This window comes from Centruroides vittatus, unplaced genomic scaffold (assembly GCF_030686945.1).
Source record: "Centruroides vittatus isolate TY-2023 unplaced genomic scaffold, ASM3068694v2 contig_1385, whole genome shotgun sequence".
Classification (NCBI taxonomy): Eukaryota; Metazoa; Arthropoda; class Arachnida; order Scorpiones; family Buthidae; genus Centruroides; species Centruroides vittatus.
In genome coordinates, this window is record NW_027120869.1 from 93,638 (window position 1) to 165,726 (window position 72,089).

General features: G+C 31.6%; 4 protein-coding genes across 4 annotated transcripts; 2 read left to right on the plus strand and 2 right to left on the minus strand.

Moving 5' to 3' along the window:
• Positions 1 to 27,055: 27,055 nt before the first annotated feature.
• On the minus strand, positions 27,056 to 27,538 carry LOC136968068 (protein GVQW3-like). Its single transcript, XM_067262029.1, has one exon. It carries the CDS (start codon positions 27,536 to 27,538, stop codon positions 27,056 to 27,058), a length of 483 nt encoding a protein of 160 aa, XP_067118130.1.
• A 24,780-nt stretch (positions 27,539 to 52,318) lies between these two features.
• LOC136968069 (uncharacterized) lies at positions 52,319 to 54,337 on the minus strand. The gene has a single exon (XM_067262031.1). It carries the CDS (start codon positions 54,335 to 54,337, stop codon positions 52,319 to 52,321), a length of 2,019 nt encoding a protein of 672 aa, XP_067118132.1.
• Positions 54,338 to 54,866: 529 nt separating this feature from the next.
• Positions 54,867 to 55,733, plus strand: LOC136968070 (uncharacterized). The gene has a single exon (XM_067262032.1). The coding sequence runs from the start codon at positions 54,867 to 54,869 to the stop codon at positions 55,731 to 55,733; it is 867 nt and encodes a 288-aa protein (XP_067118133.1).
• A 14,000-nt stretch (positions 55,734 to 69,733) lies between these two features.
• LOC136968071 (putative nuclease HARBI1) lies at positions 69,734 to 71,256 on the plus strand. Its single transcript, XM_067262033.1, has 2 exons — positions 69,734 to 69,964; positions 70,324 to 71,256. The coding sequence occupies exons 1-2, from the start codon at positions 69,734 to 69,736 to the stop codon at positions 71,254 to 71,256; spliced, it is 1,164 nt and encodes a 387-aa protein (XP_067118134.1).
• Positions 71,257 to 72,089: the final 833 nt, after the last annotated feature.

The following is a 72,089-nucleotide window of genomic DNA, read 5'->3' on the forward strand; positions in this document are numbered from 1 at the left end:
TCCGAAATAAAATTCATTGACAAATGTAATGCTTAGCACGCGCTGCGATTATCATTCCATAGCCCGTTTTTTATTGTTGCCTAAACAATAACTTTCAAGAATACTTTATCAACAATTGTTGAGGCGAATTTTTCGATTAAATAAGGTTATCGAGTGCGAATATTGTTCAAAAAATGGATTTTATGAGTAAGTTAAACTATATTTTTATTGTATGATTATATTAACTTTTTAATAACGTGTTGGCAATAACTATAAAGTCATCCAATTAATAATAATTTTCTACGGGATGTTTAAAAATCCCGATAAAAATGTTATACGGTGGAACGATATTTAACTCTGTATTCATTTTCTGCTGGAGACAATTACAGCATTAAACGTATTTTCTTCAAATGAATAACAAGTTATTATTTTATTTCTGCATCATTTCTAATATTTAAATATTCGGTTCCATTAAAATGAATAAAAAGAAGCAAACAGAAATTACAACAACATTTTTATAATAAGATAAAATATTTAAAAATATGATTGAAACCTATTATTAATTTAAAATAATTTTATAGAAAATTGTCACAACTGTAATGTAAAGTCTAATGTATTAGCGTTTAATGTATACTTTCGACTTAATTCTGAGTGTATTTGGGATTTTGGTCATTGATCAATGCTATATTTTTTACATACAAAATGTTTTGGTCTTTTACATAATTCCTTCATATTTATGGATACAGATACGGCAAATAAATCGATATTCGCCTCAAAATAAATGCAAACAATGCTCATTTATAAGAAAGAATAACAAATGTGAATATTATTTTTAATTGGTGAAAATTATCCATTGATTTTCCTTTATTTTTTATCGTTGTTTCTCGAGTATAATAATATAAATGAACATTTGATTATTTACATTTTTCAAGTTAATCTACAAACTAATTAATTAAAATCAAAAGAAAATTAATAATGTCAAATTTCAAACTTAAGACTTTCTCTTTGCCACTGAAGAGCAGGGAAAACTTTCGTTCGGTTGATCAAAGCTCACGGGGTTTCCAATTAAGGTGTTTTAGTTTTATTTCTTAATTTCGTGCTTACAATGATAAAATTGCACGGAAAGAAATGAAATGTATTGAAAATATTATTCGGAGTAACGAAACCACAAAAACTATGCCAGTTAAAACTGTTTACAGGAGCTAGACGTTATTTCGAAATTGAAGAAACGAAAAAAACGCTTATTATTTGAGGATTACTTATAGCATTTGACATATAAGCAAAGATGACTGATGTAACGACGTAAAAAAATATAATTTATGTAGATTATTAAGCAAACGGAAAGCGGCTAGTTATACTGAATGCTACTTTTGTCAATCAATAATTGATAATTATAAATATAAATAAACTGGAAATAAACACCACTTGTTCGATGAAAACCTCACAGCCTGCCAGATAGCTTTTAGAAAATGTAAAGCATAATTTTTCGAAATGTAGTTCAATTTATTTTTAAAGCGGCACAAAAAGTTGCGAGTCTCCTAAATATACTAGAATAAACTCCTTCCTACAAATAAACTCCTTTCAGCAAAATGTTCAATGTAACTAATGGACTCGATTAGTTTTGCAGGTGTATCTTTTATAGATAAAGCGAGAAGACCTCTGACTTTGTTCTGGAACGTTGACTGCAAATGTATACTAGACAGTGGATACAAGTAACTGTCTAAATATTACATTTAAACTCGATAATTAAATAACTTTAAATACAGCAAATAATAAAATTCCAGTCGGGAAAATTAAAACTAATAGGAATCGGTATCGGGAGATCATAAAAAACGTCGACTTAAAGAAAATTTACGTTCAGGAATACTAGTTTATTTACATGATGTTAAATTCCTTTGCTAATGCATTAAATCCTGTAGTGTGCTTCACTTTTCCTGTTACACACATTTGAGTTAAAAAAGATTTACTGTAATAAAACTACTTGCACACAACCAGTAATGTCTGAACACAAATATTTACGTTGATGATAACAACAGAACAGGTAGAGTTGAAATATGAGTTAATACAAACATCAACGATTATCGGGAAAAATATATATATTACCTTCAAAGTATTGAATGCCGATATTCTATGAAATACCTGCCTGGTTTAAATAAAAAGATAAAATGAAATAGAAATCACATAGTTTAACTAGTTATTCTATAGAAATAACTAGGTATTCTATAAATTAACTAACCAGTGTTAGTTATAATACGAAATAAAACAAATGCATCTGAAAGTTGTCAAATTATTATATTTAATATAATAAATAAATACTGTAAAATTATAAATGATTTCTATTTATTAGAACAAAATTGCCGGAGTGGCATTTAGAACTGCAGAAAACATTATTTTTTAGACAAAAACATTGCTTTTTACGTGCGCATTTTTTGAGGCCCCGATTTGTACCAACACTTGGGTCGTAGCGACAGACCGGGTAGAGTCTCATTGCCCGGTATTGCGTCAATTCGTATTAATTTTTGTTTTCAGACACTAAATCGATTTCTCCAATATAACTGTTTGAGGCGCTCATTTCTTGTGCCCAATCGACAGAATCTTCGTCTAATTTTTTCCATAGTAACATGAAAAATGGATCTGTTTGTCCTCTTTCAACATCAAACACCGGGATTCGAACCGTCATTCCTACAGATGCCTCAGAATGCGGTTTTTGATAGTATTTTCATTTCATTTCTTGTATTGCAGTTTTTGGCCTCTTTTTTGTTTTGTGGACGTTCAGTAAAAACATAACCTTCAGATTATCGGATCAATATCTTCTGAAATGTAGCTTGCTAGGCAATCCTCATACTTTCTTGACCAAACATTACCTAAGGTAAATGTGGTTTCATTTCCCAATGATACGTTATTTCATGTTACAGGCAGACAATCTTAAAAATTATCTCTATTCAATGACTCAAACGTTTCTGTTCGAGTTGGCGTTGTCGACAATCTTACTTTTGCTGCACACTCGAACATAGCTTCGTAAGGCGATATCTTTATACCAGTGTAGATAGCTCTATTTTTAATGCACTGAATAAATTTTAGACCGTTACTCCATGAAACACATATCTTTTCGTTCATCCGGGTTGACTGCATATATTCTATGGCTTGATTGGCCTTCTCTGCCCTTTTTTTGACTCTCACTGTGCGATGGTCCCCCGTGTGTCATGTTAATGGACTGGATATATATGTTTGTCGCGAATCGGAATTTGTCAGTGTTTCTTGCGAGGAAAAGTGCTGACACGATACAATCACCATGAAAAAACATGTGATCTGATTGTGGATAAATGTAATTTTTGACTGTAATTCATTACGTTTTTCACTGTAATTCATTACGTAACTTATTATTTAATGAAACAGTTTATTTTGTTATGGCAAGAAATCCCGCGTAGTGAAAGAAAAAAACACAATTGTCAAGATCGAGTTTTCCTGTGACAAAGGATTGGTTGAAAATAGAGTATGTCATATGGCTCAAATGTTTGGAAAATTTCCTTCATTTTCAAATTTGCATGAAAAATAATAATTATATCAGTCACAACCAAAAACTGGCTTAAATTAATACACCATTGTTAATCGGAGTGTAGAATAAAAGTCACGGAACGCGACGTTGAATAATGACCTTGATTTGTGGTAATGTACTCTAGACAAGACAAACAAAATTGAAAATGTTAGTAAGGTACAGGGTTCGTTCAACATCGAACAAAAGACGGAACCGAATTCTATTAATAAACAACGTCTTTCTCAGAAACCAATCTGGTTTAATTTGACTTGGAAACAGAAGAAGACCGGTCAGAGATCAAGAAAGGGAATTAATAACCAATATAGTAACAATTTTCGAGTCCGCAAAATATTTAAACCCAGGCGACAAGGACACTGCGTACTTTGCTATGGCGTCCCGCTAAGCTATGCTCTTCGCTTAGGTGTTTCCCGCAAGTTTACGTCTTCCTGACTTTGCTGATATATCCTACAAAACTTATAGACCTTCGTTTAGAAAAACTTTGGTAATTCCGATCTGCATTAACAGGACATCTTTGTCGATTAGACAAGTGAAAATAGGATGCAGTTTCCCGTGAACCATAGGAAACCATCTTCATCTCTGGACTCTCCTCTGCTACTTTTGAATAGGGTTTCTCTAACGGGGACCAACTTCGGCCCCACACTTTGAAGAGACTAGTCCCTGAACACTAAAAGTTTGGTCCTGGGTTCGCGCTGCGCCCAAACAGGCTCGAGTTTGCCGAATTTTCTCCACATCTGTAACGCCTAAATAAAAGCTAGTTTCCCAGTTGCCATAACTTAACAAACGGAACGTAGCGAAACGTTAACAAAAACTCATCGATTTATAGATATGCAATCAATATTTCGGAGTGGAATGTACAAAATCATTTACGTTAGAAGTATGTGAAAGTAAGTTTCGAGTTTCTCAGCATTTGGTCGAACGGCCAAAAAGTGTATAGCAAACAAACAAGAAAACATACACATTTATAATCTCTCATGTCTTTTTTTTATAGATACCCATAAAAAAAACTCCAAAATAAAATCCATTAACACACGTAATGCTAAGCACGCGCTGCGATTACCATTCCATAAGCGCGCTTTTTATTGTTGCATAAACAATACGTTTTAAGAATACTTTTTAAACAATTGTTGAAGAGAATTATTTGATCGACATAAGTTATCGATTGCGAATTGTATTCTAAAAAATAGAATTTAAGAGTAAGTTAAACTATATTTTTACTGTATGATTACATAAACTTTTTAATAACGTGTTGGCAATGACTATAAAGACATGCAATTAACAGTAATTTTCAACGGGATGTTTAAAAATTCCCATAAAAATGTTATACGGTAGAACAATATTCAACTTTGTATTTATTTTCTGCTGGAGACAATTACACCATTAATCGCATTTTCTGCAAATGAATAACAATTTATTATTTTATTTCTGCATCATTTCTAATATTTAAATATTCGGTTCCATTAAAATGAATAAACAGAAATAAATAAATAAATAAGAAGCAAACAGAAATTACAACAACATTTTTAAATCAAAATAAGATATTTAAAAATATGATTGAAATATATTATTAATTTAAAATAATTTTATAGAAAGTTGTCACAAATGTAATGTAAATGCTAATGTATTAGCGTTTAATGTATACTTTCGACTTAATTCTGAGTGCATTTGAGATTTTGGTCATTGATCAATGCTATATTTTCTACATACAAAATGTTTTGGTCTATTACATAATTCCTCCATATTGCTGGATACAGATACGGCAAATAAATCGATATTTGCCTCAAAATAAATGCAAACAATGCTCATTTATAAGAAAAAATAACAAATGTGAATATTATTTTTAATTGGTTAAAATTATCCATTGATTTTTCTTTATTTTTTGTCGTGGTTTCTCGAGTATAAAAATATAAATGGACATTTGATTATTTACATTTTCAGTTGACTTTATGACTGAAACAATTTACACGTTTCAGACAATTAATAATGTCAAATCACAATGCAATATTTATGCTTTTATATCACGTTTAAATTAAAAAATTTCTAAGCAGAGACTAATTGATTTTTTTTTTTAATTTTAATTTTTATTTTTGTGTATTTGCTTCAAAATAATGTTTCAAAATATCTTTTTAGAATAACAATTTTATGTGTTTATTTGGTGTAAAGTGTTTGCTATTTGCTTTGTTTCTCTTTTTCAAATTCCTATATAATTTTTGAATTCAGGCGAAGGAAGTTTTACGAATTTCTGTGTTTATTGTGTTTACTTTTATTCTTTAGATTGTGATAATGAAATGGAGGTTCGTGATAGAAACGAAAATGCTTCGTCAGATCGAAAAGATGTCAGGTTACAAGATTCGGTCGATAAAATTGTACATTGTATTTTGTATCTGGCAGAATGTAAGAGAAGAGAAGAAGCAAAATCGTCTTCTTCTGTAAGTTACAATTCAATGGAAACAATTGAAACTAGTTTAATAATTCTTATATTTGAACTTTACAACTGAAAAACCCATGACAACAATGCACAAACTTATAAAATGTGTTATTTAAATGGCTGCAAATTGTTTATTTATTACTACAAAATATTTTTGCAAATTAATAAAAAAAAACACTACGCGTACTATAAGATTATATCAGGAATCCGACTATTCCACTTTTTTTTTTGGTAACTTTTTTTGCCCTGTGGGCACTAATAGGGCCTCTTATAGCAAGCCCATTATGGGTTCGGCCAGACCCACAATGGGGCGGCCGGGTGGTGAGGGACGAGGACCGACATATCTGGACGGACCACCCCCGAAAAATTCCTGGGGATTTTTTCGGCCCGTCCGGATTCGATCCCGGGTCCCCCAGGGCGGCAGGCTGCTATTCTTGACCGCTCGGCCATCCGGCCGCCCCACTATTACACTTATCCACTATTATATCAGGAATCAGAATTTTTCACTTTTTACAGGATTTTGCTGAGAAATCAACAATGGGTCAGGACTCGTTAGAAATAAACGAAGGAGAAAAAATGGATAAAGGTGAGGTCACAGAAAGATTATAAAAAATTCTCGGATTCATGAAATAATTTGTTTACAAAATGCTAAAAAATAATTTGATGTTTGACTCATTCTGTTAAAATCTCTTTAAATTAAGTAACTTAATTATTCATCGGCAGTCTTTCAGGCGTGTTGGATGTGGCAGTTTGTTATATTCGAAACGATTCAAAATATAGCATTAATTTCAAGATGTTTATTTCTACAAATATTTCATTTATTTGGTGAAAAATACTTTAGATAATTATTTCTGTTACTTAAACAGTAATATGTGTCTGTCTATGTTCACGTCTATTTCGTTTAATATCTCAGAATACGCTAACATTAAAAGAAAAATTTTGCATGGTTACTTATATGTAAGAGTCATCATCACTATTCAATTTTGGTAACTAAAAGTTAAGGTTTGGGGGGAATATACGTAGTATGTTCGTAATATTTTCAGAGGAGTCATACTCAATGAAGATTTTACAGGATAATATGAATAAATGTGAAATAAACGCTTGTGGAACTGTGACATAAACAAGTAAAATCGAATTGTCGTGTTTTTTATAGTCTTAAAAAACACTCTACGAAGTGTATACAAACTTCCGGTCTGATCCGAAAATCGAGTGATTTCAATTGAAATATTTTCCTCCCAACGCAATTTCGTAGATCAACGGCACGATTTGTGTACAGGGTCAAGACACTACTAATTTGTCATAGAAAACGCATATTTTAAATTAAACACATTAAAAATATGATGAAAAGTTGCAGTCCAGCATTGTGGCATCACAATAACTTTGCTCGTTACAACTAAGCTTGTTTAATATTTATGAAATGAAATTTAATTTTAATAAACAATCTCTGGTGCAGCTATTTTGTTTTTTACCTTTCATAAAGACTCGCAAGTGTTTTCGATTACCGGAAACAAGAAACTGACATTGTATTATCGACTCAAATTTCCATTTTTGAGTTTTTATCTGTCAATTTGTCGCGATGTCAAACGAAAATTCAATTTAATTAGGTGTATATAAACTCAATGGACTTGCTATAAATAACATCCGGTATATAAGCATAAACGAAACATTGAAATTAACTTTGAAACAACAGATAATCCGTGAAACACAAACAGAGAAACACAGTGCACTTTACTCTTAATATTCCGTTTATGATATGTTTGATTTTTTGATTCATTCAGAACGGGAAAATTTTGAGCATATACTTATATTCACAGTGATTTTAGTTTTTAACTTAATGCTTATACTTGTGTACTGCTTCGTCATTTCATTTATAGTTTAAACATTATATGTGTATATATTTATAACGGTTTCGTCCAAGCATCATTTGTGAGAATGAATGAATATTTGAATAAGAACAAATAATTCACAGTAACACGGATATTTTACAATGTTACATTTGATTTTTTTACGAACTTATTTATAGTTAATAGCAGAACTATGATATTAAATTACAAAAAGACTGAAATGTAAATTATAAAATTATTTTCCTTCAGATGATAGTATGAAAGATGTAAAAGAAATGTCGGAAGCATTGGAAATGTCCAAAGAAATCAGAAAGTATGATGAAAATAAAAATGCTGCCGTTAGATTTTCACTTGAATCCACGACAGAAGATGACGATGCTGATAAAGTAAGATAATATTTTCTAATTTTCCTTACTTTACACTTATAAACCCATTCTCGTTCCTTGCTAAACTTTCAATAGTATTTTGGTATTTTAAGATTTTCATGCCTAAAATAATTTTATTCATTTTATATGATTCACCTTACAAAGTTTATGATCAAATTTTAGAAAATATTTAAATATTACTTTCAAAATTGCCAAATTTACGAAAAAACGAATTTGCATATTCAATTCTTAGAAAATTGATTGTTACAACGGATTGATGGCATTCGATTAAAAAAATTACACAATACGAGGTTATCAACCAGCACAAAATATGTTTTAAATGATTTTCTAGATTGCGAGTATAAATATTTCGTGCATTTCCCGCCAAATTTGATTGGTCGGCAGATTACACTTTGATGAATGAAAGAGTTTGTCAGAACAAACATTTTAAAAATTGAAGATATATTTTCAATTGGTGTCTACTTCCCCAATGAAATTGTTTTATTTCGTACCACCCGAATATCGCTATAGACGTAATAATGATAGACTAAAAGAATGACTCTTTATATGGTCATTATATCATAGTATTTGGTTTATATAATTACGTAAGGATGTAACATACTTAGTGACTAATTTAACGAATTAAAAACTTTTTTATTTTCCTAAGTTACACAATTTCAAAAATGTGTCAGATTTCTCACACGGTCTGAGAAATACTTACATTAAATAACCTTTATAATTAGATATCAAATACTATGATATAGTATAACAAAAAAGTTAGAAGTACGAAATAATGTAATAATCTTAATTGTCATCTGCTAATTTACCAATATATTTATACTCTTTGCAGAACACAACGAAGTGTGCAGATGTTTTTAAATATTTATTCTGCAAACTTCCCTGCGTCATCTTTTCCTGTTGGAAGAGAAAGAAGTAAAATGCTGAAAGGTGCAAAAAGTAAGTAAATCATTACGTAATATTTAATTATAACATGATTCTTATTTAATAAAAGTTAATCGGTGTATGATTTTTTATGCTTATGTTAATTATCGATAGCAAAAATAAACGTTACGTTAAATGTGCAAAAGAAAAATGCACATAAAGTTCAATGCAATTTAATACTACGTCATTCTACTAATAAATAATTTCATTAGAATATAATGCCATAATTGTGAATCCCAATTCATTCTGTCGTTTGTCGGTTCGGATCAATGTCTTGTCGCATAACAGTTATGTTTACAAGAATTTCTTTATCTTCCTATCACTGTATTTTCATTGTGTATGAAGTACCTGTGACAATAGAAGACACTGCTGTTACTCCTAAAGCCCGGACGTGTTAATAAAAACAGTTAATGCGAAAACAATATTTTAGCCTTCACTTTTAACTGGCTTTTCTCTCTTGATTATAAAAAACTTTATGTTATAACCATAACTGGCTTCATAGTAAGGCCGCATCTTAGTCATCTGAGTTTGTTTTACCCCGTTCGTACTGTGTATTTCAATCTAGATTGGGATCAAAGTTGGCGACAATGCAGTTAAGATTTCCACTGAAACGAGGTTCAATCGCGTTCAACTCGAGAGTTCTTGAAACAAGATTCAGTCATAAGAGAGTTCTTGCAATCCCACACTCGTGAAAAAATATAAGACTATCAACAGAAAAATAAAAAGGCATCTGTCTATTATTAGATATATGGCAAGAAAAAGTATTTATTTATGACCAAACCTACCGTTTTGTTTGTTGGTGTTCGTAAATTCCGGCATAATCATGTCAGTTTTATCGTTGCGTGTAATAGCCGGCTTCTTCTCAAGCAGATTGCCTGTGCGAACGGCTCGACGTTTGTCTGGCGACAGTTACAATTTACATTGTAGGTAAATCGAGATCGAAGCTAGTCGCGAACCTAGCATTACTGTATTTACTTTGTGTTTGTTTGTCCCTGGTTATTTGCCTGTACTTTAACGTTATACTTTTTATTGAGTTAATAATATTATTAAAACATTTGACACACTTTTGACAAAAGAATAATTAATCTGCGTTAAGTAAAATTTAAAGCAGTGCTTTACAAATACTAAGATTTTCGAATTTGCAAAAATCACTACAAATTCTCGATTTGTCTACAATTTTACACATATTCCATGTTTTAATTTGTCATCTCTGCCAACTTTTGTTCTTGTTTATCCGAAATTCTGACGACTGTTCTTTCTGTTGCTCGACATGTATGTTTCTGTATATATGTACACATCTGTGTGTCTGCACATACAAGTGTGTAAAAAGAAAGTTTAAAGTTTTCATAAAAGACAGTTTCATAAGATATTAAAAAAACTAATAACATCACATTTCAAACACAGCTAACTCTTAAAAAGTTAATTAAATTTTGTAATAGTTAGATAACTTCATTTTCAGAAAATCCAGATTATTTGTGTAAGAGGTGAGGAGTAATTTCATTAAATTAATGTGTGTTTTTCTGCTATGAAATATTTTTATTATTTGTGGCAAAAATACTTATGAAATAAACTTAAAATATGGACAAATTTCGAACTTTTAGAGTTTCAATAATAAGTCTTGTAATTAAAAATTAATTTAATATCGCTTATTTTAATATTTTAACAGAACAAATTGAAAAGTTGCAGTCTTCTTAATGTTATTTTTATATGATTTGTAAAAATTCGATTTGAAGATAAATTTTTGGTAATTATTCAGGTGATTACTTTCGTATTTATTTATACGTGTTTGAGTCAAATAGTATTTTTATTATTCATATAAAAATTAAATTTACATTTGAGATTATTTCTATAATAATTGCAGAATTATTCTGAGAACTAATTGTATTTATTATTATACGTCACAGGCACATTATAAAGTTTTTTCTGCGAAAATTGCTAGTGCAAAATTATTGAATACTCAACATTTTTAATTTAAATTATTAAACGTATTTCAACTGAACTGATTGAAAATTTTGAAGAATTTATCAATTTACAAATGCACATGTCATCTGAGCTTTCAAGAATAAAAATTCAAAAGGAGCGAATATAATAAAATAATATAATGACTGTAATTAGAAGAAAAGTGACTTGAAAACGAACCATTTCGGTGACTCCAAAATGTTGCATTCATGATGTATTCTAGAAGAAAAATTCCACTATTTACATGTTTATATTCGTATTTAAAACGTAGGTTTTTCATCAGTTATTTCTAATTCTTTCATGTACGAAAAAAGTTTTTTCTTTACTTATTTGTGTTTCGTTCACATTCAAAATACAAAAATAAGTTTTTTTGTTTCATTGTGTTTTGTTCACATTCAAAAAAGAGAAAAAAACAAGTTTTTCTTTGTTTCATAGTGTTTTGTTCACAGTCAATGAAAACAAAAAAAGTTTATCTTTGTTTATTTGTGTTTTGTTTACATTCAAAAAACAAAAAAGTTTTTCTTTGTTTATTTGTGTTTTTCGTTCATATTCCGCAAAAAACAAAAAAAAGTTTTTTATATTTATTTGTTTCGTTAATATTCCAAAAAAACCAAAAAAAAAAAGTTTTTGTATATCTATTTGTTCTGTTTATATTCCAAAAAGACAAAAAATAGTTTTTCTATATTTATTTCTTTTACGTTAATATTCTAAAAAAAAACAGAAAAAGTTCTCCTATATTCATTTATGTTTCATTCATATTTCAAAAAAGACAAAAATAGTTTTACTGTATTTATCTGTTTTGTTCATATTCCGAAAAAAACCAAAAAAAGTTTATTTTTATTTATTTGTTTCATTAATATTTTAAAAAAGACAAATAAGGTTATTCTATATTTATTTGTATTGTTCATATTCCAAAAAATACAAAAAAAAGTTTTTTCATATTTATCTATTTTTTTATTTATATTCCAAAAAAATCCAAAAAAAAGTTTTTGTATATTTATTTGTTTTCTTTATATTCCAAAAAAGACAAAAAATAGTTTTTCTATATTCATTTCTGTTTCGTTAATATTCCAAAAAATCCAAAAAAAAGTTTTTGTATATTTATTTGTTTTGTTTATATTCCAAAAAAGACAAAAAATAGTTTCTCTATATTCATTTCTGTTTCGTTAATATTCCAAAAAATACAAAAAAAAAGTTTTTGTATATTTATTTGTTTTCTTTATATTCCAAAACAGACAAAAAATAGTTTTTCTATATTCATTTCTGTTTCGTTAATATTCCAAAAAATCCAAAAAAAAGTTTTTGTATATTTATTTGTTTTGTTTATATTCCAAAAAAGACAAAAAATAGTTTCTCTATATTCATTTCTGTTTCGTTAATATTCCAAAAAATACAAAAAAAAGTTTTTGTATATTTATTTGTTTTTTTTTATATTCCAGAAAAGACAAAAAATAATTTCTCTATATTCATTTCTGTTTCGTTAATATTCCAAAAAAACCAAAAAAAAAAGTTTTTGTATATCTATTTGTTCTGTTTATATTCGAAAAAGACAAAAAATAGTTTTTCTATATTTATTTCTTTTACGTTAATATTCTAAAAAAAAACAGAAAAAGTTCTCCTATATTCATTTATGTTTCATTCATATTTCAAAAAAGAGAAAAATAGTTTTACTGTATTTATCTGTTTTGTTCATATTCCGAAAAAAACCAAAAAAAGTTTTTGTATATTTATTTGTCTCGTTCATATTACAAAAAAGACAAAAAAGTATTTCTATATTTATTTGTTTTGTTTATATCAAAAATAATATAAAAAGATTGTTCTTTATTTATCTGTTTTGTTCATATTCTAAAACAAACAAAAAAAAGTTTATTTTTCATTTCTTTTGTTTATATTTTAAAAAAAGTTTTTACTGTATTTGTTTGTGTTTTATTTTTATTAAAAATGCAGAAAAAGTTTGTTCTTCATTTATTTGTTTCATTTATATTCGAAAAAAATGATTATTTTTTGTTTATTTGTGTTTCATTTATATTAAATAAAGCCATAAAAAAGTTTGTTTTGTATTTATTTTTTTTCTTTACAATCGAAAAAAAAACTTATTTTGATATACAGAAAGGAATAACTATAGATAAAGGGAAACAATTGTCAGCATACAAAATCTACTTGAAGTAATCAGGAAGCTATTTAACTGAATGACTGAACAATCCTAACTGGAAAAAAGTTGAGCAAACAACTGTATTAGAATGATCTATAAACACTTTTGTTATTACAAGATTTTAACCACACAACTCTTTATTTAATCACTCTTGAACAAAATAACATTCTACATGGATGTATCAATGTATTGCATTTCGAATGAATGTTAACACATAAATTTAGAATATAATTTGTATTTTCTTACATATATTACGAATTTGACACTTATCACAAATATGTAAATTTTAATACTTAACATGAATAAATAAATGTTATAATATATGTCATTTTTGTCACATTTTTAATTTTTAAGAGAGAGAGAGAGATAAAATGTATCATTTGTATAAAAATTTTCTCGAATTCATATCTCATTTTACTGTTAAAAAATCACAATTCTTTCAATTATTATTTCATTTTTAAAAATTAGAAACAAATGTTAGAATCTGGAGACATGAAACCAGAGCATTTGCTAGGAAAGATAAGATTTATTTAGAATTAATTTTAATTACTTAATGAATTAATAAATTATTGAATTAGAAAAACGAATAATACAGTTTTCTATTACTTTCGAAATTGGTTGACAGAGTGCGACAAAATTTTCTTTCTGTTCATCAACTTTTTGTGGCTAGATCTTATCTCACATGTTGACAATACATATGACAGTATGACTGAACCCTGAGATTCTTTCGCACGTGTAACAATTTACAACCCGATTAAAGTAGATTCGAAGATAAAACATAAATATTTTGTTTTTGACGCTCTTATCTCAAAGTTCCATTGTCTAATCCACCCACATCAGTTTTTCTTGCCTTCAGTCTCTCTTGTTTCTCTCTGAGCCAACAGATTAGTGAAGTTTATCACTTTTTCTTTTGACTACAGAATGTACCCTTTATTCAAAGACATTCTCATATTTTAAAGACATAAGCTATGTTCTGCTCTGTTATTTATGCTCTGTTCGAAAGCTTTTTCTCTCGGTGTATTAAAGGGGTAATTCACTAGTTTATTATGATAATCTGGAGAAATAAAACAAGCTTTTCTTAAATTTATAAGACTTCTTCCAGTTTTATTTAATTATTTGTTAAAGTAAAAGAGATTGTTGTAAAAGAAACAAATTATACAAATTCCAATTGTCGTGTAATAGTGATATACCGAAAAAAAATAACACTTTCTCTTAGTATATTCACTTCCAGTAGAGAGATCATATCTCACATGTTTATGAAAGTTGCCTGTGCAAAGCAGCAAAAGTATACAATCATATGGGATAGACTAACACTCCCAATTGGAAAAAAGCAAGAGATTAACAAAGCAGGAATTTCAGTCTCTGCGCAGACTCTCCCCTAGAAGCCTGTGGAACAAGGTTTAGTCTGTCAAAACTTTCATCTTCAAGCTCTGATTTGTATCTCCTTTGAAAGCAATCAGCAGAGAAAATCCCCAACAGCTATGCTGACATCTCCTTGACTACATCTGAAAACTTCTATCTAACCCACAAGAAATATTATGCGTAATAAAATGCGAACTCTCTGTCTGTCTGAGAGATAAAATATATCGAGTATCTAACTGTAATCACAGTTAGGTACTCGATATATTTTATCTCTTTTGAGATATTAGCTAAGGAAATTGAGGTCAAAGTTTTAAACACGAAAACATGTACGTCAGACGTTCAGCGCTGCTTTTTTGTAAGTCTTGAAGTTTGACAATGGCGTTTGGAACGACAAACATGACTCCACTGACTTTTCAACCGCCATTGTCAAACTTCTAGTCTTACAGGAAAGCGGCGCTGAACGTTCGACATACATCTTTTTGCATTTACAACTTCGGTTTCAATTTTGCTATTATCCTAGAAATGTAGAATCAGTCTATATATAGACTAATTGTTTCAGGTGGCATGTATTCATCAATTTTTTCATAATAGTAAACTTCCAAGGACCAGTCATTCTATCGATGATTTTGCAATACTTCAGACATTACGACTCTCCATATACATTTAAACATCCAGTGACAAAGTGAACAAGCTTAAACTCGATGTCAGAAGTTCGTGAACCGAGTACAACATTCTCACCCGTAATTTTCACATTATCGACATTTATGAATTTATTCTTTTTGTATTTAATCTTTACTATATTCTTACTCATTAAACACTTATTTATCTGCTCTGCATACATTTACTTACAAAGTTGGTCGCCTTACCGTAAATCTATGATCTGTCCCCCTCAGATAGGATTTAAAATAAGTCTTATCACAAGGTATAGTGCGAAATTTTTTGCGTATTGTCATTTGACAAATAATTAAAACCCCATCCACTTACTATGTGAACAGTCTTTATGTAAATCAATGCAGAAATTATAAGAATAGAAGTTAACTAAGTTTTTCCCCATGGATTCTCACACTTACATCAACAGCATGAAAAGATGTAAGTATACAGATAGAAAAGTTTCATCAATGCATTTAAACCAGAGGTCGGCAACCTTTTTTGGCTGCAAGTCAAAATCAAGCAAAATGTGTGTGTTAGGAAAATGTCTGTTTCGGGTCAGTGGTATTTTCATTTTAACACAATCTTTTTTGATGAATAATAAAAAACATTTTATTCAGAAAATGATTACAATATGCTTTCAACTTTAAACATAAAAATTTAAATTATAATTTTAATTATTATGAAAACAAATACAACTGAATGAACTTTATTTTTCTCTTCGATACCAATGGCTCTCCTAATGCTGAACTTGAACGTCAATTCAGACAAGTCTGGCTTACAGTTAGTCATCTTAAGACAAATACAAGCTTCCGAATTTTCGGTAGTTCAGCTGCTCCTGTTGTTACTTAAAATAAATTAAATGTGTGAAAATATTTGGTAATATTTTTTACTTGAACCAAATGAAGACAAAATGGAAAAGCCAATCTTTTTTCAGAGATGAAAACTTTATAGGAAATGATGTCCAACACGTTGATATGAAAAAATCATAATCTTTTGACTTTTCCAAACTTTTCCACAATGTATTCCATTTATCAATCCATAATGCTGAACTTTTAAAATCAATCATTGTCAACTTTCAGATATTGAAAACATTGCAGATCTAAAATATTTTTCTATTTCTTCAGGCTTTGTTATGAAAATACACATTTCGCCATGTTTGTTAAAAATTTGAAATCGGCTTTTAAATTCACTTTTAATGCAAAAAATTCAACTTTCGAACATATTAAGTTTGTTTTCATCGATATTTTGTTTTCGTGTTGCCTTTTTAACAAGGAAAAAAATGAAATTTTTGGTAGACAGAGTGCAATAAAATTTTTTTTCTGTTTTAAACCTTTTTTAATGTCTATTTCAAGTAATATTAACCATTCTACAGTGGATTAGCCAGATGTGGCGCTATCACGAAGTAGTGTAGAAGAAATATGGTAAATTTTTAAAAAATTTTCCACACGTTTTTCTCGTTTCTGTTTTGGAAAAAATCTTTCTTTATTGTCACATGATTCCATTTTACGTGAATTTTTTTCGCAGTAATTTTCGACTGAAATCTTTCTTTTCAAATTTATATTACATTCTTTTTCAAGATTTTCTATCCATTACAATTTTTTCAAAAGTATTGGATTTATTTTCAATTTTGTATAATTTTTCAAAGTTTCAGGCATTTAAGTCATGACGATTTTTTAACCTGCGAATCAAATTCACGAAAATTTAATTGACAGTTAATGAATATCATCCATGATGGTAGATGTTATGTTTACAACTACGACGCCTGGTGGCTTTACCCCAGACTGAGAAGCGGGTGAAGGTCATCTTGTGTTCTACTTTCTGTGGAAGTGACGTAATCATTGTAAAATAATAATCTAACACCTTTATCGTTGTCGAGAAAGTTTAATTTAAAACAAACGTTTTCGACCTATTCCATAGGCCATCATCAGGTTAAATAAACCGACAAATGGAACAGTTCCGTTCTAAAAGATCGAATACAAATACTTAAATTTCAATAAATTGACAACGGATTGAAAGATGATAAATAATAAAAATTAAAATAAACTCAGAAAAAATCCCAAATACAGGTATCAAGTAATACTAATGCAGAACAATAAAATAAACATGTAAATTAAGAGTTCCTTGCAGAGTTTTTAACCATATACTTCCAGGTCGATGGAAGGCCTTCAGCGTCCCTCGCAGTTATACAGGCCCCTTCCAGTTTGGTTTTGTAAATCTCTATTTTCTCAGCGGTCCTTGCTATTGTCACATTATCAAACCCGTGAGCTCCCCAACGTTAGCAAGGACCGCTGAGAAAATAGAGATTTACAAAACCAAACTGGAAGGGGCCTGTATAACTGCGAGGGACGCTGAAGGCCTTCCATCGACCTGGAAGTATATGGTTAAAAACTCTGCAAGAAACTCTTAATTTACATGTTTATTTTATTGTTCTGCATTAGTATTACTTGATACCTGTATTTGGGATTTTTTCTGAGTTTATTTTAATTTTTATTCCTTGTTTTTAAGTTTATTATTTATCATCTTTCAATCCGTTGTAAATTTATTGAAATTTAAGTATTTGTATTCGATCCTTTAGAACGGAACTGTTCCATTTGTCGGTTTATTTAACCTGATGATGGCCTATGAAATAGGTCGAAAACGTTTGTTTTAAGTAGTAGTGGTTTGAGTAGCACTGATCACAAAATTAATTTCATGAGACATACTGATCACAAATTTAAATTAATTGTTAAATGTTTTTATAAATTTGAATTAAATTAATTTTATTTTAACAATATTTGATCACAAAATTAATTTTCTAATTACAAATTTGAATTAAATTCATTTTATTTTGACAATAAGGTAAAGTTTCTGTATTAATTATTAAATGGATAAAAATTTATTGAGTAAGTTAAAATGATTCAATTTTTGCAGGCTGGTAACTAAATTTCTTTTTAAAATATATCAACTAGATATATACTTACAATTCATCGTGTTGAAACTTCTAATGAAAAATTACTTTTTATTTTTACTTAAATTTAAAAATATCGCGGTTGAGAATATTTGCTATACTAATATTTCAGTAAATTTAAAACATGACAATTTGAAATAATATTTTATTATTAGAAAATAAGTTGCACTGGTAATTTTTAAAATAAAAATTTGTCGAGTAAATTAAAACACAACAATTTGAAATAATGTTATAACAAAAAGACAAAGTTTAATATATTATTTCTAATTATTAATTTGCATTAATAATTTTTACAATTTGTTCTAATACGGAAATAGTTCAATATAATAATTATTTAAATTATATTTCTTACTTATTTATTAAATACCTATACAATGCATTCATTTTGAAAATAGCTATTTTTTGTTTAAGAATTGTTAAGATAGAATATTGCAAAAAGAACATTTCTTTTTAAAATATTTGTGGTAATAACAATTTTTTAAAATATTATCCAATCTTAAACATCCAAAGAAGTTCGATGTCAAAATAATTGTAGTTGCATTAAGAGAATAAAAATTTCTATCTGCCCATTTTTTGCCAATATTTGAGGATTTAGGTACTCCCAACTTTTCAATGTCAAATGATGGAACTTTTTATGTTATATATTGTTTCGGTTAAGTTTAAAAAATTAAATTTGCCCTCTCTTGTATTATATCGTACTTTTTATATAAATTAAATAAAATTTCATATACCTTACTATGAAAATTCCCAACATCCAAAATTATATTTTTTGTATGCTAAATACAGCTCATGAAATTCACAAAATTAATTTTTCGAGTAAGATTACAAATTATTATTTAATTTAATTAATAAATTTTTATAATTTAAGTACATTTCGAGTAAATTAAGATCACAAATAATTTTTCAGGATATAAATAATTTGTCGTGTAATAGTTTTATTGTCAATACTGAAATTAATTTTCTTGATTGATATTCGGGTACACAAAATAATATAACATTGAAATTATTTTGAAAAGGTTTTTAGGTTACAGTTTATTTAAGTGTTTCCACTGTTTTCTTCAGTTTATCTAAAGTAAGACATATTTCTGCATGTAAGTGCAGGAATAAAGTTTCGCGACGGCTGATGATAATTCTCGATTTAATTTTTGATATTTTGGAACTCGTCAATAAATTGTTGGTCAGGTTTTTGGTAACCAGAAACAAAATTCCAGTTTAAGTAATCTTGTAATTTGCTTAAAGTTGTGGTTTTTAATTTTTGGTATTTTAAAACCTAACTTGGTATTTTATATCTAACTTATGTATGAAGAGGATAATAAAATTATCTGAAAGAGGTTGGAATTTGGCAACTTTATTCCAATTAAATTTTAAGTAAATTAATTTTTCAAGAGAAATCTTGATCACAAAATTAACTTTAGATGTCCATTAAATTAAGATTACAAATAATTTGTGGTGTTTAATTTTTTTTCAGGTTATAAATTATTTTCAGTTCAGAAATTTCTCGGGTAAATTACAATTATAAATAATTCTATTCTCAAAAAACTACTCAACCTGTTTTTTTAGTTTTCATATTTAGAAAACTTTTCACTTCATTTCTTTAGTTTTCATGTAAAATCTTGTACCAGTGTAACAGTTAGGCAAAGTTTAATATATTCTTTCTAATTATTAAATTTATTATTATAAAATGAATTTGCATTAATAATTTTTACAATTTGTTCTAATATAAAAAATAAATTATAACACGACAACTTAAAATAACATTTAGCAATAAGACAAAGTAAAATACAGAAATAGTTCAATATAATAATTATCTAAATTATATTTCTTACTTGTATAATTAAGAATTGTCCGTAAAATAGAATATCGCAAAAAGAACATTTCTTTTTAAAATATTTGGGGTAATAACAATTTTTTTTAATATTGTCCAATCTTAGACACCAAAGAAGTTCGATGTCCAATTTTTGAGGATTTAGGTACTCCCAACTTTAATGTCAAATGATGGAATTTTTTATGTTATATATTGCTTCGGTTAAGTTTAAACAATTAAATTCAATTTGTTTTCCGTTGTAATAAATTATATCGTACTTTTTATATAAATTAAATAAAATTCTATATGACATTCCCAACTTCCAAAATTATGTTTTTTATATGATAAATGCAGTTCATGTAAAAAATTTTCCAAATTTAACAAAATTTTTTATCTCGTGGTGATATATTATCAAAAGTGATGAATTCATTAGCAGTAGGAAAATTCCCTGTTCCTGAGGGGAAACTATCGACATATCATTCTGTAATTTTATATAAATAAAAAATAGGATTAATATTATTTTATATTTAATAAGAAAATAAAGAAAAGATTTCATACATAAACATTTCTTACCGACCATATAGAATGTTCATTGATGTACAGTACCAAATGTTGTCTCGTCTTCCTATTTTTGATATTATATCACTATTATATTTAATTATTTCATCCATTTTATCAAATTGTTAATGTGAAATCTATAAAAATATAATTTTAAAAAATTTATATTGTAATTGAATTGAAATGAAACTTGTTTTTAAAATTTACAAAATTTAGTTACTATAATGAAATGAAAGTAGAATTAAAAGATATATTACAAGAATTTTACTCAAATTGTACAGTAGCAATAATGATAATAATAATATTTACAAAATGGTCTTTCTTCAAACCAAATTTATACTGTGTGATCCAACTTATTAAACTTTGAATTACTATATGGTTTATACTAAACCATAATTTCTTTGAAATAACATTTATTTAACTGAAACTCTAATTAAAGTTATTAAATTTATAAAATGAAACTGTGATTATATACATTTTTTTATAAACTCATTTCATCTCAATGAAAATTATTACATATCAACGAACTTTAAGAATAAATTTTACAACAGTAAGGTGGTTTATTTTAAAAACAACTTATTTAATTAAGCTAACTAAAAACATAATAAAATTGTAACACTATCTGTATTAGTTATATATTATAGTATGTACAATTAGATTAGTTTTAAATATATGTAAAAAATTCATATATAATATGATTACATTTATTTATTTAATATTAACTTATTATCAATAACAATATCATTTTAATTAATTTCTATACATTTAAATTTATATTACTGAGTATTCATTTAAATATAATTAAGAAACAGTTTAAAGAATATTAAACTCCAAGAAAATGAACCACTGATTGTAATTCCTAAAAATTTGTTTCTTACATGATAGATATAAACCCTACAAATAATTGCTGAATTCTTATGTCTAACTGTTAACTTTTTAAAAATAATGGATTCGTTATAAAAATGAATTTTGCTGAACTTTTCCCTTCAGTTTATCTACAACATGACATATTTCTGCAAGTAAGTGAAGTAATTAATTTACATAAAGTCGGCAAAAATTTTTCATATTTCAGAAATAAGTTATATAGTACTTTTAAACTCTATCACTTAGCGCCTACTCCCTAAAATTTTGTTTCTCATATGATACATATAAACCGTGCAAATAATCTACAGATGAAAAAAAAGAAATTATAAGTCATTTGAACAGTTTATAATAAATTTTATTTTAACAATAAGTTTAATATATTGTGTTTAGCTATCAAATTTATCCTAATGTCAGAGTAAATTAAAACACGACAATTTCAAATAATATAACACCGAAATTTCTTTAGCTATACTAATCATAAATCTTATTGTTAAAATAAAATTATTTTAATTAAGGCAAAGTTCAATATATTTAGTTGAATTATGAAATTAAATTGTGCTGATTTGCAATAATAATAATAATTTTTAAAACAGCAATTTAAAATAATATAACATTAAATTTTTTTTCGGCACCAACGAATTTTCGGCTGAAATATCCCACCGGATAGAATTCACCATTTTCCCTCTGTCCCAACACTGCGCATGCACAATAGTCCGATGCATCGGAATATAAATGAAAGGGGGACCCGAAATCTGGGTGTTACAACAATGGGGGGTTCGATAGTATGCTTTTAAATTTTTCAAAACTGTCTTGACAGTCAGCTTTCCACGAAAACCTTGCATTTTTCTTAGTTAATTTAGTCAGCGGGAGCGCAAGATCCGAGAATTTAGGTACAAAGCTCCTAAAAAATCCTTCTTACTTTTTTCACATTAGAAGGGGGATCCAACTCGAGTATCGCTCTCACATTGTCAACATCGGAGAGTATTCTTTCCTGACTTATAACGTGGCCTAGATACTTAACTTGCCTAACAATAAAGGAACTCTTTGTGGGATGTAATTTTAAGTTCGTTTCGTCTAAGATCCCTATCACCTCATCCAGGAGAGATATGTGATCGTGGAATGATTTAGAGAATAGTACTATATCGTCCTGCAATACATAGCAGTTTATGCCATCTAAACGGGCTAACACTTTAGACATTACCGCTTGGAAGAACCTCCCGCTGTTCTTCGCGCCTTGCGGGAGACAGCACATTTGAAATTTACCCCACGGAGTCGAAAATGCAAAAATATGCCTAACGGATTTATCTAAGCTTATCTGAAAATATCCAGACTATAAATCCAGTACTGAAAAGTACTTGCTCTTATGAAATCTACTTAGAATCTCGTCTACTCTAGCTATTCTAGCGAATTCTTGGGTCGTAGTGATATCATTCACACGTCTCAGGTCGAGTGTCATCCTGATCTCTCCATTTTCTTTTTCTACGACGTGGATTGGGGAATTCCAAGCAGACAAACTTTCTTCGATTATCCCCGCTATTAGGTACGCGTCAGTCAGTTCTCTTAACTTAGGCAAGTGGCATTCGGGAATGTGATACTGCCGCACGTTGACCGGTCTGTCTTGATCAACGATCCGTTTATGGGACTTGTTTATCATACCTGTTAATTCCTTGACGCGTTCGGCGAAGCAATCTGGGTGCATTCTGAATATGTCATACACCTTTTCTTTCTCTTTCGAACTTAACAGTGCTATAGTCGAGTGATTATTCCACCCCCTTTATCACGCGGCGTCTGACAGAATCCACTTCTTATCTTTAAATTGTAAAATTTTTGGCTTCGCTTCAAAAATTATTATTACATCTTTGTTTTCTTTATTTTTTCCACTTTTAAACAGTGTAAAATATTTTCTTATTGACACAAATGCTTTATTTGTGTCGAATTTAATGTAATTTGGTACGTAAAACGCAAAGAATAAACATATCAAATTTCAACTCGCCGTAATTTCTCTCAAGTTTTACCAATCGCCATCAGGTTTTTTCGTAAATGTGGAAGAAATATAACACTTTCAAGTGAAGTCAGTAAAAATTTCGTACTACTGCGAAAAAGTTTGTCAATATATCTCGCTATACCCCCTATCGCGAAAGTCAATAAACGTTGATTGTTTTATGACCCTATTTTCAAACGCTTCTTTCTGACTTGTAAATAGACCAATTGACAAAGTTATTATTTTGTTTTACTCATATGAATGTTGTATTTAAGATTTAACAAGATATTTTTTTTATATTTCTACACATGAATTTTATTTTTAATTTTGAATATGATATAGTCGTGTGTTAGGCTTAACTCGATCATCTAATATAAAACTTGACATCGCTCAAAATATTATTCAATTTATCAAAATTCTTTGTTGATAGTATAGATATAAATGTTTTCTGTGCATGAAATGGAGCAATCAAAAAATAATGTGTGGACCATCGAAAATTCGGCAATTTACCACATGATGTCGAATGCGCAAATTCGTTTATTTAGAACTAGAAATATTCTCGAAATTTCATCAAAAACTGCATTTGTGACAATACGTAAATGAAGTTCTTACGCAAGAAACAAAAATTGTACAGTTAGCGCAATTTATATTCGCAAAATTAATTTTTAAAGTTTTTGTCGCTGTTATTTTTCGCACGCGACAACGAGATTTCTCGCAGTGTATAATCAGACTTCGCTGAGTTTAATAATAAATTGCGATATCTCGCTTTAAAATCGGGCTAGAATCGATATTTTTTTATTTTTGTCGCAAAAGTCTCACAGTTTACGATTATTAAATGTAATACAAATTTTAAAAAATACTTAATTTTAAATTTTTTAGGGAAAGGGTAAAAATTTAAAAAACTGCAAACGTTCTGCTTAATTTAAAACATTTCTTAGCTACATAAATTTTCTCATCTTTCGTACGAAAGAAGTCAGAAGGTTCTAAGTGCATTAGTTCTCCCCTTACAAGAAGCAATTGACTCCCCACTGTGTTTATTATCTTGTCAGAGAGTTGACCTTGTCAGAAACTTTTTATTTTTTTGTTTTGTTTGATGTCACAACTTCATGAAATAAAAATCGATGAATCTTGCCAAGTGTCTTTAAATTAACCAAGTTGTGACATCAAACAAAACAAGAAATAGAAGACACGGTTTCAAAAAAACTATGAGACTTTTTAATTGAAAAGGGGTGTGGCGTTCTTGTTTACATTTACTATCTTCGCTTAGTTTTATTGCTTTGATAGTTAAAAACACGGAATAACGGCTTATATGAATGCGTTGCGGTACTAAATTTGTGCTATATAAATAAACAACCTTATTAAAAAAAAATTAACAAAATTTATTTAAATCATTTACGTGACTAAGCGAAATGGTGCTTAAACCCCTTAACGCCCATTGACGTCTATAGCCGTCAAGCGTTACGTAATTGCTACAGCCCGTTGACGTCTATGCACGTTCAATTTTCAAAAATAGTTTCTATTCTCCCTATGGTCAAGATAAGTCAGGAAAGGCTTTGGATGCATTCTATTGGATGTTGTTTATGACCTCAGCAAATTTTGAAATTATACATCCAATAAAAGTTTATATTTTGGACCATTTTTGCAGTCCCCACTAATTGAAAGAATATTTATGATCATAAATTTCGTGATGTATTTGAGTGTTTACGGTAACTAATGCACATCTGGCTAAACTTCTGTCTTACCCTGAAACTTACTTGAGAATAACCCGCCAACTTAGACAAGCAGCTGTTTTCAAGGACATTAAGCTTAGTACACCGAACTGCGGCGCATGTCACGTGATCCGCTGGAATTTTTTGTTATGTGACAGATAATTCGTTTCTAAATAATACGTAACAAAAAGAAATAAAGTTTTATGCTAAAATTTTTTAGAAATGTATTTTATAAATTGGTGTATTAAAATGTTTTTTATTTTCTGTGGGTGTTTTTCCTGTAAAACACAAAAAAAAAACAATGTTAGGTTAATGAGATTAGGCTTAGCATATAATATAAGTAAAAGAGGAAACTGGTATAAAAATTATTAAGAAAATAACGAAATACATTCGAGTATTTACAGTAACTAGTTCAGACGTGTGTAGAAAACTTACACCCCCTCAGGCGTTGTTTGGAACATTTTGCGAAAAGTTTACAATCAGCTGTTCTCAAGGTCATTCAACTGTGTATCTGCACTGAAGCCTGTGCTAAGTGTCTCCTTGCCAGTTTTGTGTTATATGAAAAATAATAAGTTTCTAAATAGTAGATAATAAAATAAATAAAGTTTTATACTAAAATTTTTTAGAAATTCATTTTATGAAATGACGTATTATAAATTATTCTGATTTTTCGTGGGTTTTTTGTAAAGCTTTTATGTCAGCATATAAAGCTAGAAACTAATAATTATAGAATAAGTATTACTGTGATATAATAAATGGTTTGTACTTGTGTAAAAATTCTTTTTTGTACTAAACGAACTGCACCCTTGTATAGCCTCATGGTGTGAAATGTCATTGTTTACAATATACTATTTCTCTCTTCATGACAAACTTCAGAGGGTATTGTGGCTCTAGCAATGGAGGACAGATAAAAATCTTTCTCTGATAATAAGATAATGAAAAATATTCATATACAGAATTTTCATAAAAACTCTGCATTCTTCTATCAAAAACACGATGTTTTGCAAGAAAAGCATGTTTACAGATGCAAGTGTCGTTTCAAATGTGGTATCTCGCTTCAAATTCGCGCTACATTCATCTGTTTTTTTTTTTCGTTTTTTAGCAAAGTCATATTACAGTTTATCGTAGTTTTGTATTTTGTTATTCACGAATTTAAAATTATGATAAAATTTTAAATTTCCGAACTAAACAGAAAAAAATTATTTATTTATAGAAATTCGCTAAAATGTCGTAGATTTATTAGTCACACATATCTTTCGTTTGAAAAGAAAACAAACCACAGCCTGCTAGCTACAGCAAGTAGGAAGTTATTGTCATTTTTCACACTACGAGGGCTGTTCAGAAAGTTCGCGGCCTCAAATAGAACAACAAACAAAATAATGTTAAAACTTTTTTATTTTTCAATATAGTTTTCTTTATTAGCAATGCACTTATTCCAGCGATGTTCTAGCTTTTTTATGCTATCACAATAGGTCGATTTGTCAAGGTGTGCAAAATACTCATTCACTTCAGAGATGGTTTTCGTCATTTGAGTGGAATCTCTTTCCAGCCAAAAATTTTTTTAGGTTTGGAAAAAGGTGGAAGTCACTGAGGGCCAAATCAGGTGAGTACAGTGGATGTGAAACTAATTGGAAGCGAAGTTCGTTTATCTTTTGCTCGGAGATTCTGGTGGAATATGCAGGCGCATTATCATGGTGGAATGGAACCCTTTTTCTTCTTCAAGTGTTGCCTCTTTTCTTCGATTTCTTTCTTCAGTTTTTTAAAAAGTTCACAGTAATAGACAGCATTAATGGTCTTTCCTCTTTCTAGGTAGTCAATAAAGATGATGCCTTTAGCATCCCCAGCTTTCCCCGCTGATGGAACTGTCTTTGCCTTTTTTGGTGGTGGCGAACTGTGGTGTTTCCACTGCTTCGACTGTTTTTTTTTTTTTTTTTGTTTCAGGAGTGTAGTAATGGATTCACATTTCATCAGTAGTCACAAACCAATGCAAGAAATCATGTGGATTTTTCTGGTAGAAGTCCAAACACTCCTTTGACATCAAAGTACGAACACAATTTTGCTCGGCGGTCAGCAGATGCGGCAACAAACTTGCTGAGACCTTTGTCATATTTAAATTTTCGGTTAAGACGTGGTGCTCTCGGTCGACAGAGATGCCTGTTGTCTCAGCTATCTCACGCGTTTTCAAACGGCGATCTGCTAACACAAAATTGTAAACTTTGTCGATATTTTCTTCAGTGACAGCAGTTGACGGCCGTCCACTGCGAGGGTCATCTTCCACACTCTCTCTGCCAGATTTAAAAAGGGCTGTCCATTTTTCCACAATGGTGTACGAAGGAGCAAACACTCCCAAAACTTCATCCATGTCAGCTTTGATTTGAGATGGAGTCAACCCTTTTTTCGTCAGGTACTTTATGACCGCACGAGTCTCTGTCTTCTCCATTTTTGACAAAGCATTTGCACACTAACTATCTGCTAAGCGGTCGTGGCAAAACTTTACGACAAATCAAGCGGAAATTGGTATTTTATCTTTAGAAAAAATGTTTGAATAATTTCCGCCAAAAATTAAATTAATCGCAGCGCCGCATATAGGGAAGGCCGCGAACTTTCCGAACAGTCCTCGTACTTCTCTAATTACTCTCCTATAAGGGGAGTGGATGAGTCATCTGATGATCGAAGTCAACACAAGTTTTCTTAGTAATAATGTATAAGAAATATTATTTTTATATTATTTTGGCAATTTTTACAATAATCGACTATACTACACAATTTTGCATGCAATTGTTTACATATTTTCTCATATTATGTAACAGCGAGGGGAAATGTTCACTTTCACAAATAATTTATATCTTCACAGTTCTAAAATAATGTTTACTCACCTAAATACTCTTTAAGAACAATAAATTAGCTAATTAGAGCTAAAAAACGATAGAAACAAGCAATTTTATAACGATTGTTTACATATTTCAAAGACTGTAGCCTGAGAGGGATGGTACTTAGTAGCAATTTGATGAGAAATCTTCTTGTCTAAGTAAAGTCAAATAACATGAAAACTAGTAGAATTATGGCTCTAAAATAAAGAATAAAGCTATTTTTTAACGTTTGTTTACATTCTGACTTTAATCACGTGAATTGGTTCTTCGCGGGAAAATCCCGACCAGATGGTCTAAAAAAACTCTCATTTATTGAAGTTGATTCAGTCATAATATAAATTACCAATTAGAGCGTAATAGGCGTAGAAACAAAAATTTTAAAGCCAAGTAACAGCACGAACATCTTCCATAGACTTACTATATGAAGGCAGAGTTTCTCGGGAATATTTATTGCTAGATAGTTTTATAAATATATTTATTCGCTTAAATATTGTCAAATTAGCTAATTTAATGTCTAAGTGAATTAAATTAGTTAATTAGAGCTAAAAAACGATTTAAAAAGCGAATTTATTGCGATTCTTTACATTTTACTTCGAAAGTTGGGGGAGGGAATTTTCGCGGCAATTTTTTCCTTTCACAAGTCTGTGATTAGTTAAAGTAATGTCAAAGTAATTCCAGATCTGATGTCGGATTTTATCTACGTAACTCCATTCTCAAGATTAAAAACGACAGACAGCCAAACAGACAAAACTGAAGATTTATAAGACTATTCAAGTATTTACAATTGCAGCCCAAAAACAAACTTAAAATATATATATATATTAAAAGTAAAGAATTGATAGCGTAAAAAATGCTCGCGATGGTCGCGATCGACGAAAGCGATTATCGCGAACTCGTTTTTTTCCCGATTTTTTATTACCACGCATAGTCGCGTGAAAGCCTGTTAGAAGCCAGCACTTTTTGGAATTTTTTTTTGAGTAAACTCGGCGCGCAATAAAAATGTTATTTGTTGCATTTTTTGCAGTTCGAAAAAATTGGAGAACTTAAATTTTTTGAAATTTTTTAAAAATTTCAGGAAAAATGCCACAAAAATAACGACCAGATGGCTTCTCACAGAAGCCGCGCGACCAAACAAGACCCTCTAACCCTTTAATTACTATATTTGAAATGTTCGTCAATTCATCGTGTGCATTTATAAGCGCGCTGCAACCACGTGTTTTCTCCTCCATAGATACTCTCATACTATCTATGAACTTATAGATTTTCCCAATTACATCCGTCCCTAGAATTCCTTCGTATTCTACGTGTCCCGATAATAGCATACACTCAATCTTCACTTTACTCGCCTGATTCCTGTACTCCACTTTTGCACGTATTAATTTCTCGCACTCTGTCACTTCACCGTCGATTCCCCTGATTCCCAACCCTTCTCCATTTGCTGTTGCACGTGCTATGTTTCGGTTGGATATACCCCTTATCATCTTAGAATTTAAAATAAATTTCTCCGGCTTTGTGTCTATAAGAAAGTGACACTTCATGCCTTCTATTCTTCCTACCACTAGCGGAAGACCTCTTTGCCATTCAGTGACTTTTTCGGCCAGTCTCACATTTACGAAAGGAACGTTATGCTAACTAGTATTACGCTCCTCTACGAGTTTAAATGATTTCTTCTACGTTCCGGGCAATTTCGAGCGAAATGACCTATCTCTCCGCACACGTAACACCTTTTCCCTACTCCTTTGCTCTTCTGTTCGTCTCTAGTCGCCATCTTATTCACAGCCTCAACCAGTGATTCGACTTTCTTCTCCAATTCCCTAATTCTATCGTCATCTTTATTTCCCCTAACTATCCCATCACTGCTCTTGCCTACCATAACATCCGATTCTTCCTCTATACCAACGTTTACGTTTTTACGTTCAAAACGATGACCGCATTCAAGTTCTATCGCTTCCTCGCCCTCGGCTATAACACGCCTCTTCGAGTCTTAGGGGCCCTTCTTAATACATTTCCTTTCAAACTACCATTCAGTCCCTTTATAAATTTTTTCTTACTTATATCGTCCCTAAGCGATCTCAATTTGTTGTTATCCCTAACGGCCTTGCCAACAGAGTTTTTGTGCAAATTGAAAATTCCGTTACAGATTCATTTTGTCCTTGTTTTAAACTTAAAAGTTGGTCTAGAATATCTTTGTCTCCAGTCTCTCTTTTCCTGAAGCCCTTTATTAAGTCATTGTTAATGTCTTCATACGACCCGGAGTATTGGTCAAGGAGACACATGAATATCGTAAGCGGTTCCCCTTTCAGCCTCGATTGCAGGGCGGCAACTTTGACTTCATCATTCCATCTGGCAAGCTGGGCAATATTTTCTATAGTTCGAAAAAACGGGTGTACTATAGATTACTCCCTATGGAATTTCAGGACTTTGATTATATATTTGAACTCAGGGGACTGAAACGAGTTCAACGGTACCTATTTTTGGACAGGAGACGAAAAATAAAAAAGTTATCATACTTTTTCACTTACCATACTTTTTTAATGCTTTCATGCAGACTGCACCGTAGTTGCTAGTATTTCCATCTTGCGGTAAAGTCTGCAAACCATGACGTCAGACTACGGTCATCTTCCAGAGGGTAAACACGCGATACGAGAGCGGAGAGAGCGACGCGACTTCCGATCATCGCGCGATCGCGAACATGGCGGCCGTTTCCACTGTTTGTGCTCCCGACTGACCTCTCGTATGGGAGCCACCACACGCCGCCATGTGCTAAACTAGTGATCGATTCACGGTAGTTCTTGAACAAAGTAAAAAAAGGGGGGAAACGTCTACTAAAGGCAATTTTAACGGCAAGCACGCGACTCCCGATTGCGATAGCGAAGCCACATAGCGGAGAGCGACGCGACTCCCTATCATCGCGCGATCGCCGGGAGAAAGTATGATAACTTTTTTATTTTTCGTCTCCGGTCCAAAAATAGGGTACCGTTGAACTCGTTTCGGTCCCCTGAGTTCAAATATATAATCAAAGTCCTGAAATTCCATAGGGAGTAATCTATAGTACACCCGAAAAAACTGTTTCACATTTGCGGCGTTCCCGTAAATATAGGTTTGCGGGAACCCTTTTTGGTGATGGGCTTTCTAGGGATGATCCCTAGAAAGCCCATCACCAAAAAGGTTGAGTTGGGCTCATTCCATTACTGCCAATTGAACTACCGACTTGGCCGTTCATTATTGTTACACTAATCTTAATAATATATAATAATTACACAACAGAAAAATAGATATAACACAAATTAACCCTATAACACGTGCGACCCGTATACCCCTTCACAGTTGGGATCCTGTCGTGGACGTCACTGTGGTTGTTCGTATCGAGAGATTTGTACATCTGCAAACAAACGTTTTAAATAGGAACACAAAAACTTATATGTACAATTAAATATTCTTTTATTTCTCTCGGAACACGGTTCTTTTTTTTATTATTTACAATTGATCCCAACTTGAGTATTCTCACTGGGAAAGGGGTCGCCACTTATTCGCGTACAAGCAATAATACACACGCACGTAACATAAAACCTTTACAACCGACTTAAAAACTAAACTTATAACTACCTTAAAACTAATGTAATACAGGAACGGATTAACTTAGGAAAGATAGAAAGTATATAGAAATAGATAGAAAGTACCCGGGTTCACGTTGATCGACGATACCCTCGAGAATGTGCCCTTCCACAATGATGGCCTTTTCTCCTCTTCCTTATTCGGCTGTTCGTCCTCGATGTTCTCCTATTCTCTCGGGGCACTCTGGCCCTCGTGCCTATTTTTCTCTGGCCTCGACGGTCCTGCAGCCTTCTTTCTTTTTCTCTCTTTTGAGTCTCGATCGCTGCTTTGCACCTCCGTTCTCCTCTCGAGGTCCAGCCAAAAAGTGTCCGTTCTTCTACCATTTAGCCCTCAGGGCTTCTTCTTTTATTTTGTTCGCACTCCCCAAATTCGTGGAAGTCCTAATACCCTCTTCGTTGTTTCTCCCTTGGTTCTTAGAAAAGGTAATCCTCCCCCTCCAGCGATAACGGTTGATATACGAATTGTTGAAACAAAGGAACGGAAATAAGAAAGTAGAAATGAAGGAAGAAGAAGGAAAGGAAAAATATATATATATATATGTATATGTATTTATAACTTACGAACTATAAAAGAAACACAAAAAAATATGGCTGATAGCCAAAACATATTCGTGATCCAAAAGACTATCTATGGTGCCAACCTTCCAGTCCTTTATAAAGGGATGAAGTCCTCCTGAGCAGATAGTAATGTCAATCCAAAAAACGCCATTCTCACTTGTAAAGGTGGGCTGCAAGCTAGGATCATTAAGGATTAGTAAATCATGTTCTGCCACAAAGTTTTCCAGAGCCCCTCCTCTTCTGTCACTACGCTCACCACCCCATGTAGGGGAGTGCGCATTGAAGTCCCCAGCTATTAGGAATTGTGCATTTCTGAAGCGTCCCATTGCCTCTAAGAGAGGATGAAGAACATCAGTAATACTGGTTTCACTTGAAGTGTACACGTTAAAGATAATAACTTGAAGCTGTGGCAGGGCAATTTCAATGCAAATCAAGTTGTTGGAGGAGTATCTTAGATTTTGTATAAAGGCAAGATGCTAATTTGTCACGATGTTCGCAGTTCAAGGCTGCCCCTCATTATGTTGCATGATATTGTTCCTAGTTTAATAGCAGGCAACCCTATTGTTAACACAATAGGGCTCCTGAATTAGGATTATATCAAAGTTTTAAAGTTCATAGCAAAGCTGTGAACTGGCAGCAATCATTCTACTTAAATTTATCTGCACGAATTTTACTTTTGAAGTCTGGTAACTGCATTACAAGAACTATCACAGTCCATAGTCTGTCTTGCAGATTGCTTGCATTTCTGAGAGTTGGCAGAGATCGCTCGTTCCAGATTAATCTGTACAATGCGTAGTTGAGAGTTTCTACGGCAAAAATCAGTATTTCTGTTAGATGCCATAGTCTATTCTGGCAAGGAGCTGTATTCTTGATCGAATAAAGGCAGGACAGATTTTATCGAGCGCATTACGGTCTATTTTCTTACTATTCTTTCTAATGCAGTTTATGCATTTTGGAGTTTCTGTTTTCCAATTGCAATCTATAAAAGCATGATTGCCTCTACACTGACTGCGTGTACGATCTTCTGCATCGCAATTCTTGGCGAAATGCTCAAATTTTAGTCATTTGAAACGCTGATTTGATGGGAGAAAGTCTACCGCACTACACCTAGTCCACTGCAAGTTCACCTTTTCCTCTTTTAGGAAGAAACACCTGAGGCCCGGTGCGACCTCTGCAACCCAAGAAACGAGAGTAGTACTATGCTGTCCAATTGAGAAACGCATTTCTTAAATCTCGTTATCTAATATCTGAAAAGAGATAAAATATATCGAGTATCTAAATGTGATTACAGTTAGATACTCGATATATTTTATTTCTCAGACAGACAGAGAGTTCGCATTTGGTTAAGCATAATATTTCTTGTAGGTTAGATAGAAGTTTTCAGATGTAGTCAAGCAGATGTCAGCATAGCTGTTGGGGTTCTTCTCTGCTGTTGCTTTCAAAGGAGATACAAATCACAGCTTGTAGATAAGAGTGTTGACAGACTAAACCTTGTTCCACAGGCTTCTAGGGGAGAGTCTGCGCAGAAACTGAGATTCCTGCTTTGTTAATCTCGTGCTTTTTTCCAATTGGGAGTGTTAGTCTATCCCATATGATTGTATACTTTTGCTGCTTTGCACAGGCAACTTTCATAAACATGTGAGATATGATCTCTCTACTGGAAGTGAATATACTAAAAGAAAATGTTATTTCTTTTCGGTATATCACTATTACACGACAATTAAAATTTGTATAATTTGTTTCTCCTACAACAATCTCTTTTACTTTCACAAATAATTAAATAAAACTGGAAGAAGTCTTATAAATTTAAGAAAAGCTTGTTTTTATTTCTCCAGATTATCATAATAAACTAGCGAATTACCCCTTTAATACACCGAGAGAAAAAGCTTTCGAACAAAGCATAATATCTCTTTAAAATATGAGAATGTCTTTGAATGAAGGGCACATTCTATAGTCAAAAAAAAAGTGATACACTTCACCAATCTGTTGGCTCAGTGAGAGATAAGGGAGACTGAAGGCAAGAAAAACTGATGAGGGTGGATTAGACAATGGAACTTTAAGAAAAGAGAGTCAAAAACGGGATATTTATCTTTTTTATCTTCGAATCTACTTCAATCGGGTTGTAAATTGTTACACGTGCGAAAGAATCTCAGGGTTCAGTCATACTGTCATATGTATTGTCAACATGTGAGATAAGATCTAGCCACAAAAAGTTGATGAACAGAAAGAAAATTTTGTCGCACTCTGTCAACCAATTTCGAAAGTAATGGAAAATTGTATTATTCGTTTTTCTAATTCAATAATTTATTAATTCATTAAGTAATTGAAATTGATTTTAAATAAATCTTTTCTTTCCAAGCAAATGCTCTGATTTCATGTTTCCAAATTCTCACATTTGTTTCTAATTTTTAACAATCAAATAATAATTAGAAGGAATTGTGATTTTTTAACAGTAAAATTAAAGATGAATTCGAAGGAATTTTATACAAATGATACATTTTATCTGTCTTTCTCTTAAAAATAAAAAATGTGACAAAAATGACATATATCATAACATTTATTTATTCTTGTTAAGTAATAAAATTTGCATATTTGTGATAAGTATCAAATTCGTAATATATGTAAGAAAATACAAATTATATTCTAAATTTATGTGTTAACATTCATTCGAAATGCAATACATTGATACATTTATGTAGAATGTTATTTTGTTCAGGAGTGATTAAATAAACAGTTGTGTAGTCGACATCTTGTAATAACAAAAGTGTTTATAGTTCATTTTAATATAGTTGTTTGCTTAACTTTTTTCCAGTTAGGAAATTGTTCAGTCATTCAGTTAAATAACTTCCTGATTACGTCAAGTAGATTTTGTATGCTGACAATCGTTTTCCCTTTATCTATAGTTATTCCTTTCTGTATATCAAAATAAGTTTTTTTTCGATTGTGGAAGAAAAAAATAAATAAAGAACAAACTTTTTAAAATGCTTTATTTAATATAAATGAAACACAAATGAACAAAAAAGAAACATTTTTTTCGAATATCAATTAAACAAAAATTAAAAACAAACCTTTTTTTTGCTTTTTTAAATATGAAAAAAACACATAAATAAAGAATAAACATTTCTTTTAAACATGAACAAAAACACAAATAAATACAGTAAAATCTGTTTTTTCAATATGAATAAAACAAATAAAGAATAAACTTTTTTTGTTTGTTTTAGAATATAAACAAAACACAGATGAATACATAACAATCTTTCTAAATCTTTTTTAAAATATGAACAAAACAAATGAATATGAAAAAACGTTTTTTGGTGTTTTTGAAATATAAACGAAACAGAAAAAATATAGAAAACGTATTTTTTGTCTTTTTTGAAATATTAACGAAACAAATAAATATAAAAAACTATTTTTGGATTTTTTGAAATATGAATAAATAATGAATAAATATAAATAAACTATTTTTTGTCCTTTTTTGAATATAAACAAAACAAATAAATATAAATAAACTTTTTTTGTTCTTTTTTTGGAATATGAATGAATAATAAATAAATATAAAAGAAAACTATTTTTTGTCTTTTTTCGAATATGAAGAAATCAAATAAATATAAAATAAGTATTTTTTGTCTTTTTTGAAATATTAACGAAACAAATAAATATAAAAAACTATTTTTTGTCTTTTTTGAAATATTAAGAAACACTAATAAATATAAAGAAACTTTTTTGATTTTTTTGAAATATAAATAAATAATGAATAAATATAAATAAACTATTTTTTGTCCTTTTTTGAATATAGACAAAACAAATAAATATAGGATAACTATTTTTGTCTTTTTTAAAATATTAAGAAAACAAGTAACGATAAAAAAAACTATTTTGATTTTTTTGAAGTATGAATGAATAATAAATAAATATAAGAAAACTATTTTTTGTCTTTTTTGGAATATGAAAGAAAAACACAATTAAATAAAAAAAATTTTTTGTGTTTATCTTAAATGTGAACAAAACACAAATAAACGAAGAAAAACTTTTTTGTTTTTTTCGAATGTGAACAAAACACAATGAAAGAAAGAATAACTCCTCTTTGTTTTTCGCATGTGATCAAAACACAAATAAACAAAGAAAAACTATTTTTGTTTTTTTCGAATGTAAACAAAACACAATGAAAGAAAGAATAACTCCTCTTTGTTTTTCGCATGTGATCAAAACACAAATAAACAAAGAAAAACTATTTTTGTTTTTTTCGAATGTAAACAAAACACAATGAAAGAAAGAATAACTCCTCTTTGTTTTTCGCATGTGATCAAAACACAAATAAACAAAGAAAAACTATTTTTGTTTTTTTCGAATGTAAACAAAACACAATATAAACAGAGAAAAACTTTTTTTTGTTTTTTGAATATGAACAAAACACAAATAAACAAAGAAAAACATTTTTGTTTTTTTCGAATGTGAACAAAACACAATGAAAGAAAGAATAACTCCTCTTTGTTTTTCGCATGTGATCAAAACACAAATAAACAAAGAAAAACTATTTTTGTTTTTTTCGAATGTAAACAAAACACAAATAAACAGAGAAAAACTTTTTTTGTTTTTTGAATATGAACAAAACACAAATAAACAAAGAAAAACATTTTTGTTTTTTTCGAATGTGAACAAAACACAATGAAAGAAAGAATAACTCCTCTTTGTTTTTCGCATGTGATCAAAACACAAATAAACAAAGAAAAACTATTTTTGTTTTTTTCGAATGTGAACGAAACACAAACAAGTAAAGAAAAAACTTTTTTCGAACATCAACGAACTAGAAATAACTGATGTAAAACCTACGTTTTAAATACGAATATAAACATGTAAATAGTGGAATTTTTCTTCTAGAATACATCATGAATGCAACAATTTGGAGTCACTGAAATGGTTCGTTTTCAAGCCACTTTTCTTCTAATCACAGTCATTATATTATTTTATTATATTCGCTTCTTCTGAATTTTTATTCTTGAAAGCTCAGATGACATGTGCGTTTGTAAATTGATAAATTTTTCAAAATTTTCAATCAGTTCAGTTGAAATACGTTTAATAATTTAAATTAAAAATATTGAGTATTCAATAATTTTGCACTAGCAATTTTCACAGAAAAACTTTATAATGTGCCTGTGACGTATAATAATAAATACAATTAGTTCTCAGAATAATTCTGCAATTATTATAGAAATAATCTCAAATGTAAGTTTAATTTTTATATGAATAATAAAAATACTATTTGACTCAAACACTTATAAATAAATACGAAAATAATCACCGGAATAATTACCGAAAATTTATCTTCAAATCGATTTTTCACAAATCATATAAAAAAACCCATTAAGAAGACTGCTACTCTTCAATTTGTTCTGTTAAAATATTAAAAGAAGCGATATTAAATTAATTTTCAATTACAAGACTTATTATTGAAACCCTAAAAGTTCGAAATTTGTCCATATTTTAAGTTTATTTCAAAAGTATTTATGCCACAAATAATAAAAGTATTTCATAGCAGAAAAACACATTAATTTAATAAAATTGCTCCTCACCTCTTACACAAATTATCTGGGTTTTCTGAAAATGAAGTTTTCTAACTATTACAAAATTTAATTAATTCTGTAAGAGTTAGCTGTGTTTAAAATGTGATAATATGAGTTTTTTTTTTAAATATCTTATGAAACTGTCTTTTATGAAAACTTTAAACTTTCTTTTTACACACTTGTTTGTGCAGACACACAGATGTGTACAATATACAGAAACATACAAGTCGAGCAACAGAAGGAACAGTCGTCCGAATTTCAAATAAACAAAAGCAAAAGTTGGCAGAGATCACAAATTAAAACAAAATATATGTAAAATTGTAGACAGATCGAGAATTTGTAGTGATTTTTGTAAATTCGAAAATCTTAGTATTTGTAAAGCACTGCTTTAAATTTTGCTCAACGCAGACTAATTACACTTTTGTCAAAAGTCTGTGAAATTTTTTAATAATATTATCTACTCAATAAATGGTAAAACGTAAAAGTACAGGCAAATAACCAGGGACAAACAAGCACAAAGTAAATACAGTAATGCTACGTTCGCGACTAGCTTCGATCTCGATTTACCTACAATCTAAATTGTAACTGTCGCCAGACAAACGTCGAGCCGTTCGCACAGGCAATCTGCTTGAGAAGAAGCCGGCTATTACACGCAACGATAAAACTGACATGATTATGCCGGAATTTACGAACACCAACAAACAAAACGGTAGGTTTGGTCATAAATAAATACTTTTTCTTACCATATATCTAATAATAGACAGATGTCGTCGTCACTTCAGATGTCTTTTTTATTTCTCGGTTGATAGCCCGACACGTGTTCTATAACCATCTTGTATTTTCTCGCGTGTGTGGAATTGTGAGAATGCTTTTATGACTAGATCTACTTTAAAGAAATCTCTTTAGTCAAATGAAATTGAATTTCGTTTCAGTTGAGATTGAAACGGTGGAGAGAAATCACAACACAGGATAGTCGCCGACCTTGATCACAATTTAGATTGAAATAAGCAGTGCGTATGGAATATAACAAACTAAGTTGACTAAGATGCGGCCTTACCATAAAACCAGTTATGGTTATAACATAAAGTAATTTTATAATCAAGAGAGTAAAGTCCGTTAAATGTGAAAGCTAAAATATTCTGTTTCCGCAATTAACTGTTTTTATTAACTAGCCTGGACTTTAGGAGTATCAGCAGTGTGTTCTATTGTCAACTTCATAAATAATGAAATTACAGTGATAGCAAGATAAAGAAATTCTTGTAGACATTACTGTTATTCAGACGCTGATCCGAACCGACAAACGACGGAATAAATTGAGATTCACAATTATAGCATTATATTCTAAGAAAATAATTTACTAGTAGAATGACGTGGTGTTAAAGTTAGTTGAATTTTATGTGAATTTTTATTTTTGCACATTTATCGTAACCTTTGTTTTTGTTTTCGTTAATTATCATAAGCATGCCAAATCTTACACCGATTAACATTTATTAAATAAGAGTCATGTTTATAATCAAAACTTACGTAATAATTCACCTACCTTTTTCACCTTTGAGCATTTTACTTTCTCCTTTTCCAACAGGAAAAGATGATGCAGGGAAGTTTGCAGAATAAATATTTAAACACATCTGCACACTTCGTTGTTTTCTGCAAAGATTATAAATATATTGGTAAACTAGCAGATTACAATTAAGATTATTACATTATTTTGTACTTCTAACTCTTCTATTATATAATATCATAGTATTTGATATACAGTTACACAGGTTATCTTATGTAAGGGTTTATCACGCCCAGTGACATTTACGAATTTTTTAAAATTGTGTACAGTAGGAAAACAAAGAATTTTTATAACGTATAAAATGGGTCACCCGCTGTGTTAAATACTTACGTTATTACATAAATCTAATACAATTATATAATGAACATTAAAATGAAAAACATATAAAAAGTAATTATTTTAGTCTGTCATTCTCATGTTTCTAACGATACTCGGATGGTACGAAATGCCACAATTTCATTGGTGAAGTAGACAACAATTGAAAATATATCTTAAACTTTTAATGTAAGTTCTGACAAACTGTTTCTTTTACAAAAACTAATCTGCCGACTAATCAAATTTCACTTAAAATACACCAAATATTTGAACTCGCACTGTAGAAAACCATTTAAAACATATTTTGTGCTGACCGATAACCTCGTATTATGTAATTTTTTTAATCGAATGCCATCATTCCGCTGTAACAACCAATTTTCGAAAAACTAAATATTCAATATTTGAATTAGTCTTTTCGTAAATTTGTTCATTTTTAAAGTAATATTTAAATCTTTCAAAACTGATTATTCGAATTATTTTTTTCAATATTTTAACATGAACTTTTTAAAGTTAATCGTTTTAAAAGTATAAAATTATTTCAGACAAAAGAGAAAAATTGAAAATCTTAAAATACCAAAATACTATTCAAAAAGAAAGTTTAGCAGGGAACAAAACTGTGTTTTTAAGTGTAAAGTAGGGAAAATTAGAAAGTATTTTCTTACTTTATCATTAATGTCATCTTCTGTCGTGGATTCAAGTGAAAATCCAATGGCACCAGTTTTATTTTTATCATACTTTCTTATTTCTCTGGACATTTCCACTGTTTCGGACATTTCTCTGATCTCTTTCATAGTATTATCTAAAATAAAATAATTTTATAATTTGCATTTCAGTTTTTTTGTAATTTAATATCATAGTTCTACTATTAACTATAAATAAGTTCATGACAAAAAATACAAATATAACATTGTAAAATATTCGTGTTATTGTGAAATATTTGTTTTTATTTAAATATTTATTCATTCTCACAAATTAAGCCCGGACGAAACGTTTATAAATATATACACATATAATATTTAAACTATAGATGAAATGACGAAGCACTACACATGTATAAACAGTAAGTTCAGAATATTTTTGTAGAAATAAATTTTTTTTAGAATTTTTGTAGAAATAAATATTTTGAAATTAATGCTAAGTTTTGAATCGTTTCGAATATAATAAACTATTTCATCGAACACACCTGAAAGACTGCCGCTTAACAATTAATGTTAAGTTTCTTAACAGTAATTGATTGATTGATTTAAAGAGATTTTAACACAATGAGTCTAACATCAAATTATTCCTTAATAGTTTTTAAACAAATTACTTTAGGAATCGAAAAGTTTTTCATAATCTTTCTGCGACCTCACCTTTATCTAATTCTTCTCCTTCTTCGTCTATTTCCAATGAGTCTTGATCCATTCTTCTTTTCTCAGCAAAATCCTGTAAAAAGTGAAAAATTCTGATTCCTAATATAATAATCTTACAGTACGCGTAGTGTTTTTTTATTAACTTCCAGAAATATTTTTTAGTAATAAATAAACAATTTGCAACCATTTAAATAACACACTTTGTAAGATTACGCATTGTTGTAATAGGTTTTTCAGTTGTAAAGTTTAAATGATAAGAATTATTAAACTAGTTTCATTTGTTTCCATTGAATTGTAACTTACAGAAGAAGACGATTTTGCTTCTTCTCTTCTCTTACATTCTGCCAGATACAAAATACAATGTACAATTGTATCGACAGAATCTTGTAACTTGGCTTCTTTTCGATCTGACGAAGCATTTTCATTTCTATCATCAACTTCTATTTCATTATCACAATCTAGAGAATAAAAGTAAACACAATAAGCAGAGAAATTCGTAACACTTTTTTTCCCCGAATTCAAAAATTATATAGGAATTTGGGAAAGAGCAACGAAGCAAATGACAAATACTTTACACCAAATAAACAAATGAAATTGTTATTCTAGAGATATATTTTAGAACTTTATTCTATAGCAAATCCACAAAAATTAAAATTAAAATTAAAAAAAAATTAATTAATTTCTGCTTAGAAATGCTTTAATTTAGACGTAATATATAAGCTATTCTCAGTCGAAATAAATTAACGGATATTTATTAGCGTATAGTCAGAACCTTACTTTATCTTCATTGATGCAATTTAAGAAAAAGTCGGAGTAAAATGAGTTTTAAATATTCAGTTCGTAAATTACCTTCAAAAATGTAAATAATGAAATGTTCATTTATATCTTTACACTCGAAAACCACGATAAAAAATAAAAGGAAATCGATGGATAATTTTAACTAATTGAAAGTAATTGCCATATTTGTTATTCTTCATTATAAATGAACATTGTTTGCATTTATCTAAAGGCGAATATCAATTTATTTGCTGTATGTACTCAGCAATATGGATGAATTATGTAATAGACCAAAACATTTTGTAAATAGAAAATATAGCATCATTTAATGACCAAAACCTGAATTGTACTGGAAATCAAGTCGTAAGTATACATTAAACGCTAGTACATTAGCTTTTGGATTACAGTTTTCACATTTTACAAGATTATTTAAATTTAATTAACAACAGATTTCAATGTTATTTTTGTACTTCTTATTCTATTGTAAAAATGTTGTTGTGATTTCTGTTTGCTTCTTTTTATTTATTTTGATGGAAACGAATATTTAAATATCAGAAAATATGCAGAAATAAAATAATAAATTGCTATTCATTTGCAGAAAATACATTTAATGCTGTAATTGTCTTCAGCAGTAAATATCGTTCCATCCTATCACATTTTCATTTGGATTTTTAAACATCCCGTACAAAATTACTATTAGTGGCGTGTGTTTATATTCACTGCCAACTTGTTGTTAAAGACTTATTAAAATTATACAATAAAAATATAGTTTAACTTACTAGAAAAATTCATTTTAAATTCAGAACTCGCATTCGATTATCCCGCATCGAACAATTCACTACAACAATCGCGTTGAAAGTATTCTTGAAATGTATTGTTTATGAAACCAAAAAATCCGTGCTTGACAATGATAATCGCAGCGCTTACTAAAAATTACGCGTGCCAATCAATTTTATTTTGGGGTTTTATTTTTGGTGGGTAACTATGAAGAAAGACGTGAGGATGTTTTTTTGTTTGTTCGCTATACACTTCTAGGCCGTTCGACCAATTGCTACGGAACACTGTACTTACTTTCAAATACTTTCAGATACTTTTATAGTGCATCACGTCGTACATTCCATCCCAAAATATCTATTCGGTTTTTATAAATCAACTAATTTTTGTTTACATTCGATTTTTTAGATTACTCATAGTGCCATTTATTGATAGAAATTTAAGAAAATAATTAACTACATATACTTTTTTCAAACAAGGACATAATTCTATAAAATATATACTATATTTACCAAATTACTGCGACAATAATTTAGCGCGAAATAGTTGCACGAATACGCCATTACTGCGACAGATAGCAGATACCAGTCGCCTGCGTGCAGTGTAGTAGTGTTTTGTCCCGTACAGTACATCATACTTTTCCCGTTAGCAATAGCCCGGTCATGTATCTAATTTCGTTTGGGGGACAATTTCCGTATTGAAATAACGTAAATTGCGGTACAAATCAAAAGTTTATGAATAGGTAATTTGGTTTTCTTCTGTTGCGATTTCCATGTCTGGTCTCGACTTTCATATATCAAATTACGTTGTAGAAATTAAGGAAGGTCAGAGATAACAAACGACTGGAAATTTATAGCTCTACAGTTTTTTTCTTCTCTTTGCAGTTTAATAAGTATACTTCAGTAACCGAGTGGACAAACCACCGAACACTGTTAGTCGATCGTAGATTCCGGCATGGCCAACGGACTGGCCAAGTAGAGTTCTTCGGATTTTCTTCACTTTAGTAACAATTAAATTGGGGCCAACATCACATAAACGACTTTCCGGGATGAATCCTTTCCTCGCAGATTACTCACGTGTCGAGTTGCCGTAACGAAATAAACAAACTAATTCTAACCAGCGATTATTTATTGTGACATCGTCATGATGCCGGGCAGCAACTTTTCGTCACAATGTTTTCAATTCTTTTAGTGGGAATCTTGCCCCAGTACATCATACTTTTCCTGTTAGCAATAAAGTCGTTCGGATAAATTTTGAATCGAAAGTAACATTTTTTCGGTTCTAAACAGGAAATTTTTATATAGTTAATCTGGGCCTCTTGCCCTAAGCTTTCCACATCTTGTCTCAACTTTTATCTATCCAACTCCTTTCTCGAGATTAAGAAAAAACAGATAGACAAGGTAGGACAGTAAGTATTTATAGCTAAATACCTAAAACTATAAAACATATTATTAGTAAAAGTATTAAATATTTATAATTACGTGCTATTCATTTGAATACAGAATATTTTGAAGATATTTAATTATTTATTTAATAAGAAAGAGTATGTTTTCCATGTTTTTTGTTGAACAAGTTACCATGGGCGATGCTTTTACTATTAATTAGATATTGAATTAGAATTTCTGAAGATGGAAAATGTACAAATTATATTTTAGTTTGTTGGTAAGTAAATGCTACTAACAATATCGATAAATGTGTAAGACATTTAGACATAAATTGTACATAAAAAGTAATGATGTTAATTGAATTGTAATTCTTTCGAATTGACGCTGTATGTTTCAGAATTTGAAACATTTCTATCGGCATTCCACCAATAATGAAAGTTTGTAGTACTAAAGTTTGGCTACTAAAGTATATCTCGCAATTGATTTATCTAGGTAGCTGTCATATAAGACCGTTGATAATCACCCATAATGCCTACTCTACCTTACCTTATTTGTTCAATTAGTTTAGCTATTATATGTGTATTTTTGTCTTAATTCTGATCGAATTCTGGCTTTTTTCATTAAAATACAACTGTAAAATAACAGATACATAAGTATGTTTACACAGAAAACACACGCATTCTGGTACAGTATGTATATATTATATGAATGATGTATTATAGTAGCGTATCTGGGATGGTTGTAAAGTTATCGTAAAAAAATTCGTAAAGTTACGTTTATAGATAAAGCATAAAAGATATAAGCATGTGTAAACGGTCTACTTATTTCTAATTTTTACAAATGACGTTAAGGTTCAAAAGTAGGGGAAAAATCTGAGCATTAAACCAGGATTCAGAGCCAAATATATCTTGCAACATAAATGGATATACGGCTCGTCTAGATATAAATACCGGGTCCAAAGTCACCCTTTTATCCCGATCGTTAGCTTATGGAGAGACCCATGTAGAACGTAACTGGAGCAAGGGAAAGATTCTGTTCCAAAGTGTTACGGGCCATGGAATAGTCACCTATGGAGCCATAGAGGTTCAATTCGACATAGGCCCTTTGGAATTTTCTCACTCGTGTTATGTTGTAGATGATTCGATTACACACCCATTTGACAGACTGTTAGAAAAAGATATTATTAAAACCAAACGTTTGACAATTTGTCTGGCAAGAGAAACATTAATCCTGCCAGGAGGGGAGAAAGTCCCATTTCGAATAGCCTCCGATTCATACGACTCAAATATCTTAGCGGCAGGAGGGAGAAGACGACCTTGTAGAGTCGCACAGGTCCCGTCCAAAAGTTACTTGATTCGTAATCGACCAATTCCCCAAGTTATCATAGATCAGAAAAAAACCCTTTTATTCCGAACAACCTCGAGAGGTATGTTTCACGGCGGATTGTAACCTTCCCCCGAGATCCGAAATAATTACTATGGCCAACGTATCAGGAATAAGAAAAAAGTGCCAAATTGAAGTTATAGAGTCCTCCACTGGTAGTCAAGAGGGGTTATAGAGACAAATATCCTGGCAAAAACCATGAAAGGCGGACAAGTGCCGGTCCACGTAACTAACCACTCTACTCAACCTAGAAAACTAGCGAAAGGGAAAAAAAATAGAAATCTTTTCGTGGGCAGTAGAAGAAAAACCTCCTGCAACGCCCAGCTTCCTCAATAAATCTATTACTCCAAATCTTACCAAGGAAGAGTTCAGTCAATCATTTAACTGGTCCCACATTGGGAAAAACCAGCAACAGCCTTTATTAGACCTCTTATACAAATATCGACAAGTCTTTGCCATTCACGATTATAATTTGTAATATTGTCAAATAGTGGAGCACGAAATTAATACTGGAGAGGCTTTTTTCATATATCAAACTCCATATCGAATACCATATGCTCAAAGAGAGAAGATGAACGAGATCATTGATGAATTACTAGATCACGAAATAATATCACACTCGAAATCCTTCTGGTCAACACCAGCACTATTGGTCAAGAAGAAAGAGCTAGGGCTATAGCGCCTGGTAATAGACTACCGTAAGCTCAATAAAGTTACCAAGATAGACCTAGATCTTTCGCTCTTAGTTCAGGAAGCCCTCAGTTTGATGGGACAGGCGAAATATTTTTTTCGACCATGGACACCCTTTCGGGATTCTGGCAATTAGCCTTGCGAGACAAAGAAAAGTCCACTTTTTCTAGTCCTGACGGTCATTATCACTGGAATCGAATGCCCATGAGTCTTTGCCGGAGCCCTGCATCCTGACAAACGGCTGCAGACTTCATTCTTCGTGGCTTAAAGGAAAAACTTGCCTTGTCTATATGGACGACATTTTGACTTTTAGTTCTGACTTTCAAACTTATCTCTGACGACTAGACCGAATTTTCCAGCATCTTGCTGCCACGGGCTTAAAACTAAAACTAAAGAAATTCCATTTCTTGCAGCGACGAATCAAATTCTTGGGGCACGATGTTTGTGACGAAAAGATAAGACCAGATTCCGACAGAATCCAGTGCGTAGTGACTTTCCCTAGACCTACCAACAAACATGATATTAAGTCATTTTTAGGGTTAACGGGATATTATCGGCGTCACATAAAATCATATGCAGATATCGCAAAGCCCCTGACAGATTTATTAAAAAATGACAGTCCGTTTCAATGGGGAGAAGAACAAGGCCGGAGTTTCGAAAGACTGAAGGAAATTATTACCTCGGCCCCATTTTTAAAATCCCCCGATTTTCCCAAACCTTTCTTGTTAGCCACAGATACTTCTAATGAGGCCATAGGGACAGTATTATCACAAGAGGATGAAAGAGGAGAAATGCCGATTGCTTACGCTAGTCGGATACTGCAGAAAGCCGAAAAAAATTATAGTACTACCGAGAAGAAATGCCTTGCGGTTGTCTGGGCTACCAAATATTTCAAGCCCTATTTATACGGAAGAAAGTTCGTTATTCTTACAGATCACCGCCCATTAAGATGGCTCATGAGTAATAAGGACTCTAGTACGAACTCTCGAATAGCCCGCTGAATTATATTCTTGCAGGAATTTAATTTCGAAGTAAAACATAAAGCTGGCGATTGTCATAAAAATGCGGATGCGTTAAGCCGAATTCCTATCAGGCAAATTCTAGAGACTGAGGAACTCGATCCTATCTATTTGAAGGCCCAGATCCGAGATTTGCAAAGACGAGAAAAAAGTGAAGTCTTATAATTAAACAACTGGAAGACGAAACCACTCAAGATCCACATCTCAAGGAACAATTTTTCCTAGACGAGGAAGGAGCACTCTATCATTTACAACCTATCAATCGAGGAGAGTTTTTAGAACAATTAGTTATTCCATCCGTTCTAGTACCATACATCTTACATACTTACCACGATACTGCTGTCGGAGGGCATTTGAGAGAACGAAGAATGCGACAAAAACTTCGAACCTTATTTTATTGGCCAACCATGAACAAAGATATCAATTCTCATTGCCAAGAATGTCAACGATGTGCAATACACAAAAGGAAGGATAAACGAGCGGAAGCGTAACTACAGAGGTTCGCTCCTTTAACTCATCTATTCGAACGGACGGCTATTAACATTACAGGCCCATTGCCTATTACGACCAACGGAAATAAATATATCTTGGTCTTTGTCGATCATTTCAGCCGATATGCAGAGGCGATATCTTTACCCGATATCCATAGCAAAACTATCGCCAAAGCCTTTGTTACCAACATCGTTTTACGTCATTCAACGCCAGTCCAACTTCTCACAGATCGAGCTCCTAATTTAATTTCTAAGATGTTTAAAGAAGTATGCGAATTGTTTCATATCAAAAGACTTTTGACCACAGCTTATCACCCTGCCTGTAGTGGAATAGTCGAAAGATTTAATAAAACTCTTGTGGACATTATCTCCCACTACGTGGCCAGAGACCAACAAGATTGGGATGAATGGATTTCCTGCGCCTTATTTGCACGTAATACTACCGTCCACGTCTCTACGAACGATAGTCCATTCTTCCTGTTATACGGACGTGACCCAATTTACCCATTTGACCTTGTCACCCGTCCAACCCGGACTAAATACGATGTCGAAGATAACTTCGCATCAGAGCTCCATCTTCGAATGGCTAATGCCCATCAATTAGCACAAAAACACGCGAAGCCGCAGCCAAGGAACGTCAAAAACATACATCGCCGGACCCATAAAATCCCGACCTATCAGGTCTCTTGTTGGTCTCTGGCGATCGAGTCTTCCTTAACCAAGTAGTCTTAGCTCAAGGGTTAAAAAAAAAATTAGCATCCAGATAGTCAGACCCATTTCGCATCATATCCATATTAAGTCCCGTCATCTTTTTCATCGAAAATATAAAGACGAAAAAACAAGTCTAAGTTCATGCGAATAGACTAAAACATTGCACGGCTAGGCAAGAGTTCGAAAGATCTGAGGATTTAAACTAATCTCTTAGCCTCACTGTAACACAACCTACAATAATACAGCAACCTTCCATGACCGATGGAGATCCTTGGACGAATTCATCCTCGCCGATATTCGACCGCAAACAGAAACAAGAACAGAATTAGAGGACGAATCCGAAAGTGAAGAGAGAATTATAGAACCGACCGCCGGGGAAGAGCCAAGAGAACCGACTCCATCCCATTCTTGTGCATCTGGATAATCGTAATCTCTGGGTAATGTGCCATCGCTAACCATTTAATACGCTTTCCAATTTTAAGCTTTCCATTTAATAAATAATCTTATGTACGCCGAAACATTGTGCTTTATTTTAATGAGAGAGAGAGAGTACACTATAAAATATAATTCTTGTTCAAAACCTCACTGCAGAAATATTTTAATATACCGCGTATAATAAGATTTTGTCGGAACTAAGTGTTTTTAATGATAACTGTAGTAATGACAGAAACAATTCTTATTACAATTTACTCACGCGGGAGAGAGAGAGAAAAATTCTTAACCGATACTGTTCCTGTAACTAATTAAAATCGATCTTGCTCACCCGGAACAGGCACGATTTTGGAAAGGCCGAGGCGATGTGACGGACGAATGGACGAAGGTGTTCAATCAAATTTTTCGATTGTTTCACCTCCACCATTTTATCAAAAGATCTGTTGAAAGTCATAAAAATTATTTTTCACGAACTTGTTTTCTCATTGAGGATGATCCATCTAGTTAGTCGTGTGTCACCCGGAACTTTTAGAAGTAATTCACGTATTGGACACCCGACCATTAACAACGAGATCCTGACCTTATGGAAAAAACCCAACAGAAACAAATAATACGAGAGAACGATGACAATTCCAGGCAGTCGTCGTCTGGTCATTCACCGCAAACCCAACGCTAGGAAAAATCCCTGCAGCCTTGCGACCTACACCCAAACGTTACCCCACCTAGAAGACCGGAAAATATTACTTTGTGGATTGTTTTATACCGTGGGCTGTTTTATTCTGTGGATTGTGTGCCTCTAACGGATATACCGTCTAAGTTCGTTGATACCCTGCTGCCCAAGGAACCCAAGGATCTCTTTAACCAAGGTATTATCAACTCGCAAATCGTTTGTAAACTCTCTGTCTCCGTATATCTAGGAATACGTTATTGTTAGCTATGCGTCGCGCTGTAATCTCTGTTATTTTTATTAAATTTATTCTCGTTACTTAGCCAGTATCCCGAGTGACTTCTTCGTTTCTCCTTCTTCCACCTCCATACGGACGCAATCGCTCACCCGCGACCGCTTGCTTGACGTAACAACTTTCTGTCGCGATTTCCGATTCTTGAAAGACTCGGTGGTGTCACATCCTGACGAGGGGTCAAAGAGACTTTGACTCTCCGTCACAAAGAGATGTTTTATATATAAATGTTGATGTGCTGCGGGGCCCCTTTTAGCGCGGGGCCCGATTGGCACATATAGCTCCAATCGCCTCAAATCCGGCTCTGAATTTAACTGAATATCTAGCGTTAATCCCAGTTCAAGAAGCTACAGGTGAAAACTTGTTCAATCTGATTGATGAAGAAATCACGAGATGTGGCCAGAGCCTTTACGAATTGTGTAGGATTTTCATCAGAAGGTGCATCCAACATGGTTGGATGCAATAACTCTGTTTGGTTAAGAATAAAAGCTAAATCTTCTTCGTGTGTTCAACTCAGGTGTGTGTGTGTCATTCATTAGTATTTTGCATTCAGCATTTGGTATCCAAACTCTCATCAAATATTAAATTTTTATTGGCAGCTATACCAAGTTGGTTTCGCCAGAGCGAATTACGAAGAAATGCATTCAAGGAATTATTTGCAGCTATGACAAATTCTCCAGATTTTCAGGAAACCAGAACTGCACCACTTCCATTTGAAAAACTTTCATTTACTCGGTGCTTGTACTGTACGTAGAAAGGTGATGTTTAATATTCTCATGAACTAGGAAGAATTAAAGGCTTATTTAATCTCTTTTGAGTTAGGCTACTCGCATTTTGATGAAAGACTTAAAAGAAATGCTATCTGATTACAAAAATTACTTGTATGTTAACTTTGCGACACCTATTCTGCAGGAATTTGAAAAATTGAACAGCCTTTTTCAACAAACGAAAGCTGGTCCTAATAAACTGTATAAACAACTTTTCTTACATCACCAGAGTCTTCAGAACAGGTTGTACGATGTCAACGGGCAAATGAAAAAGATTCAAGAAGTTGATTTTGGTGTCAAATTCATAATGGCATGCAATAAATTCCTACAGAACAACAGTGATGAAAAATTGAAACCAATTAGAGTTGCGAGAAAGGTCTGTCCGGGACGTGTTTTCGACACCATCCTTCCTTGTCACCATTGAATAATAGCGAAGGTGTCAAAGCCCAGTGTCGCCGTCTCGTCGCATGGAAACTTAACCGATTCTGCAAGGTGTTGTTTCTTCGTGTCACATAAAAAATGTTTAGAAAATTTGTATGCCCTTTTTAAGTACAAACTATTTCTAGGTCCTCACAAATGAGCTCTCTTAATGCCCACAAGGCGGAAAGAGTAAACAAACCCCTCAAAATTAAGCTTTTTGCTATTTATAATAGTTAAAATTATAAAATTTTTAAAATAAAATATAATAACAGATGGCGCCAACAAATATTTCCGGAAAAGTTAGGCAACTCGTTGTTGTATGTTTTTCTATATTTTAGTTTTTCAGTTTTACAGTTCCACCTGTTTTACCTCTACGGTTTTTAAAAAGGTTATTCGAACGAATACCCATATTATACGTTAAATTATTTCATGCAAGAAAAATATAAATAATGTAACGTTGCAAATACAAAACAGAACAATTGATAGAGTTTCATCAGTTCTATCTTGAGGAAACCGTGTTTTGTATTTTCTTTCTTTGTTTCTTTCGAAGACACAATGCAGTGTCGTAAACTTAAAAAACTTGAAAAAGGATGAAAAATTCGCCCAGTGTTTTTTAAGTTTACGTCACTGCATTGTGTCTTCGAAAGAAACAAAGAAAGGAAAAAAAGAGAGTTTCATCAATTAGGTATTCGGGTACTAACATACAGGAAGATAGTAGATGCGTTAAAAATAGCTTGGAAAAATACAATAACAAATGATGAAGTTTTGAAAAGAATGGGAAAAGAAAAAGAAATTTTAAATACAGTTAAAAGAAGAAAGACGGGAGTATTTTGGCCACATCATCCGAGGAAGTAAATATGGAATTTTGAGAAATATTTTAGAGAGAAAGATCTGTGGAAGAAAAAGTTCAGGAAGGAGAAGGAAAAGTTGGTTGGGTAATATATGTGAATGGAGAAATAAGAAAGCAGAAGAACTCACACGTGAGGCAGAATTGAGATTGTTGTAATAATACTAATTTTACATTCAGAAATGAATACGGAACCAGAAGAAGAAAAATATCTTAAAGACTAATGAGGGAAAAGTGACCCGAAATGCATTTCGTCCCAATGCATTAATTTCACAATGCATTCTTTGATACAGTAGAAACATACAATACACCTTATCGCTGAGAACAAACAATTTATTACCTAAAACTAACGTTTTCGGCCCAATTTATGGGCCATCTTCAGGTTACAGTTGTTCGATTCCGATACAAAATCGAACACATTCAAAATTAAACCAAAATAGAACATACGTTTAAATTAAACCAATAGAACAAGCATAGTACAAAATAATAAATAACAAAAATTAAAATAACACGGAAAATAAAAATGAAATTAAAATACAAATAAAATACTGTGACTGGCCGTCAATCTTAAGGAACCATTCGTTTTGCATTAACCCAGAAGCCTACTGAGTGACGGCAGACTCATTATCACGTGTGTTACGTCTTACTATGTATTTCCAGGATGACGGTAACACCGTCGCATCCTTATAATTTAAACATCTGCCAGCCAAACTCGCTCTGTAGATTTCACATTTCTAAGTTATGGACGACAGCGTTGGCGAGTGTACTTTTACAAGAATTTTGGCATTTTCCCATTCTACCACTGAACCATCTGCTTGCGCCATTTTGGATAACGCTGTTGCGCACCTGTTTTTTGTGACATCGTACCGATGCTCCTTTATCCTCACTCCAAGGTTTCTATTAGTGACACCTACGTAGTCCCTATCGATTCCCAACTGGTCATTTTTGTAGGGAATTGCATATACTCCCGCCTGTTCTTTAACACCAATTCTTTCTTTGTCGTTTCTAATCAACCTATACACTGTGGGGGCCCTTTTGCATATTAAACTGGCGTTTTTGTGCCTCGCTATTTGCTTCATAATCGGGAAGAGACATTTATTATATGTAAACTTTGTGAAGTTACCCCCAGACTCCGGTTTCTTCTTAGAACTGCTCCTAGGCTTTATGTACGCCGCTATTAAACGTTCTATAGTTCTTGTTCCAAACCCTAACTCCTTTGCTATCTCTTTGATTCTACCCAGCTCATTCATCGTGTCCATTATATTTGAGCAATATAAAAACGCTCTTCTGATTAGGGCCCTAAATGCGGATAATTTATAAACCGTTGGGTCATTGGAACTCGCCGGAATATACATCGGATCATGTGTGGGCTTGATGTACACCTTCGTGCATAAAGCTCCATTCTTAAATTCAATGGCAACGTCCAAGAAGTGTAGCTCTTTGTTACTAACTTGCTCAAGGTTAAGTTTCAAGCCATGTTGGTTAGAGTTCACTTGGTCTAGGAATCGCTGTATCATTGTGTCATTCTTCCAAATAATTAGAACATCGTCTATATATCTTTTGTACATGATTATGTGTTCATTATAGTTGAAAACTGTCATGCGTTCAATCCTTCTCACTACCAATTCACAGAGCAGGCCAGACATCGGGCTGCCCATTGGGACCCCTCTTAACTGCTTATAAACTTTACCTTGGAAACTGAAAAATGACTGAAAGCATATTAGATCTACCATTATCTCTAAATCTTTTTTGTGCTTGTATGCTTTTGGGTGCAACCCACATAACAGGTTCACTAACTCATCAAAACATGAGGTAAGATTTATTGATGGAAACATACTCTCGTAATCCATAACAGTCCCAATCTCATTGTCCATTAACGACATATCATGTAGGTTATTAACCAAACTAAACGGGTCCTTTACGACAAATTGGTAGTCTTCAATAAGTGGTGTTAAATGCCTATGCATACGTTTTTCCAAAATGTAGGTTGGTCCTTTACATTTCTCTACAACCGGTCTGATTTCTTTACTGTTTTTATGTATTTTTGCAAATCCAAACAACCTAGGTACCCCTGGGCAGGTAATGTGGGCCCCTTTTAGGAAAGGGAATAACGATGCTATGGGCGATTTTTCCAATTTTTTTAGTTTTCTGTCAATTCTTTCAACAATACCTCTGTCCACCTCTTCACATTCCGTTTTTCTTATATAGTCATCTAGGGCTTCATTATACCTTTGTTTCTTCATTAAGACCAAATGCTTACTCTTATCCGCCCTAGTGACCACTATATCGTTATCATTCAACCATCTTCTAGCCTGGTTAATGCACAATTCTTTATCTTGCCTCCTGGAGCATTTTTCAGTTTTGAATGCCGTCTTCCATCTGTAATAGTCCTTATCCACTTCACACATTCCTGTAATTCCTCTTTCTATTTCGGCTACTACGCCTCTCCAGTTCCTACTGCTGTCCGGAACATAATTCGGACCTTTTTCCAGAACACGTTTAACACACTGCGGGAGTTGCATCTGATCCCATAATATATACGGGGTTGGCTTCAAAACGCTCTTAACCTTGGACGGTTGCTTTTTCGAAATCCACAACAGTTTTTTCTTGTACTTCTTCTTTAAACTAATGCTTATTTGGTCCGTTAACCCAACTACTCTTGAATTGATACTCGCTAATGTATCCGGGTTCTTTCGAAACAAATTCTCTTCCAGTTCCACTATTTCTTTAATGGTTCTGTACTTTATATTCATCGTTATTCCCTTAGCTTCGTTATTCCCTTTCCTAAAAGGGGCCCACATTACCTGCCCAGGGGTATTTAGGTTGTTTGGATTTGCAAAAATACATAAAAACAGTAAAGAAATCAGACCGGTTGTAGAGAAATGTAAAGGACCAACCTACATTTTGGAAAAACGTATGCATAGGCATTTAACACCACTTATTGAAGACTACCAATTTGTCGTAAAGGACCCGTTTAGTTTGGTTAATAACCTACATGATATGTCGTTAATGGACAATGAGATTGGGACTGTTATGGATTACGAGAGTATGTTTCCATCAATAAATCTTACCTCATGTTTTGATGAGTTAGTGAACCTATTATGTGGGTTGCACTCAAAAGCATACAAGCACAAAAAAGATTTAGAGATAATGGTAGATCTAATATGCTTTCAGTCATTTTTCAGTTTCCAAGGTAAAGTTTATAAGCAGTTAAGAGGGGTCCCAATGGGCAGCCCGATGTCTGGCCTGCTCTGTGAATTGGTAGTGAGAAGGATTGAACGCATGACAGTTTTCAACTATAATGAACACATAATCATGTACAAAAGATATATAGACGATGTTCTAATTATTTGGAAGAATGACACAATGATACAGCGATTCCTAGACCAAGTGAACTCTAACCAACATGGCTTGAAACTTAACCTTGAGCAAGTTAGTAACAAAGAGCTACACTTCTTGGACGTTGGCATTGAATTTAAGAATGGAGCTTTATGCACGAAGGTGTACATCAAGCCCACACATGATCCGATGTATATTCCGGCGAGTTCCAATGACCCAACGGTTTATAAATTATCCGCATTTAGGGCCCTAATCAGAAGAGCGTTTTTATATTGCTCAAATATAATGGACACGATGAATGAGCTGGGTAGAATCAAAAAGATAGCAAAGGAGTTAGGGTTTGGAACAAGAACTATAGAACGTTTAATAGCGGCGTACATAAAGCCTAGGAGCAGTTCTAAGAAGAAACCGGAGTCTGGGGGTAACTTCACAAAGTTTACATATAATAAATGTCTCTTCCCGATTATGAAGCAAATAGCGAGGCACAAAAACGCCAGTTTAATATGCAAAAGGGCCCCCACAGTGTATAGGTTGATTAGAAACGACAAAGAAAGAATTGGTGTTAAAGAACAGGCGGGAGTATATGCAATTCCCTACAAAAATGACCAGTTGGGAATCGATAGGGACTACGTAGGTGTCACTAATAGAAACCTTGGAGTGAGGATAAAGGAGCATCGGTACGATGTCACAAAAAACAGGTGCGCAACAGCGTTATCCAAAATGGCGCAAGCAGATGGTTCAGTGGTAGAATGGGAAAATGCCAAAATTCTTGTAAAAGTACACTCGCCAACGCTGTCGTCCATAACTTAGAAATGTGAAATCTACAGAGCGAGTTTGGCTGGCAGATGTTTAAATTATAAGGATGCGACGGTGTTACCGTCATCCTGGAAATACATAGTAAGACGTAACACACGTGATAATGAGTCTGCCGTCACTCAGTAGGCTTCTGGGTTAATGCAAAACGAATGGTTCCTTAAGATTGACGGCCAGTCACAGTATTTTATTTGTATTTTAATTTCATTTTTATTTTCCGTGTTATTTTAATTTTTGTTATTTATTATTTTGTACTATGCTTGTTCTATTGGTTTAATTTAAACGTATGTTCTATTTTGGTTTAATTTTGAATGTGTTCGATTTTGTATCGGAATCGAACAACTGTAACCTGAAGATGGCCCATAAATTGGGCCGAAAACGTTAGTTTTAGGTAATAAATTGTTTGTTCTCAGCGATAAGATGTAGTGTATGTTTCTACTGTATTCATTAAGAAGCTGAGTCTGAGCAGAAGATTAATTATGGCATTCTTTGATATAATTTTTTACAAAAAATTGTTATGTAATTTATTAATTTCGAATTGTTATTAATAATGAATGAGTAAGTAAATATATTAGTTTAAGTTAATACGTTGCTTTATATAAATTATTTAATAAAATTAGGAAATTTAGGTACTCTCGTCTGAAGTAATCGAAGTAAAAGCTTCATCATCTGGCAACACTGTCTCGATTCGATAGCCGTTGGCGCGGCGAATGAATTGTCGGTTTACAGTGCTCGTCTGCCAAACGTGCTACAAATCTGATTACCGAATTAATATTACTGTCTTTCGAAGGGGATCCGACATAAATGTAAGTCTCAAACTCTTAATTGTCGAAATTGATTTCCGGAAAAATGTTAATGAAGAAGTGAAGTCGCCATTTTGCGATTTTGAATTGCGACGTTGGTTGCAGACGACTTTAGGTTTAGACCGAAGCCAAAGGTTCCCGCCTCGTAAAAGATCTTAAGCTTAGTTCACACTGAGCGAATAGCGAATGCGAAAAGCGATTTTTATTAGCTTAGCGAAATTGAACTTACAAGCAATGGGTTTGTTCGTAAAGTCAAACGGGTTAAACGCGTTAGTAACGAATCGTTCGAAAAGTAGTAGTCTCGCTCAGTGCTCATGCTCTGCGGTGATGACGTTTCGAACGAAGCTCACGAAGGAAAGAGTTTTAGGGTACGTTCGTTAAATCAAACGAGAATGACGTCATCGTTATTCTTGTTTCGTTAGACTTTTCGAATGATTCGTTTATAACTAAATGACTGTTTCTAAAATCGAAGATATGAATGTTGCTAGTGCAGCGTTATCCGAAATATTTTTCTTAGATTGTTTCTGGTGGACAGTTATTTCAATTATTTCAGTTTTTAATTCACAATTTAAACACTCGAGTAGATTTAGAAACATCGGTATCGTCGGGCGCCATGTTCTTAACGAAGTAAACCAACTCTTTCCTTCGTGAGCTTCGTTAGAGTTTCGTTCGAAACGTCATCACCGCGGAGCATGCGCACTGAGCGAGACTATTACTATTCGAACGATTCGTTACAAACGCGTTTAACTCGTTCGACTTAACGAACGTATTCAGGGCCGGTTCTAGGGTTTTGAGCGCCCCGGGCAAAACAAAATTTGGCGCCCTTTCATACAAGAATATACAAATTTACTGCAAATTAAAAAAAAGTAAAAAAAAAAGGCAAAAAATCAAAATTACACAATAAAAAACAGCGTAAAAATTTATTTAAAGCACGGCAAGTGTTGTTGTAATGCAAAGTTTACAGAAAGACAAAGTTAATTAACCATTAAGGCGTATGACAGGCGCCAGTATCACTTTGACTATTCATAATTTTGTTGATATTTGTAATTTATAAATTTGATCTTGTCTATTTTTTGAGTAGATTGTTGTGATATGTGATACTGATTACAAATTATTTTTTCAAAATAAATAAAAATAAACTTTTTAGAGATTAAAAAGCATTTGTCTGCATCAATGTTGTGTGATAAAAGCCATAAAAATTCTTAGGTTTCATTATTTTAATTAGTAAATTTTTGTTTTTGTCTATTAATTTTTTTTTTTTTGAGTTATTATGAATTCTGACTATACAAATAGTTTTCTTTGAATAATTGTAATATTATTTATATCTGTTGACAATAATAAAATAATTAGTGTTGTGACCTTTATTTGGTATTATTAAAGAAAAAACAATTTATTGCTTGCTAAAAAAGTCGATGTCTCATGAAAAATGATCAGTTTTAATTTATAAAATTAAAAAAATAATGAATGTAAAAAAATATTTTATTTTTATATCGGCGCCCCTCAAAATTTGGCGCCCCGGGCAGTAGCCCGGCTTGCCCACCCCTTTATCCGGTGCTGAACATACCCTTAATTTACTTTGTGAAGAAAATGGCACCAGACAATATGGATGTTTCTAAATCTGCTCGAGTGTTTAAGTTGTGAATTAAAAGGTGAAATATTTGAAATAACTGTCCACCTGAAGCAATCTAAGAAAAATATTTCGGATAAGGCTGCACTAACAACATATCTTCGATTTTAGAAATAGCTGTTTAGTTATAAACGAATCGTTTGAAACGTCTAACGAAATAAAATAACGATGACGTCATTCTCGTTTAACTTGTTCGACTTTGGGTGCATTCTTTTATTCCTCCGCATAATTCCGCACGAGTGTCATCCATTTAAAAATTCCGGCGAGAGTGCGCGTTGTCGAACGGCAAAAACGGCCACTTGTAGCAGTAGTTTACAGTGGAAAGCAATATGACAGCCTCCATGGCTCAGATAGTTTCGTTTGGGGGTCCATTATGTGGTTTTATGAATGAAAATTTAGAAGTTGTGAAAGCGCACGTTAGTGCACGTGGTAATGTAAGTGTCTTTTCGAATTTTTTTCATGGCTATTTTGAATGCTCTTTTAACAAATAATCCATTTTATGGTTAAATTTTACAGTTAATTTTACTCCAGGTATCGAAGATGGCGGCACCTTCGGTAATCTCGTACCGGGTTACGGAGTGACGCCATTGTTGCCAAGTTTCAGATGCTTATGCCCCCTAGATCTGGTGGAATAAATCCCTAAAAAATCCTTAAAAATATTTTTCTGCCTTAAAAAGATCGTAATGTTTTTGAAATTATACTTCAAAAATTCTATTATTATTCTTTTATGAATAACAAAATTTTTAAAACATTAAAAGAAAACCATTCATTATGAAAATTAAATATGTTGAAAAATATTAATGACATCATTTAATTCTTCTGATACATTTGTAAATTGAGAATTAATGTGGTCATACATTTTTTGATTAAATTTCTTTATTATTATTTGTGAACGGTTGAAAATTGGTACAAGTTATTTCATTTCTTAAAAAGTAATACCTGGTTGCTAAAACAGCTTTGTGCCATATTTAAATACAATCTGTTTCTTAATTTTGATTTTATAATTGAATGGATTGAAAAGGCCCTCTCAACAGTTCTATTAGAAGTTAGGAAGGCACAAACATTTCAATGCTAAGTGAGCAATATTTCTAAATCTTGGGTTTCCAGCTGAATTAGTGTCCTCAAAAACTTCAATCCAAAAATCAGTTGTTTTGTCACAATTATTCCATACTTTATTTTGAATATTTTACCATTCACTCTCTGTTTCAGTCAAATAAAAAGGTGATGATAATTGTGCAATTGGAAGAATTGATGTTTTTTTTTTTTTTGTTATGTTGCAACTGATGGATGCAATTGACTCAATTGTTCTAGAATTATAAGATTTTCTGATAAACGTTGTTGAATTTGTGTACACAACTCTGTAATAAAGGCTCTGCATTGGTATTTAACATCACTATACTCAGATTCAGAAACATTTGAACTAAAAATGTTAGTCATATTCCCAGTCAACACTACAGTAGAGCATCGATTATCCGACCCCTAATCAACCGTCACGTCGGTTAACCAATCGCGTTTTAGTCGGCAAATTCAAATGTCTGCTAGCGATGTGGCACTACAATATTTGGCTATGTATTGGCTACTTTAATATCATTTTGTCAGCTAAAACATACAAAAATTTTGCAAACACTGGCTCGACCATGAAAGGGAAGCCAGTATTTAAACGAGGCTTAATTTTATTTAGCGACGCTATCCAATTGCTGTTCTTAAAATGTGTGCGAGATTTAGCGGCAAAAAATGAGTGTCAGCTGTGAAGCAAAAGAAAATTTTGGACTTCTATTTCTAATATATAGGCCTACTTTATGTAAAATATGTAACCCGAATATATTTTTCAATGTACAGTACAGTATGTATTTTGTGCAAAATAAAGAAATAATTTTTAACGATACAATAGCGACGATTATTGTTTTAAAAAAATTTTGTTAGGCTTAACATCGATGAAAATTCAACGCGATGTAGATTAATAGCAATATACTAATTACATGGGATATACTAATTTACTCTACTAATAATGTATTTTTTCATACTTTTTGGTTATCCGTTTTTTCAGTTATCCGACCAACTCCAGTCTCCAATTTAGTCGGATATTCGATGCTCTACTGCAGGGATGGGCAACCTTTTTCTATGTAAGGGCCGCATTTTAAGACTTTTGAACTGATGCGGGCCGCATACAACAGAAAGAGAAAAAAAATGTTGGTAAATCAGAATTATTTATTCATATATAATTATAAATTAGCATAGGTATACTTAATTTAGCTTCTGGAACTGATGTAAACATAATATGTTGGAAATATTTGGTTAAATATTCGTCACTGCTAGTTTTAAATTAGTTTCGATGTGTCTGTTAGCTGGTTTTTTGTTTTAATTTTTACTAAATTCATTGCGGGAAAAACTATTCACATACATAAGTTGTAAAAATAACATTTGAATTTTTGCTGCATACTTCCTTAAGCTGAGAAATTGATATATTTATTCACATTTTGTGTGTCGCGGGCAGCAAAATATATGAATGCAGGCCACAGGTTGCCCATCCCTGCTCTACCGTATTGACATGAACTAGGTGATTTTGAAAGTTTAACTTTATGAGATCTTCATCTCTTACTTTTCAAAAATAGTTGGTACAATAATTTTTTATAATATTGATTTATAATGTAAGAATAAGTCTTGATATAATTTCAAAAGATCAGCATGATCACTTTGAAATAACTTATAACTTGCATAACTTGAAACAAAGAATAAATAAACATAAACATTCTGTAAACAGGAACGTTGACACCACAGTTCTGGCAGCTTTTGCAAAACAACAAGGTGTCTCAGTGTACCGGGATAAAGCCACAATCACAAGGGCTACAGGTTCTAGACAGGCGATAAAGCACATTGAAAAAATGGAGATACATCGAGCACAGTTAACCACGCAGTGCATCAACCACAGAGATGCAGACGGTTTATCTTCTGCTTGGAAATCCTTTTTTAATAACATAAATTAGCGGTACTTCTTCAGCGTCGGCACTGTTGTTTACTTTGTTTTAGTTTTATTTTTATTGTTTAGTTTATCACTTTTTTGTTTTTATTTTTATCTTTGTATTTATTGTACATTTGTATAGCACGCAAGCATATTACCGTTAAACCACGCAACCGCTGTTTGAGATTTTTTAATATTTTATATTTCGTAACTTCAAATTCTTTGTTCTTTTTCATTTGTATGATTAACTGACGAAGACTGCTCAAGCCAGTTGAAAACATTCTTAAACGATTAAACTTTGTGCTGGAATGGTGAAAGGCGTTATTTTATTTTTAATTTATCAATTCCAGTAAGCATTTTTTGACCCAATAATGTATTTGTTATGTTGATAATGTACTACTCGTGTGGGAAGGCTACACAGGCAACTTACAACAGTTTGTTCAAGCGTTTGCATCTGTTTATCCATCTATCAACTTCTCTATAGAAGAAGGATTAAATGCCAGAATTTCTTTCTTAGACCTTCAAATCCGAAAATCTCCTGAGCTTATGTTTTCTGTACATCATAAAAACAACAATATTCTGCAAATTATTCCTGCAATGGCATTTCAACCAAAAACTACGTGAACTCTGCCATAACTTCCCTCATGCGGAGGGCTTACCCCCTCCCCTCCAATCAAGCGTTAGTAGAAGAAGAATTGCATTTTATTAGAAGAGTGATGCAAAAGGCTGGTTACTCTCGATCAAAATTTTAATTTTATTATCTCTGAAATCGAGTTAAAAATAAGCTATTTTCACAGACTTTTCTCACTAACAAAGAGGAACTAAAAATAGCACACTCCGTTACCGAGTATCTCTGAAAATAGTACGTCTTTTTAGAGTGAATGGTTACACTTTACCACTATCTACACAACCAACACTAAGAAGATTATTATGTAACGATAGAGACATTTTTAATTTGTATGAAAAATCGGGGGTTTATCAAATTCCGTTAAAACATGATCGTTCAGGAGAAGAGACTAGCTACATAGGGGCCACAGCTAGAACTTTCAATCTCTTGCATCACAGAACATCAAGAGGACATCCTAAATAGTAGAGCATCTATGGAAATGGCAAAAAAAGTGCTTGATCAGGACTATTGGCTGCTCTGGGCCTAAATAAAACTACTAAAAAGATGCAATATTCAAAAAGAATTATTCATTTGGGAGAATCTTTATATATCGACTCTAACACTGTGCAACGCAACAACGCTAGAAATTTCACAAATATGGACAACATTATTTAAACACTATAATCTGCATTTCCAGAGCTCCAATGTTGCTTAACATGCATTGTTTGAGAACACTACATCATATAAATTGCTGTTCAAAAATATTTTTGTACCACATTCCGTTTTTAAATTAAATTTGTTCCATCTAGCCTCTTCGTTTGAATTGTTTGAAAGCTAAAAATTGAAAACAGTTATATTTGAATTTCACCTGAAGATGGTAGCTGTATGCTATCGAAAGTGCTTGTGAACTCATCCAAAATAGCCAACGTTCGTAACACCACAACACGTAAGTGTAACTTATAATATTAAAATGTTTAAGCCTGTGTAGGTTTTAATTAATTAATTTATGTAAAAATTTCACACTTTGGAGGGAGAAAATATATTCTGTCACTGCAATTTGATCCCACAACCTTCTGCGCTTATCGCTTGGTCCCACCTATCGTGTAAGTTCGGGGTAACCGGAGTTACAGTCTAACTAAAATTGTATTGAAAGAAAAATTATAGAACATTTTTGCATCATTGCACATTCAAATGTTCAAACTTGAAAGAGAAACAATACCACCAAGCTACAAAACATTTGATAAATAAACTTGTAAACTTGCATTTAGGATTTCTTAGTGTTGATTTTCTCAAACACTCGAGAAGGAAAAGTTCACTTTTTTCATATCAAGACTTAGCCCCCACACACAGTATTATTAGAATCTGTGATGGTCATAAGGTTTCCTTGTAAGAGAAATATGTTTGTTAAAACAATCGATAATTTATATAAATTTAATAATTAAAACAATGGGATCGGTATACTAATAAAACACTAAAAATAAAGATTATAGATATGAATGAACAATATTTCTGAACATAGAATAAAACTTATAAAATTTACATTTACTGATAATTATTTTAAAAGTCCACAGATTATTATATACAGAAAATAGGTATTGCCATGGAATCGGTCATCGGACCAAACTTGGCTGACATTGCTATGAGAACAATAGATGAAAAAATATCAAAACTTAAAGGTATTCGATATTATGCAAGATATGTAGATGACATAATAATAATATACATTTCAATAATGGTGACATCTAAAGATATAGAAGACCATGCCAATAGACTACATAAAGTTTTAAAATTTACGAGTGAAGAATTACAACAGGAAATGAAGTTTTTGCATATAAAGAGAGAGAAAACAAGAGTGTTATTTCTTAAGTATGAAAAATCATGTAATATTAAAAAGACTATTAATTACAAATCTTGTTGTTCAGTAGAGTCTAAAAAGAATGTATTTATTATGGAATTAAAGAAGATTAAAAACAGAACAATTTTACAGGAAGATGCAGACATAGAAATAAAACAACTTTTTAAAAAATTTATGTTAAATGATTATCCTAGGAGTATTCTCAGTAAGTGGTATAACTCATACTTGAATTATAGATTTAATGTTAAAAAGGAAGTAAAAAATATAACTTATAAAATTCCCTTATATGATCAAGTTATTTGAAAAATATAAGCCAATTTTTAAAGAATTTTTTATATGTATAGTTGCCAACCAAAAAAACAAGATGTTCAGTATGATTAATTTTGTAAATAATGGAGATAAAAATGTGACTGAAGATTAATTAGGAACTGCAGTAGTTGTTTATAGATTATCTTGCACCTGTTCAAATCCAAATTATTATATCGGAGAAACAGGAAGAAAGCTTGGAGTGAGGATAAAAGATCACGAGGCAGCAATCAAATTAAAAAGAAAGGAATCAGTGTTGTTTTTACACTGTAATGAATTTAATTGTAATATAAATAATAGTAATGTAAAAATACTATATAAAAAAGAAAATTGTATTGAAAGAAGAATTATAGAACATTTTTGCATCATTGCGCATTCAAATGTTATAAATTTAAATACCGGGATAAATGTAGATGCATGCTGGGATAGTTTTGCTTGACATAAAAGAAGTGAAACAATCGATATATTGATGTATCCACCGAGAACGCTTGCTTGTTAAGCGAAATGCATTTGGAATACAGTAATACCTCGACTTACGTTACCCTGACTTATGCGAACCAGGAGTTACGCGATTTTCAAATCTTGTTGATTCGTCTTTTGTTTGAGCGCCATGCAACTCTTGATTACTCATTCCCCCCACACTATTGATCAGCTTACATGTTCAGACGTGTCACGCATAGCTATAATTTATTTTGTGTTATTTATTTCTGTGTTTGTTATATCTATGGAGACTTGAGAGACTGTTCAATTGAAGAGGGAGAGTCCAATTGAAAAGAGGTTACAAAGTTTAGAAAATATAGACTCCAACGAAGAGCGCATTTCTTCTACAAGACGAAAAATAAAAAATTACTAGCATGCTACGAGAAAATTTTGCGGGAGAAAAAATCTTTGAGCCGTCAGATGGATTTGTTAGATTTCATGAAGAATTTTACATCAAAATAACTTTGGTTTATGATTTTAATAATATAATTTGTTATACATGTGTATTAGCTAAGATTTTATTAAACATTTTTTTCTAAATTATTGTTTTCTTTAGTTTCCAGCCCCAATTAAAAATAATTTGTATGTATCTATATGTGAAATTATACCTTGACTTATGCGGTTATTGCTCGGTCCCACCTATCGCGTAAGTTCAGGGTATTACTGTATACTAATTGTAAAGAGGAAAGCAAATTAATAATAAAAACTGGTAATAATGAAAGCTTAGAAAATTTTTTCTTTCATCATTGATTCGTTCATTTAACTTGTATTGTTCCTCGAAGTCGGATTAAGTCAAAGTAGTTTTTACTTGTTTTTAAAACTAAGAATAATCTTTATTTTTAGTATTTTAATCAATAATTTATTTCCAATCAATAATTCATCAACAATCACAATTAAAAGTATTAGGCATTAATATTAATTTTAGTTAAACAAGAATGTTTTGGTTTTACAAAGTATTCTTGTCTTCTGAACTGTTTTGTTGTTCTTGATTAGAAATGTCAGCAACATGTTTACTTTTTTATTTTTATCAAGGAGAAAATAGAAATATGTTGTTAATTGAAAATTTATTCTAGATAGTCATGTTTATTCAATTGAGTACCAAGTGATTTTTGTTTTTATTTTTCAGAATTTGTGTTCAAGGTAGGAACTGTTCTAATACTGAGATACCATTGTTTGTTGTTTCTATGAATGAAGTAATCATTTGTGGGTAAGTAATTCCTGTGTTTAAAAATGATTAATCTATAAAAACAAAATGTAATGACAGTCTTAAGAGAAACCAAACAAATGGCATGAATTATTGTGCTTATATGTAGTAAACTATAAATGATAATCTAACTATTAAGATTTTGTTGGGTGGAAGGTTTATGTCTGTATTTAAAACAGTGGATAGTGGGGGTGTGTGGCTTTGCAAGGGAGGAGTAGCAGTTTCGCTGAACGCTGAAAAAGGCAACACAGTGAGGTATTTGGGCAGTGAAATTTTGGGTTGTAAAGATAAAGGATGTCGAAATTGGAGTCAGTTTGTACAAAATGACAGGATCTGCAATAATATTTAGCAATAATAATCGATAAAATAGAATTTGTAAACTTACAGGCCAATAACTGTGTGAGTTGAAGAAAATTTTCATAATGTCAAAGAAATTGCAAAGGAAATATGAACAGAAATGTAAGAAATGTGTATCATTCGAAAGACAAATTTAAAAAGAATCAGAAAAGCCCAGAATGACTAATTCTGAACGATTCAGATTGTATAGACCAGGGGTGGCCAACTTTTGTGTACATAAGATCTACTTTTTATCTTAAAAATGTGTCGCGATCGACTTGTTGTCGTAGGCATAGTCTAAGTGGCGAGTGGGGTGTGAAATACATACTATGTTTATACACTGTGCTTCAGTACGAGGTGCACTCCCGCGAGCTATGGGTAGATAAGGAAAATATATGTTCAAAACTATTTTTTATTTTTTAAATCACTTATTAAGTTTTCAAGATATAAGCTCATAAAGAAAATAAATTTTCAGACCCAACTTTTGATATTTGCAGTTACGAGTTCATTCCGTACAGGCAGCACCTAAAAAATCGATTTTTCCACACTTTTAAGATAGATTTTTATTAACTTAAAATATAATTTAATTTTTTTTATCAATTACAATGTATAAATTGTGGTACTATTTGTTCGTAAACTTGAAAAAGTTGTTATAAAACTGCACAGTACGGCTGATAATTTGATTATAAGATTTTACTTTCGCGATTTGTTTTTGGGCGAGGAAAATTTATCATGGAAGAATGATATAAGATTTTTAGACTTATTTTTTGCTAATCTATCAATAGCTCGTGGGAGTGCTCTTTGTACTGAAACACCCTGTATATCTACCTACGTAAAAAACAACGTAATTATTTAACGGGCCAAAAGACTCACGTCCGGGGAATTAAAACAACACGAGTAATTATTAACAATATTTATTAATTCAAATTAGCTACTGATAAATACAGATTTAGAATTTATTTTATTACGTTACATTAATGGGAGGACTGAGTTTTCACGTCTCTTACCAAGGAAACATAATTAGGTGTATATCCTGACAAAAATAATAATAATGATTTTTCAGTATGGGAATCAGTCAGGACAGAATGTTTAATCTTCGTTAACTTTAAGTATGAAAATGCCAATTCACACAGGTATGTAGTTCCGAAACAGGAAGAAATATATTTGCTACATTTGGTGATACTGGGATATTTTTCTCAATTGACGTATTTCCAAAAATCCAAAAATATAGAGGTCTGTTGCTGAAAACGCTCACTTATCAAGTAAATAGATAGGTAAGAAAATCCATAATTCAATTTAAAACATAAAGAACAGGTACTTACATTTTAAACAAATGAAAAATTGAAACTCAACGTTGTCATCGTGGATAAATAATATTGATTAATAATAATAATATTGTTAATACTAAAGAAAAGAAGCTACCGCATGACAGTATCAAATATTCAAGCTAAATAGCTGTGTTTTCTACGAGTCCAGTGATAACTGCATGCATATTGTTGCTTTTGCGCGTTACATTCACTTACAAGTTGCGTTCAGTTACAAGTGTAACACATTAAGTCAGGACATCGCGAGCGATTGACCAAAATTGGCATCGTGATCGACTTGTTGGCCACCCCTGGTATAGACAGTGTAAGAAAATGGTGTGTGTCAACTCACAATATTTTAGGTGCACTACCACCTGAACTGATAGCTACCACCAAGACTTTATTTGTTTATATCTTATCCTTCCTCTAATAACACAAAGACGAATTCACGCCTTAAACAATTGCGATTGTATCCCGTACACAAAACTACAATTGTCTAGCAGTTGAGAAAGCATTAGTTCTAAATTATGCTGCTATGGCAAACAGGGACTTGATTTGTGTTAGTTTAGGGTCATAGTTACAAATTACAAATGCTTTATTTATAATTTGTATTAGTTAATAAAATTACTTTAAAAGATAAGAGTTTTTTACTAAATAATTTTTATCTTAAAAACCGATGGAGTCAGATAATCGGTATTTACTTATTTGTACTATTAACCAGTACATGGAAAAATTAATTCTTGAATCCTTTCTGACTTATGGAGGCTAAAATTTCACAAGACTCTAATCTATTTACTTAAAACTTAACTAGAGCCAGGACTAAAAAAAATTAGACAAACAGGTTAACTTTGAGAGAGAGATTTTTTTTTATTCAGTTTACTTTACCCCAAATGCATTTTGCTGTTATTGGCCTCCTCAGTAGTGATTTTCACAAACGAATCTTGGTACAAGTTAGCCATTGGTGATAAAAACATCACTCACACAGTGAACATCTTGTTTACAGTTTTTATATCTGATTAAGCTATCCCAGCATTCTGCAGGTATCACACCATTATTCAAATTCATTACACTAGTTTGCATAACAATTGCAAAGTGTTCCTTAAATTTTCGTTTCACTACATTTTTTTTTCCTGGTGTAATATTTTTATATTATTAATATCGATATAACAATTATTCGCATGACAATGTAAGAACACTGGACAAGTATTAACTTTGAGTCATATCAAAGCCAGGTGTTCTGACAGCCTTACTTGTAGTTTCATTTAAAGACGATTCTTCTGTTTCATTTAAAGACGATTCTTCTGTTTCATTTAAAGACGATTCTTCTGTTTCATTTAAAGACGATTCTTCTGTTTCATTTAAAGACGATTCTTCTGTTTCATTTAAAGACGATTCTTCTGTTTCATTTAAAGACGATTCTTCTGTTTCATTTAAAGACGATTCTTCCCCAACGTAAAAACGTGGTATTTCACATGTACATTGAAGTCTGTAAACTACTACTTCCAATAATTCTTTTTTCACATGAGATCTTGTCACAAGTGTGAATAACCTATTTTCTGAATTGAAGCTAATTTAGTTAAATTATTACAAAAAGTTTTTTGGTATTTTTCAAAAAGACCTTTAATATAAGGAAAAGAAACATACTTATTCACTTCCTGTTTTTTCTTGATATATGTTTTCTAAATATTTATCATACCAATTCTTTAGAAGTCTTCTTGTATAGCCATTTAATAAATCTTGTTTATTTCTCTAATTTCATCTTCTCTTATATCAGGTCTAGTCGTTCTGGAAAAAATCTTACATATTTCCATCAGATATATATTTCTCTTCTGGTTAATTGGACAATAAGACTTAAAGTTTGACTTTTCTTGCACTACAAGGCTTTTCGTACTTACAATACTCTAAATGAGCGTTAAACCTGACAATTGTTATATCTAAGTCTACTAAGCTTTTAACTCTCATGAATGAACTTAATATATTTGTTAATCTTATTAGCTTGTTCTACTATCTTTTCCAGAGACGTTACTTTCCTATTGTATATAATAATTATATCATCTATGTACCGTGCAAGGAACACTATTCCACCAAATGTTGACAGAATTTTATCTATATTAATCATGACGATTTCTGCTAGTTTTGGGTCTATAACTGAACCCCTAGAAATTCCGTTCTTTTGACTAATACTTCCCATTAACTGTAAAGAAATTTTTATCTAATGCAAAAATAATAAAATTTATTAGATGTTTTGCTATGTTATACTTACTTAAACTTTGTATGACCATTTCTTTTGTAATTGAAGGATACGTTGACACACTGTCCAGGCTCATTAGTCTATATTCTGGTAATATTCTTCCTGCTTCTAATTTTGAAATCTAAATTATATTAATAGGAAAGGTCATCATTGCTGTGGCCGCGTTTCTTTATGCAGCGAGAGTGTAGCGAAAATGACGTCACGAGCAGCTATCGCTACACGTCGCTGCAGTATAGTTTAGAAACGCTTTTCGCTCGAGCTAAAGATGGACGCCGTAATATATTCTCTGATTTCGATTACGGCCGAAACAAGTGTTTTAGCTAAAGAATTACGACAAAACAAAAAACGAAAGTATGAAGAATTGAGCCTTGCTCTTTCGAAAAAAATGAACAGAACGAAGAGACAGAAGATAGAAAATTATGTAGAAGACATAGTATTTTCATATTCTTTAGATGACTTTCAGAGTCATTTTCGACTTTCAAGAAATTCTACAGAAGTAAGTTTTACTTTAAATACTTTTTCTAATAGGAAACAAAATGCTATAATTTATAAAATAGCTTATTTAGTTTTACATGTGTTATTCTGTAAGATTTTCTGAAAATTAAGTTTTTTAAATGAATCAAATTTTGATATTCGTTAAGTTAATCGAATTATAATTACATTTAAGTTTCGGAAATTAGTTAATAATATATTTTTTCTTGTCAGCATAACTAAACAAAGAACAGTGTCATTGTACTAACATTCGTAAATTAAGTTAGTCTACTGTATGCACTATAATATTAATTATATGTTTCTGCCTGTTATTTCTTTCTTGTTCATTAAATAAAACTTATCGTTTATGTATTTATTTTATAGGAAGTTATAAAGTTGATAAATACAACAAGAAATGAAAAAAAGATGGGTCGACCTTCTATTTCAACAGACAAAGAAGTTTTGTTAAGTATATGGACACTTGCTAATCAAGAGTCTTTCAGAGGCATTTCCGATAGATTTGGTTTGAGTAAAGGTCATGCATACAGAAGTTTTATGAATTTTTGCAATAAAATGAGTTCCATGTTGAGTAATTTTATTAAGTGGCCATCAAACAATTTGGACGACACCGTACACAAATTTGAGCAATTACGAAAGATTCCATTGCCAGGTGTAGTTGGATGTGTTGATGGAACACACATATTCATAAAGGCACCTAAAAAAGATAGCCAAAGCTATTACAACAGAAAAGGACGACATTCCATTTTGTTACAAATAATATGTGATGCAGAAATGCAGATTATCGATGCTTTTGTTGGATGGCCCGGAAGTTCCAATGACTCTCGGGTGTGGAAACAAAGCCCAATATACAATTTATTATTGCAGGAGCCAAAAAAATATTTAGGAAACAGTTACTATTTGCTAGGTGATTCTGCATATCCTTTAGATACTTTTTTATTGGTACCATTTAAGGATTATGGTACTCTCACTATAAAAGAGAAAACTTATAATAAAAGACACAGTTCAGTCAGAGTAGTTGTGGAACAGACTATAGGACTTTTGAAAGGACGTTTCCGCAGACTCAAATATTTAGATATGGAGAATATCGCAGCCATGTCTAAAGTGGTTATGACAGCATGCATTTTACATAATTTATGCATTAAGAAAGGAGAAAAGGATATTCCAGAAGACATCTTACTTGATAACCATGATGGTGATGATGATGATGATTGTGATGATTTTCCTGAAAGAACACACAATCGTGCATCTGCTGTAGAAAAACGAAATAGAATTGCAGATTTCTTGATGGAGAAGTAAAATATATTTTAAGTGCTTTTATTGTATGAAACTGTACATATAAAATAAAATTTAGATTTAAATTAATTATACAATCTTGTATTTTTTTATATGAGTACATTTTATTTTAACACATTACATTTGTAATATTGTTATGTACAGGGTTCTTTCTGATGCACCTGGAAAATGAGGGATTTTCATTAATGTTTGGAAAAAGTCATGGAAAGTAGGAAATTTTACAAAAATCCTCAGTCAAGAAATTTGCTACCTTGTTGATTTTTTTGTTATTAATTATCATCATAGTTTGGAAAATTCAAATTAAATTATACATATAGGCAATTAAACCTATCATACAATTTGCCAAACAATGCTAAACTGATAAGTTAACAAATATTTTAGATTAAAATTAAAAGAATGCTTTAAGTACATGTTTTTATCATCATAGGATAGCATATAGAATTATAAACTTGATGCAATATGTTGATTAATAGAAATAAAATTTAATTCAGTGCTACAATTATTTTTATTTTTAGCACAGACAGTAATTAAGACATTTTGGCATCCAAAAATATAAAAATTCATTCTGAGGTAACTGTCATAAATTTTTTAAGGTTTAAAAATTTCAGTTAAGGATGAACTTCCAAGTAATGAATACCAAAAAATATTGAAATATTTAAACTATGAATCTCTCAATTACCATTTACACTCAGTTTGAGGGCAGATTTTAATGAACTGATTAAAAAAAATGATTATAAGGTACAAAAAAGTTAAAAAATACCAACATAAATTAAAATTATTTATGTTAATAATTTTGATTGTATAACACTGACTTTTTCCAGTTCATTCATATTTTT

Bases quoted from the DNA above. Each gene is read 5' to 3' on its own strand.
- LOC136968069 (XM_067262031.1), bottom strand. From the start codon at position 54,337: ATGAATATAAAGTACAGAACCATTAAAGAAATAGTGGAACTGGAAGAG.
- LOC136968070 (XM_067262032.1), top strand. From the start codon at position 54,867: ATGACAGTTTTCAACTATAATGAACACATAATCATGTACAAAAGATAT.
- LOC136968068 (XM_067262029.1), bottom strand. From the start codon at position 27,538: ATGGAGAAGACAGAGACTCGTGCGGTCATAAAGTACCTGACGAAAAAA.
- LOC136968071 (XM_067262033.1), top strand. From the start codon at position 69,734: ATGGACGCCGTAATATATTCTCTGATTTCGATTACGGCCGAAACAAGT. The intron at 69,965-70,323 runs GTAAGTTTTACT...TTTATTTTATAG, and splicing joins TTTCAAGAAATTCTACAGAA to GAAGTTATAAAGTTGATAAA.